General features: G+C 34.9%; 3 protein-coding genes and 2 pseudogenes across 3 annotated transcripts; all 5 read right to left on the bottom strand.

Annotated features, from left to right (window-relative positions):
* Positions 1 to 1,010: 1,010 nt before the first annotated feature.
* On the bottom strand, positions 1,011 to 5,151 carry LOC120320375 (olfactory receptor 14C36-like). Its single transcript, XM_039370013.1, has 2 exons — positions 5,095 to 5,151; positions 1,011 to 3,857 (listed from the first exon to the last, which is right to left on the bottom strand). Exon 2 carries the CDS (start codon positions 3,839 to 3,841, stop codon positions 2,918 to 2,920), a length of 924 nt encoding a protein of 307 aa, XP_039225947.1. The 5' UTR covers positions 3,842 to 3,857; positions 5,095 to 5,151; the 3' UTR covers positions 1,011 to 2,917.
* An 11,905-nt stretch (positions 5,152 to 17,056) lies between these two features.
* LOC120320359 lies at positions 17,057 to 20,339 on the bottom strand (annotated as a pseudogene).
* Positions 20,340 to 22,891: 2,552 nt separating this feature from the next.
* Positions 22,892 to 23,482, bottom strand: LOC120320336 (annotated as a pseudogene).
* Positions 23,483 to 32,929: 9,447 nt separating this feature from the next.
* On the bottom strand, positions 32,930 to 36,319 carry LOC120320377 (olfactory receptor 14C36-like). Its single transcript, XM_039370015.1, has 2 exons — positions 36,205 to 36,319; positions 32,930 to 34,808 (listed from the first exon to the last, which is right to left on the bottom strand). The coding sequence occupies exon 2, from the start codon at positions 34,790 to 34,792 to the stop codon at positions 33,869 to 33,871; it is 924 nt and encodes a 307-aa protein (XP_039225949.1). The 5' UTR covers positions 34,793 to 34,808; positions 36,205 to 36,319; the 3' UTR covers positions 32,930 to 33,868.
* A 13,619-nt stretch (positions 36,320 to 49,938) lies between these two features.
* LOC120320335 (putative olfactory receptor 14L1) lies at positions 49,939 to 50,871 on the bottom strand. Its single transcript, XM_039369960.1, has one exon. It carries the CDS (start codon positions 50,869 to 50,871, stop codon positions 49,939 to 49,941), a length of 933 nt encoding a protein of 310 aa, XP_039225894.1.
* Positions 50,872 to 60,948: the final 10,077 nt, after the last annotated feature.

Raw genomic sequence — 60,948 nt, 5'->3', positions numbered from 1 at the left:
TATTCATTTAAGTCCATATTTTCTTTCCGGGAAAAAAAAGTAAAGAACAAAAGAATAAAGTACTTTCAGAACGCCATCTTACTTTCACTCTCCGTGCCGACAAAAAAGAAACAAGGGAAAAGAATCAAAGTCAACTAGAAAAAAATTAAAATAAAATACTAAACTAAAAAAAATCCTTTAAACTGCTCTGTCCGCTTTAAATATTACTCACCAGAACACTTTAAACGCGGAGATGGTAGCGGCGTTTCCTTTTGTCTCCGAAGAGACAAAAACAGCTGGGAGGCAGAGAAAGCAGGAACTCCGAGGGAATGCTCCTTCTGCCCCCTCAAAAGAAAAATCCAGAGGGGGCTAAGAGGTTCTACCTCTATTCTTGCAATCTCTACCCCTTCCCTTCGCCCGGGAAGGGGATTCTGAGCCGTGGGCCAGCTGATGTTCGCTGCGCTCCGCAGATCTGATGCCATCCCAGGAGGACGGCTACAAAGTAGCCGCCATCAACGTCACTCCCCAGCGGAAGCTCCGAGTATATTCTTAAGTTCTGAGTATGCAATGGACTCGAGCAGAGCTGGTGTAACCAAGTTCTTGGCAATGTCAAATGTTGCCTGACCACACACACACACAGCAGCATTGCAGCCTTCATACCGTTGTCTCAAACTTGGTTAACCCGCAGGTAATTTTTAACTCTCGCGATGTAGGAGTTCCACTTCTCTGGATGAGTGACGTCGAATTTGGAGAGTTTTCTGATCTTAGCCATGGTGAATTTTTTGCGGGCCTCTCAATGTCTCGTGCTGTGCAGACTTCCATGGAACTTCCAGAGCAGATCCTTGGAAGCACTCTCCTCCAGCGTTTCCATACTGGTAGGATAGAGTGAGTGGGGGGGACACCATTCTGACCAAGCATCTGCTAGGCCTAATTCCCATAGTGACTCAGCTCTTCATGGTGAGGCAGCATGATCCCACCTTTGTTGCCAGTGTTATGTATTCGGTTTGATGCGACATTGAAGAGGCAGTAGGTGAAAAACAACTTTCTTTATTTTTAAGTCAAAAATGAAACTGAACAACCAATACTCCACCCATACTTATAAACTCAGCCTAAAGGAACACAGTATTCTCCCACTTAAATGCATAATAAGTAGTTTGAAGACAGAAAGTCTGGCATGTTTGCCACGTCGCCAGCTAACCGTTTCTTCACAGTCCTCAGCATCTTAATTCACAGACTTTCCTCAATATATTACAGCTACAAACAAAGAAAAATTAGTTTAACACAGACAAAGAAAAATCTGCAAGAATTTGCCATAATATCAGAAATATAAAAAACATTTTATTGTTTAGGATTTCAAAACAAAACTGAGGATAAGAAAAAAAAGATTTGATAAAATGGACCATAGAGCTGTCACTAGAGTTTGAGGGATAAAAGATGAAAAGAGAAATTGAGGGAGAAGGAAAGTGGAAGCTTCTTAACAAATATAATTGGGTGAAACTCCCCCTCAAAAGCGTCTTACTCAACATGTCTTTTCCATTTTTAACAACACTTATAAAAATACAGGAAGAATCCCCTGGCAAGCTGAACACACTGATTCAAAGAGCTGCCTGGAAAAAGAAGAAGGTGAGAGCTAGACTCAAGAGAGATGATTTAACCTACCAGATAGAGTACTACATGACTAAACACTTGTTTGAATATGGTTAAAAGAATAGTTAAATTCTGGATATGAATGGATTTTATAGCAAGAGATTTGTAAATAGTATAGTATCACTTTATGATACGGGAAATGTAAAAATAATGGGATGAATTAAACAAACAAAATGTTTTGGTTATTTAAATATAATCAATTTTGAGAAAATTATAATTGATAAGAAATGTTTTGATTACTGTAGGAAAATTAAGCTTACATAAGAATTCTGAGAACAGGACTTACAGTGATTTACATAAGATGATTTTTTGCAAATGCATTTGTAAAACAAGCTGATTAGAAAAGATGCTACATATGGATGTTATTGTTATTCATATAAATATTAAAAATATATATTCAACTTTACATGTATTGAAAATACTAACAACTATATTTGCTCAATGTTGGTAAAAGGAGAATATTATTGGAAGAAGAGAAGATCAAGAAAAGGTATTTCTAGTTAGTATATTGATTATGAAATCATAGAAATTAACTATTATTGATTGTTGTTAAATATATGAACCCAGACAACACGTTGTTTACCAAGTACTAATGATTGTTATTATAAAAAATCAATAAAATATATTAAAAAAATGAAAACCTCAATAAACATTTCTCATATGAAATTCTTGAACACAATTTGTGTATTTTTTTTGTAAAATACACAAACAGGATTATTTACTTTCAAATGCTTTCTCCTAATAAATCCATTGTTTATAGATTTTCTGTACTACATCCATATTGGAAATATGTAAAGTTGTATTAAATTCAATATTTCATACTATTCTAATTTTTTTATCTGTTAACTGTCTTTTGCAGAATAACTGTTGTGATAATTATCTCTGACACTTTGGAATCAAACAAAGGATACAAACTTTTGTCTAAGTATTCTGACAGTATCATCTGGTGGTTAAGTCAACGAACTGGGGAAAAATGAGCAGGGGTCCAGCACTACCCAACTGGGTATCCTTGCAGGAAACTTCCTCTCTCAGCTACTATTTAAAATGCTGGCAAGAAAATTGAACATGTATGTCTCTGTAGTAATTAACAATCAGATATGATTCAATGCACCACAACTCCAACCTTACCAGAGATAAGTCAAATCTGATAAATAAATTTAAAAAACCCTTTGAACTTTATATAATATATTGGAAAGTGGAAAATTGTTGTGAAAATATGTACATTTGCATCTTATTTGTATCATCTCTCTTGCTTTCTCTTATTTGAAAATAAGAAGATGTACAACATATTCTACTTAAAAGAACAATATTTTTTACCAAAAAGTCTTGAAAGAGCAACCTTGATGTCTTTGTTCCTCATGCTGTAGATTAATGGATTCAACATAGATGGAATAATGGAATACATTATTGTTATTATGAAGTTTGGATGTGATTCACTGTCACCTGTAGGTCTGAGGTAAGCAAGGCAAGAAGTAAACAAAAATATGAAGAAAACAACCAGATGCGGTAAGCAAGTAGAGAAGGCCTTTTTTCTTCCTAGAACAGAAGGAATTCTCAAAACTGCTGAGAAGACATGCACATAACTCACAATGACAAAGGCAAAACAACCAATGGCTAACATAGCACTGAAAATTTGAAATCCTTCAGATACATATAATTCAGAACAGGCGATCTTAAGTAAATATGGAACTTCACAGAAAAATTGGTTTATACTATTAGAACAGAAAGGAGTCATAAAAGTGAAAACAGTGTGTAATGAAGCATTAAGAAGGCTGGCAGTCCATACACCAGCAATGATCTTGGCGCAGGCCTTCCTGTTCATTATCATTTCATAATGTAAAGGCTTACAAATGGCAAAATATCGATCATAGGCCATGACAGTGAGGAGAGAAATATTACAACTCAGGAAAAACAACAAAAACAGGACTTGGGCAATACAGCCAGAATGAGAAATACTTCTTAAATCTGTAAGAAAATTAAAAAGAGTTTTAGGAATAATGACTGATACTGAGCCAATGTCCTGCATGGCTAAATTCATCAGGAAGAAGTACATGGGGGTGTGAAGATGGTGATCACAAACAACAGCTGAGATGATGAGAAGATTCCATGTCACAGTCATTAAATAGAGTATCAGTAGCAAAACCACATGCATAATCTGTAGTTCCCAAATCTTTGAAAATTCCCAGAGAAGAAACTCAGAAGTATCATTATCCATTCTTAAACATTACACCCTAGAAGAATAGGACAAAAAAATTGTTAAAATATTTTCTATTCAGTACAGTTTGAAATGATTTGCAGAAGGATGGATTAGCTTTTAGTGAAGATTACCTTAAAACTTAATTCTAAAAAAATGTTGAAACATTCTGAGTATTATGAAAATATGTTTTTTTAAAAAATTCAGGATACCTCTGACAGATATTTAACCACTGTCAATTCTTATGGATTTTCTTTATAATCTTGGTTTTAGAGATACTTGAAATTATTGATTTAATTAAAACCATTTTCTAACACTAACTTAATCAGATGTAAGCGCCTAAAGCAACAAGATTGCTTTCATCAAATCAAATAAAAGCTTCTGGAAATTGGAAATAAATGCAAATATATTCAAACATGTCAATGTGAAAATAGTTGAGATTGCTTCTCTTTTCTAAAATAGTTTATTCCTCTTCAACCAGCATAGTTCAGGTAGTAGAATACACTTACAATTTCTACTAAATGCCTTCCTTTAATTGTTATAGAAATAAGTTACTTGGGTTGGGTTGGGATTAGCCATATTTATGTATTTTGCTGCTTGTAGATGGAGATAATTTTTTGTTGCATTATTTTTAAGCCATCATTTTTTAAATAAATATTAATGGCTCTAAATGAACTGGGGGTTTGAATTACAATATTTGTTATACCATTTGAATGACCTTGTCATTTTAACCTTTATCTGCAGACTGAAAAAAAATGGCTTAAAATCAGAACCTCAATTCTATTTGACAACATAATTTGAATTAAGAATTCTGTATGGTCAGCTTTTTTATCAAGTGAATGAAAATGTTTTTAAAGAGTCCATTTTACATACTGATACAGCCCTAGATTTTAAATATCAATAGATTACAGGAAAATAATTGAAATTAAATTACATGAGACCATGGTAATCCTTCTTAGTCAAGCAAATCGCATTAACCTGAATAATTGAAGATTGTTTGTGCAATTACTAAAGGTGGAGGTAAAGGGGAAAACTATGGGATAAGTTATTATTTGCTTTACTTGATTAATTTAGGATGCTTAAAGTTTTGGTGTTGTTTATTTTCATAATAAATGTTACTGAAGAATGATTTAGGCAGCCAACACTTATAAATATAATCTGCATTTTGTTGGAATTTTAATTGCAAAGGAAAGGGAAGACATATGAATATTTATTTAATTGAAGAAAGGAACAAATAATATGTAATTCAAAATAAATATAGGTAATTGACTTACCATCTTCATCCATTTTTATTCATGCAGATTTTTATTTTATTTTTTTTCTTGTTCTCCTTCCAAAGTCATCAGTAAAATTTTATATTGTACTGTATTTCCATGAGATTTTATCTATTTTGTTCTTGTCATTTCCCCAAGGACTTTTTTTTTTAAAAAGGAACAGTTTCAATTCATTGCATAGATAACCTATTGGGGGCTGGGTAAATTTAAAAATAAAATAAAAGACATTGCCCAGGTGTCTTTATTATTATAATGGAGGATCGAGAGAACTAATTTGCAGGCTCAATAATTAAATAGTCATGAGCACTAAATCTGACTTTTTCAGATTTATGACAGTCTAAGCTGTCTCAACTTTATAATGTTTTAGTTTCAGATTAAGGATGATATGATATTAACTCCTTCTATAGTTTATTTTGTTTTTCTGGAGTAACCCCAGAAGAATTTTGCTGCTGTTCATGCAGCAAATTTTATAATTGTGATAAGAAAATTTGGTGTTTTTAACTTCTGGTTTGCCGCCATGGCTGCCATGGACGTCTGGAAGGTGAGCTCCATCTTCTGCATCCAGTTTCACTTCTCTGGGGATCCTGGAAAGGGTCAAAAGTTGCCCTTTAGGGGTGACCAGCAAGGAGGGGACCCCGCTTGATCACGGGAGGGTGGTAGCCCTTCCGCTCGATCCAGGCAGCCCTCCAAACTGGCAGACAAAAGACTGGCCATAGCAATATGGCTCATCACTAGGCTGCAGACAGTTGAAGTCACACTTACCACCAGGCAATTATAAAGCAGCATGGATGAGACTGGGTGAGAGCTACCTCTCTTAAATCCTAACTATCTTTTTTACCTGCATAAGCTGCTTAAAGTACTTTTCCCCCTGTGGAGAGGGAAGGGAGATTTTATCCCTCCCTCTAGAAACAGTGCCGACTGACTATCCAGGGGAGTTTAAAACGTTGAAAGAATAGCTTGATCCTAATTGGAATTCTGTTTTGTAAAGTTTGTGGACTAAAAGATTTTATATTTTTACTGAAGATATGGGCTTTTACTTATAAAAAAGAAGCAAAAGTGAAAAGATTATAAAAACTTTGGACTTAAAAGAAAACTTTAAATGGTAGGGGTGACATCTTGTGGCTAAACCTGATACTACAACTTGTTATTGCTTAAAGATTTGGCCAGTAGCCCATACAATAGATAATACTTATGTAACCTTGAGATATCAGCTGTGAGTTATGTTCCATATTGAGTGACAAAGTTTTTTTCTGCATTCTCTGATTGTACAGCTTTTAACCTAATACACTACTAAGAGAATATGGATGAAGATAAGGAACAGATTCTCTCTATGTTCAAAGGAATTCATCAAACTATTCTTACAGCTACTGATGAAATAAGAGGTTACAGAAAAGAACAAGATGTCAGTCCAGATATACGAACTCAAACTTTGATTACAATTAAAAAATCAACTACACAGAATATAACAGAAAAGTGGAACAATTAAATATTATGACAGAAGATTCAACTGATCAACAAATACAATTAATAGAAAATCCAGAAAAGGGACTGACAATATGGAAAAATGAAAAGACTTTCTATATAAATCAGAAGGAACCTGAGGATCAAGAAGAAGAACAGATTGAAGAGAAGATAAACAGTTCAGGACAACTATGTTGAGATGGAAAAATAGAGGGATGATTTAGTCCTCCCCAAAAAATGGTGACCAGATTTTTTTTTTTACATCAAACAATATACATAACAGCACAGGGAGATTTATTTGATGACTCAAAAGCATGGAAGTGGAAGACGCTTTGGCAAAGAAAGAAAGCCAGAATAAGACTGAAGAAAATTGGGGTTTTGACTTCTTCATGAGAATTAAAATAGAATATACTCAAATAGATAAGATGTGTACTTTGAATACTATATATTGTTATGAGTTGAGATGAAGAAAACTTTGGTCATTTAAAACTTAGAAGTATAAATATTAACAGTTAGATTTGAACATTGATCTGCTTATAAAGATTAAATGTAAAGGTAATTAAGATATATATATAAGCTAAAATTTATCAATGAATGTAATAAATATGTTTTACTTAGCGGTAATAATAAAATTATTAGCTTAAATATGGGATAGTAGATATTAAGAGAAAAAGAGAGGAAGTATTAAATGTTGAAATAAGAGAAATTTTGGTTACTAAATTTAAGATATTTGGAAATTACCAAAAAATATGACTATTATATTGTATTATTAATTTGTTGATGTAAGATGGTGAGAATTCAAATAGATAAGATGTGTATCCTGAACATTAGATCTTGTGATGAATTGTGATAAATAACTGGGGTTATTTAAAACTTGAAAATTATAAATATTAAATGTTAAATTTAAATATTAATGGGAAACTAAAAATTGGGAAAAACTAACCAGGATTGTCTAAAAAGATTGAATGTTAAAACAACTAGGATATATATAAACTAAAAATCATTGATAAATGTAAGAAAGTTATTTTTATTTAATTGATATAATAAGAATTGTATTAATTTAAATATGAGACAGTAAATATCAAAGAGAGGAAACATTTAATGTAATAGTTTGAGATCTATACTAAAGATATTTGCATGTTATTGAATTATTGACCAACTCAGCTTTTTTGTTGCTTTTTAAATATAAAACTAGAAAATCAATAAAATTTTCTAAAAAAAAGAAAATGTGATGTTTTGAATTCTTGTTTAAATAACAAAAGGATAGTGACATGCAGCATTATTCTTTTATTTTTCACATACTGTAAGTCCGTGGTTCCTAACCTTTTCTATACCCCACACCCCTAGAACACTTCTGATATATTTTCGCATCCCTTACAAAAGTTCAAAATGAATTATGCATATATATTATAATTTTGAAACTTCTAAAGCCAAGTTTTTGCACCCCCTGGAATATCATCTCACACCCCCAATTGGAAACCCCTGCTGTAAGTGATCCCTACAAATGCTTTTCAGCCCATTTGCTGTGTATTATTTTGAATGTCCAAAATTTTGCTGATTGAGAGTTGTTCCCAGTCATATTTTGGAGAGATGGAAATCATGATAGGAAGATTGAAAATTTATTGTGAAAATACAGTAAAAACAGAATACATTTTTAGGTGATGTAATATCTTTCTCTTTCTCTCTCACACACAAACATTTCAAGAAACATTTTGCACAGTTTCTCCTTCATACCTCAAAATGTCAGGAAGTTGTGTTGCAAACTCACAGAAATTGCCACAATTTTCCAAAATTTTATTTTTTCAGGAATGATGGCTCCTAGATTTTGGATATATTCTGTAAAGTAGCCCATTTGTATTAAATATATGTTTTCTGAATTCCTTTCCCTGTATGGTAACCTTGAATATGAAGTATTTTGTAGGCTAATTTTTTTTTATTATTTTTAACTGGCTTTAAGCAAGGGATTGGCTGCATCACAGAAAAATTGGGAAGCATGTTTTTGGAAAATAAATCAGGAGACTTTAAACTAAAAATGAGGTGGAAACAGCCCAGCATCCGTATGTTTTTCAAACCTTTCATTGCTGGTTTCAGTACAGGTAGTCTTTATAACCATTTGTTTATTGATCTTTCAAAATTAAATAGCAGTGAAAAAGTGAGTTATGAAAGTTTTTCATACTATGACCATTGCAGCATCCCTATGGTCATGTGATCAAAACTTGGCAACTGGCATATGTTTATCACAGCTGCACTGTCCCAGAGTCATGTCATCACCATTTGTAACCTTCCCAGTTGGCTTCTGAAAAGCAAAATCAATGAGAGAAACCACATTTGCTTGATGAGTAAATGATTCACATAATGTCTGCAGTGATTCGCTATACAAAATTGCAAATCACTGCAGACATTATGAATGTTTTTCATACTATGACCATTGCAGCATCAATGTGATGCTGTCATGTGATCAAAACGTGGCAACCGGCATATGTTTATCACAGCTGCACTGTCCCAGAGTCATGTCATCACCATTTTTAATCTTCCCAGCTGGCTTCTGAAAAGCAAAATCAATGAGAGAAGTCACATTTGCTTAATGAATAGATGATTCACATAATGACTGCAGTGATTTGCTAAAATACAGTGGCAAAAAAGGTTATAAAATTGGGTAAAACTCACTTAATAACTGCTTTGCTTAGCAATGGAAATTTTGGGCTCAATTGTGGTCACAAGATGAGGACTACTTGTACAGATGAACTGTCTGCCTTTTTGAATCTACTCTTTACCACTTCAAGATTTTCATTGTTAATTTGAAAATAGGTTATTCATGTTGGTTTGGTTTGTTATTATTCGCAGAAAAACTGGGAAGCATGTTTTTGGAAAATAAATGGCTCAACTTATCAGGAGGGCTTTAAACTAAAAATGGGATGGAAGTGTGATCAATCTTTAGACTCCCTAGGGCAATCTTTAGGACCTTTGGGACATAATTCCAGACATAAATCCCAACAATCACATAATGAAATAGAGAGTGATGGGAAGGATGGATGGAAAACCAAGTTATGAAGTAGGAGATAAAAGAAGCATACCCAAGACTCATAAAGGATTCAATGCTCATGTTTAGGGAACAAACAGGATGAACTTGAGGTACTAGTAAATAAAGGCAGATATAATATTGTTGCTTTTGCTGAAATTAATGATTCAAATGTACTGACAGAAGGATAGAACTTATTCAAAAGAAACAGACCTAACAAAAGTGGAGGTGGAGTTGCATTATATATAAAAGATTACTATATCTCTACAGAAATGCACAAAACCAAAGATGAAACCCCACTAGAATCCACATGGGTCTATATAAAAGGGGGAAAATGACATTGTTACAGGTGTATACTCTAGGTCACCCAACCAAACAGAAGAAATAAATGGACTTTTTGCTAGTCAATTAATAAATGTATGTAAGAAACATACCACAATAGTAATGGGAGACCTTAACTACCCTGATATCAATTGGGAGATAAACTCTGCAAAAGTGGGAGACCAAACAGATTCCTAACCAACCTAGCTGAGGATTCTGTCATCCAAAAGAGAGAGGAGGGAACTAGAGGAAAAGCTATACTAGACCTAATTCTTATAAATAAAGAAGGAATAGAAGGAATTGAAGTTGCCAGAACTTTGGGCAAGAATGACAACATCATATTGGAATTCAATATAATGTTAACACAAGCAATAAAACATAACCCAATCATGACTTATATTATTATTATTAATAATAATGATAATAATAATAATCATCATCATCATCATCATCATCATCATCATCGAGTAAGGACTCGATAGGTAGACAAAATGCCAAATCCAGTTTGAACATCTGGCTGACTGTGCGATGATCCATAATAATAATCCCCCAGTGAGACACTACCTTGACATGGTTGTGGGGCTTGTGTACTCTGAGGAAGATGAGAGCTATGTCAGAGGTTCAACCATACTGGACAGGTCTCATCAGAAGAGTCAGACAAAGAGTGTCTCTCCCATAAAAAATATGGTGAGACGTAAATTGCAGAATGCCATACAGGTTCGGACGTCGCCCGGGTTAACAAGGTCCGCACTAGATATCGGAGTCCCTGGATATCTGGTGAAAAATGGGTTACAGGACTCAGGACTGTTGGCTGAGCAACCAGGGCCAGCAGCTGCAGAACTACTGGAAGAAAAGATGTTTACCGGTCGCAGATAAACAGTGATTGAAAACAAAGAAATAATGATCTGTTACTACAGATCAAGTCAAACAAGAAGAGGATATCTAAAGCGAATGCACCAGTTCTGGAAAGAACAACATCCAGAATCAGAAATAACAGAACAGAGACTAGCAGATCAACGCCAATTTATAACATGAAATAAAGTATTCACAGAAACAAAATTAGACGAACTGCAAAGGTTTACCCAGGGCAAAGAAATCAAAGCCTTACCAGAAGTAATTCAGAATGTAGAGGCAAACCAGGGGGAGTTGGCAGTGAAGGAATCCAGCAGAGATATACAACTGTTCTCATTTGGAAACCAGGCACCTCTTCCTCAGGAAGAACAAAACCCTCTAACTAAAGAAATAAAAGAATTGAAACAAAGAATAACTGAGCATCTAGAACAGCACAAAAACAATAGAATAAGGCTACCTGCATTGAAGCTTGTTCCAAAGAAACAGCTAGCACAAGCATTAAAAGATGCAAATACTGCAATATCAAGTATAAGCACCAATTCACTGCAAGAAACAAACCAACTAATGTACAGCACAGCTGCAGTTATAACAGAATACCTGGGATGCAAAATCAACAAAAAGAAAAACAAACAAACAGTGCACCAGAAAAATGGAAGGTTAGACTAGAAAATAAGATCAGCAAGTTAAGATCACATGCAAGCAAGCTAGAACAGATGAAAGAAAAGAAGCTGAAGAACAAGAAGACCAAAGAATACCTAATCAAGAAATACCACTTAGAAACAAGGAAGATCAAGGAAGCACTGGAAATAATAAAGCAACAAATAACAGCTATAGCCAGGAAAATCAGTAGATATGAAGCTCGAATTGCAAACTATAGGCAGAACCTCCAATTTCAATCCAATCAGAAACGTTTCTACCAATCCATCAATGGAGAAACTGCAAGGAATCAGTCAGTACCTGACAAGGAAGAAACAGTGCAGTTCTGGAAGCAGATATGGGATAACCCAAAGAAATACAACAAGGATGCGGCTTGGTTAAAAGAGGTGGATGCAAATAAAACAGAAGTTGAAATGAAAGAACTAGTAATAACAACAAAAATGGTAGAAAAAAGAGCAAAGAAAATCAAAAATTGGTCAGCACCAGGTGAAGATGAACTGCATGGGTTTTGGTTGAAACATCTAACTGTTATACACCCACTCATTGCCAAACATTTCAACAATATACTACAAGGAGGAGAAATTGAAAAGTGGCTAACAACTGGGAAAACCTACCTAATAATGAAAAATCCAGCAAAAGGGGCAACACCAGGTAACTACAGGCCAATTACCTGCTTACCAACAACTTTCAAATTACTAACTGGTGTAGTAGCTGATGCAGTGCAACAGCATCTAGTTGAAAACAATCTCTTTTCACCTGAGCAGAAAGGAAACCGCCCCAATAGCAGAGGAACAAAAGATCAACTCCTAACAGACAAAATGATCTTGGAAAACTGCAAGAGAAGGAAGACCAACCTGAATGTGGCATGGATTGACTACAAAAAGGCATTTGACTCTCTGCCACATGATTGGATAATAAAGTGCCTAGAAATAACAGGAGTCAGTAGAAACATCAGAAAATTTGTGCAAAGATCGATGGAACAATGGAAGACACAGTTGCAGATCAATGGTGAGAGGCTGGGAGAGGTTAATATCAAGAGAGGAATATTTCAAGGAGATTCATTATCACCATTACTATTTGTTATTGCATTGTTTCCTCTGTCAACAATACTGAATAACTCAGGACATGGCTATCAACATCAAAAACATCTGCCAGACTATCCCACCTCCTTTACATGGATGATCTGAAGCTGTATGGAAAAACATCATCTGAAATAGAATCGCTGCTCAACACTGTCCGTATATATAACCAAGATATTGTAATGGAGTTTGGCTTGGACAAATGTGCCACACTTACTATCAAACAAGTAAAAATAGTGAAAACTGAAGGAATCAAGATGCCCCACGAAAATAACATTAAGAGTCTGGATGAGGAAGAGTACTACAAATACTTGGGTATCCTTCAAGCTGACAACATCAAGCACACTGAAGTCAAGAAAAAGATTAGAGGTGAATACATCAAGAGAGTGAAGAAGATCTTAAAGTCCAAACTCAATGGAGGAAATACCATAAAGGCAATCAATACCTGGGCAATCCCAGTCATTAGGTACACAGCTGGAATAGTGGACTGGACTCAAGCAGAACTAAAAGCAATGGATAGGCAGACCAGAAAAATAATGACAATGAATCATGCCCTTCATCCACGCAGTGACATTGATAGACTTTATCTACCAAGGCAAATAGGTGGGCGTGGAATGCTACAAGTACATCAGATGGTTGAAGAAGAAAAAATGGCTTTGGAAGAATATCTGAAGAACAATGATGAAGATGCACTGAAATTAGTATATCAGGAAGGCTTACTAACTACTGGAGAGACCAAACTGGCCTACAAGAAAGACCAAATGAAGAACAGAATAGAGGCATGGGAAGACAAAGCACTACATGGCCAATACATGAAAAAAATAGCTGGGAAAGCAGATAACAATAAACCTGGCAATGGCGAAGAGCAGGAAAATTGAAGAAAGAGACCGAGGGACTAATTCTGGCTGCACAAGACCAAGCCTTAAGGACAAATGCACACAAAGTCAAAATTGAGAAGACAGCAACAGACAGTAAGTGCCGCCTATGCAAAGACCTGAAGAAACAGTGGACCACTTGGTAAGCTGTTGCAAGAAGATTGCACAGACTGATACAAGCAGCGGCATGACAAAGTAGCAACAATGGTGCATTGGAAGATCTGCAAAAAATATCATTTGCCTGTAAGCAAAAACTGGTGGGATCATAAAATAGAGAAAGTCATAGAAAATGATAAAATTAAACTGCTCTGGGACTTCAGAATTCAAACAGACAAGCACCTGCAACATAACACCCCAGACTTAACAATTGTCGATAAGAAAGACAAAAAAGTCTGGATAGTGGACGTGGCAGTGCCTGGAGATAGCAGAATAGAAGAGAAAGAACTGGAGAAGATAACAAAATACAAAGACCTACAAATAGAAATAGAAAGACTGTGGCAAAAGCAAGCAAGGGTAGTACCAATAGTCATAGGCTCCTTGGGTGCAATCCCAAAACAACTGGAGCACCACTTGAACACCATTGGCATTGTCAAATTCGCTATTAATCAATTGCAAAAGGCGGCCTTATTAGGAACTGCTTCCATCCTGCGACGATACCTGTAATACCATCAAACATCCACATCTGCCTATCCCAGGTCCTGGGTAAGGATTAGATAGGTAGACAAAATGCCAAATCCAGTCTGAACATCTGGCTGACTGTGTGATGATCGATATAATAATAATAATAATAATAATAATAATAATAATAATAATAATAATAATAATAATAATAATAATAATAATAAAGTTGGAAGAGACCTTGGAGCTCGTCGAGTCCAACCCCCTGCTCAGGCAGGAAACCCTACACCATTTTGGTCAAATAGCTGTCCAGTCTCTTCTTAAAAACTTCTAGTGTTGAAGCATTCACCGCTTCTGGAAGCAGGTTGTACCATTGGTTAATTGTTCTAACTATCAGGAAGTTTCCTCTTAGTTCTAGGTTGCTTGTCTCCTTGATTAATTTCCATCCATTGCTTCTTGTCCTGCCCTCAGATGCTTTGGAGAATAGCTTGACTCCCTCTTCTTTGTGGCAGCTCCTGAGATATTGGAACACTGCTATCATGTCCCCCCTCATTCTTCTCTTTGTTAAACTAGACATACTCAATTCCAGCAGCCGTTCCTCATATGTTTTAACCTCCAGTCCCCTAATCATCTTTGTTGCTCTTCTCTGTACTCTTTCTAGAGTCTCAGCATCTTTTTTACATCGTAGTGAGCAAAACTGGAAGCAGTATTCCAAGTGTGGCCTTACCAAGGCATTGTAAAGTGGTATTAATATTCCACGTGATCTTGATTCTATCCCTCTGTTAATGCAGCCCAGCACTAAGTTGGCTTTTTTGGCAGCTGCAGCATACTGCTGGCTCATATTTAAATGATTGTCCACTAGGACTCCGAGGTCCCTCTCACAGTTACTATTATTGAGCAAGGTACCCCCTATACTATACTATACCTGTACATTTGGTTTTTCTTGCCTAAATGTAGAACCTTATTTTTTTCACCATTGAATTTCATTTTGTTAGATAGCACCCAGTGTTCAAGTCTGTCCAGATCCTCCTGTATCTTAAGCCTGTCTTCTGGGGTGTTGGTTATTCCTGCCAGCTTGGTATCATCCACAAATTTGATGAGTTCCCCACCTATCCCTTGTCCAAATCATTGATGAAGATGTTGAAGAGCACTGGGCCTAGAACAGAGCCCTGGGGCACCCCACTACACACTTCCCTCCATGTAGAGATAATTTTAACAAACTCAGAGAGAGCCTTGGAAAGATTCTATCTAATAAAATATTAAAGGGGAAAACAATTCAATAAACTTGGGAAACTCTGAAAAATATGATCAGAAAGGCTCAGTTCAGCACAATACCACAGAAAAAGAAAACAAGAAACCCAAGAAGAAACCAGCTTGATTGCAAAAAGATCTCTCTGATAAACTGAAAGACAAAAAGGACAAGGGTGAAAGATCATTCTCTGATCTTCTAGGTTGGTTTCTGAACATTTTGTTACCAGGCTAGGTAACATCTTCAGTAGAGTTTAGGAGATGTCAGTGTTCTTATGTTTATAAGGGCTTCAGGTATGAGTGTGTCAAGTGAGAGACTATGATGGGTCAGGTGGTGGGTCTGGTGGTGGGGAGGTTAATTAGGTCAGGGTCATTGGTATATGGACTATTGGTGGAGCTTGTGTGGATTGGTTGAGGATCGATGCTATCTCTGGTTGGCTGTGCAGTTGATTTGGATTCTGAAGGGTTTGTAGGATGATTGTAGATCAATGACTGTATTGATGGGATTGCTTGTGGAGTGGCAGGCTTGAATGAACTCACAAGCATGGTGGGTGGTAGCATGGCTGATGATTTTTGTGTTGCTCCAATTGAACTGGTGCTGTTTGGTGATGGTCTGAGTAGAGATTAATGATTTAGGATCATGGTGTTTGACTGTTTTTTAATTGGCACGATGTTTGTCCCATGTAGAATTGATTCTAATGGTTATGGTTGATTTTGTAGATTATATTGTTTCTTTTATCCTTCTGTATCTTGTCTTTGGATCTGGATAATTTCTGGTGGAGTGTATCGGTAGATTTGTGGGCTATTGCTATTTCTAGGGATTGGAGAATTCTGGGGTTCATTTCTAATATCCCTTTTGTGTATGGTAAGGTTAATTTTTGCACGTGGTGTGTTGTGGTTTGGGTGCTGTGTGTGATGTTTTTGGGATAGTCATTATCGGGAAAGACATCAAGCAGCTATTCCTTTTTTGCTTTTCTTAATGTTGTGGTGCTGCAGTATGTCCTAGCCCTTTTGAAGAGGGTCTGGACACAGTAACTTTTGTGTGCTATGAGATGGTGGCTTGCAAAGTTGACGATCTGAATTGTTTACATGGGTTTGTGGTAGATAAGGGTGTCCAGTTCTCTGTTGTCTATTCTCCTTATGTTGATGTCAAGGAATGGGAGTCTCTTGTCTGTTTCCTCTTCTTATGTGAATTTGATCCCAGGGAATATGTTATTCAGTAGGTGGTCTGTTTCTTCAATTTGGAAACTTTTGATGATGAAGAAAGTGTCATCGGCATAGTGTGTCCATAATTTTGGTTGGATGGTGGGTAGAGCTATGGATTCAAGTCACTACATGACTGCTTCTGCTATTAGGCCTGATATGGATGATCCCATTGGGATATTGTACCTTGTATTTACTTGTAGATTTTCCCAATTACCTTGAAGTAAGTTTCATGATGGTTTCTGTGGATGTGAAATGTTTTGTAGTGGCATCATCTTTGCGGATATGGTGTCTAGTGAGTATGTAATGTATGGCTTGCTTAGCCAATGTCAATTGAGGTGAAGAGGGCAGTGATGTCAAAGGAGATCATAATTTCTTCCTTGTTGATTTTGGTGTATCTGAGTTTCCTCTGCAGAGTTTTTGCTACTTTTTATGTCAGTGTTCTTGGCAGAGACACAATTGGGCTTAAGAGATTTCTTGTGTACTTTGTGGAGTCCATAGAACCTGAGTGTGGAGGAGTCTTGTGGTTGCATGTGCTTTCTCTCTAGTGGTGTTAGCTGTTTTTCTTCCAAAACAAACGCAAAATGCTTTGGGTCATGATCATTGATTCTACAATTGCCTGGAAAAATATCAATGCATCACTGATGAACAAAAATCTGCTTTTTCAACTCCATTGGACAAGGTTTTAGAATGCACGATCGACAGGAATTCTAACAAAATACAAACCCAAAAATGTAACTTACTATAACAACCTAGAACTATGGATCAGAAATCTATCCAGAAGACCTCTATCTGATGACAAAAAGACTGTCCTCACACATGGCCTCAATTTGAATCACAAAGATGCTGACCTCATTGAATTCCTCACCAATCTCAACTCCATTCTCAAAATGAGCCACCTGGACCACTAGAAAACATCAGGCAACACAACAGACAAAATGAAACATTCAGCCAAAAGGACTAAATATACTGAAACAAGACAAAAGCATCATCATCCTACTGGCAGACAAAGGCGGATTGACAGCAAAGTCAAAAACAATGTCAACAACACCAAAACCTACAAAATAATCACAATGATCTGACAAAATAGCTAGAGAAAAAAAATAAAAGACACCCTAAGAAAAATGGAAAAAGCAAAATGGCTAACACCACTAGAGAGAAAGCACATGTAACCACAAGAATGCTCCACACCCAGGTTCTATGGACTCCTCAAAATACACAAGAACGGCATCCCATTATGCCCAATTGTGTCTCTGCCAGGAACACTGATAATATTAACTAGCAAAAATCCTGCAAAGAAAACTCAGACACCTGGTCAATGACTTTACCCACTCAATAAATTTCCCAGAACAATTTCTCCAATGCATCAAACACACCAAGATCAACAAAGAAGAAATTATTTTAAGCTGCCTGTAATAGGAGTGATAGTTATATGTATAAACTGTATATTGTATGTCTATTTTTCTCCTTCCTGATCAAATGCAAACATAAATAATTACATAGTTCACAATTCTTTAAAGTTAAATGATCTCTGACTAATAAATCTTGAAAGAGCAAGTTTGATATCCTTGTTTCTCAAGCTGTAAATCAATGGATTAGTCATGGGTGGAATAATAGAATAGAGCATTGTAATTATGTATTGAAGGTAGGATGGATTGTCAGATATGTCTCTTAGGTAAGCAAAGCAAGCCATAAACACAAATAGGGAGAAGACAATAAGATGTGGCAGACAAGTGGAGAAGGCCTTTTTCCTTCCTTGAACCGAAGGAATTTTCAAAACAGCAGAGAAGACATGCACATAAGACACAAGGATAAAAATAAAACAACCGAATGTTAATGTACTACTGAAAATTAGAACTCCAGTTTCAGGTGCATATACACCAGGACAGGCAATTTTAAGTAAATAAGGGATTTCACAGTAGAACTGATTGATAATATTAGAACAGAAAGGAGTAATAAAAGTGAAAATGATGTGTAATGAAGCAATGAGAAGGCTGGCAATCCATACGTTGCCAATCATTTTAGGCAGGCTTTCCTATTCATTATTATTTCATATTGTAAAGGACTACAAATGGCAATATACCGATCGTATGCCATCACAGTAAGGAGGAAAATATCGCAGGCCAAGAAAAAGGCGAAGAACATGACTTGGGCAGCACATCCCAAATGAGAAATAGTCCTAATATTCATGAGAGAATTAAAAATAGCTTTGGGGACAATGACTGAAATGGAACCAACATCCTGCATGGCTAAATTCATGAGGAAGAAGTACATGGGGGTGTGAAGGTGATAGTCACAAACAACAGCAGAGATGATGAGAAGGTTCCCTGATAATGTCATTAAATACATTATTAGTAGTAAAGCTATGTGCATAACCCGTAGCTCCCAAATTTCTGAGAATTCCCAAAGAAAAAACTGATAGGTGTCATTATCCATTCTTAATGATTACATCCCTAGAAGAAAAAATAAAAAAAATGTTAAACTATTTCCATTCAACATCATTTTGAGTTATCTGTGGAATACTGCATTTCATGGATATTAGATTAAAACCTGACCTTCCAAATTTATTCAAATATTCTGACCAATAGATTTCTATGATTGTACTTCTTTAAAGTTCAGGGTGATGACTCACAGATTTTAAACCATTAATATCATTAATATAAAACCTTAGGGCATTATTTTATAGTCTTCTGTAACAATAATTCTTCAAAACTGGGAGCCTAAAGAAAACAAATATTTCTTATCCAACAGATAAAAACTGCTGGAAGTTGGATTTAAATCCAAGTACATTTAAAGATATCAATATGATATAACTCTGGCCTCTCTTCCTCCCTCCCCCCCCCTTTTTTTTTTAAGAAAAAGAGACTTTATCTTTAACCGGCATATTGCAACTGGCAGATACAATATGCTATCATAATTGGTTGAAATGAATTTAATATACCATAATACACAAGTTTAAATTGTCATATACAACGTTTTTATCTTTTACTGGCATAATTCTAAAGTTCTGTATTAGTGTTTTATAAATTTTGCTCATTTCAGAATTACCACCTCTGTTAAACTCTTTTCTTTAATTGCTATAGAAATATGATTATTTTGATTTGGGATTTGCCACAGTTACTAATTTTAGCAACTATGGATTGTTTTTGCTTCATTTTTTTTAAAACCATCAATATTAACTTTCTTGATAAATGGCCCTTAATAAACTGCAGTCTTTGAATTATGGCATTCATAAAAGAAAAATACTTCGATCTTGTGTTCTCTACTTTGTTCTACACAAAATGGAAATTTTAAAAATGGCTTCAAATCAGAGCCTTTAATTCTATTTTACAACTTTATCTGAATTAAGAACTCTATGGAGTTGCCTTGTTTAGAAAGTAAATGAAAATGTTCTCAAAGAGTCCATTTTAAATAGTGGCACAACCTTAGGGTGTAAGTAAAAACCTTGGGTTCTGTACTAAAATGAGGACCTAATTAAAATGATTAAAGGAAAATAACTTGAAATTATTTTACAATAAGCCATGGTAAATCTTCATACTCAGCTATACCTCAGTTACTATTGTATTATTGTGTAATAACTGAAGGTGGGGGATGGATTGGAACTCTGGGAAAAAGTCTTGCTTTCCTAGTTTACTTTATTAATCTAAGATGTATTACATTCTAATGATGTTTATTTTTCTCTCTCTTCTTAAATAAAACTTACTGAAGAATCATTTCTTTGTAGACAGCCAATGCTATATTACAATATATATTTTGTTGGAATTGTAATTGCAAAAGAAAGGGAAGGAAAGAATTATGAAAATTTAAAGGAAGAAACAGACAAATAATGGACAATTCAAAATAAAATTAATGACTCACCATCTTAGTAATACATGTTTAGTCATGCAGATATCTTTATTTTTTATTATTGTCTTTCTAAAGCCATGAATAAGATATTATGCTGTGCTGAATTTCTATGAGATTTTTATCTAACTTCTCTTATTATTTCCCTAAGGATTAAAAAAAAACCTGTCTCAATTGATAGTATAAATCAGCTATTGTGAGGTGGATTTTTTTTAAGAAACAAAAGCTGTTTAAATGATTGCCAAAGTGTCTTTATTATTATAATGAGGAATTGACAGGGGACTACTAATTTGCAGGCTCACTAATGAAAAATATTTGAGCACTAAATCAGACTTTATCACTTTGTAAATAATGAAAATCTAAACTGTTACAATTTTATAATCTTTTAGTTTTAGATTAAGGATGACATTATCAACTAATTCTATCATTTATTTTGGTTTTATTAGGTAGGAAATTCAATTTCAATATAATTACTATTACTTAATAATCAAAACATTTTTGAGGCATATTGCTCATTTTTCTTTAGAAAATAAGATGGAGTTATATGCAGTGCTTTTTTTCTTAAAAAAAAGGTGCCGGAACTTACATACATCATACAACCCGCCTTGCCTACCCTACAAGGTTCCATCCAAAAAAGGTGCTGGAACTCCGTTCTGGGCTTTCTATGAGAAAAAAAGCCCTGGTTATATGAATCTGTATTCTGAGTTACTTCTATATAAATAATAGGTAATTCCTAAAAAATATGTATCAGTTGCCAAGCATCTGAATGTAAATCACAAGACCCTGGAGATGCTGCAACATTCCAACTGATTGGCGCTTCTTCTGGGCCCAGTTGGAGCCTGGCACTGATCCTGGCGCTTCCACTGAGCCCTGACAGCCCTGAAGAAGCACTGATCCTGTCACTTCCACTGAGCCCTGACAGCCCTGTAGCTCCAGCCATCTTTCATTCAGGCTTGTGCTGTGCTGCCACCGGTTCAGCTCATTCTCCTCCCCCGCTACCACTTTTCTAGGATGGTTATGTACCACCTGCCAGGTGCCAATGTACCAGAGGTGGTACCCGTACCACTGGTTGAAAAGCCCTGCCCTATACTATACCTTGCACCAATATCTGAGGGAATAGATAGGCTACAGAAGACACAACTTGGGCCGCATTAGATGACGTTGAATGATAGATTGGGTAAAAAATATGATTTCTCTGTCAGAAATAGTAGGACAAGCAAGCACAACAGAAGAAATCTATTCCCTTTTATTGAGGGGTGTTCCATAAAAGATTTTGTACTTGAAAACCAGCAGCACTTTGATTACATTCAGAACTCTATTGATCACTTCTATAGTTCATGCACCAAATATATTACCAGGGAATTTGCATGGCATATCCATAAATATCTCTGCCACCTCATTCTGGATTCCCTCAAATGTCTGAGAGATTTGCAAGGATATCACATTAAGGTATGTATTTCAGTTACCTACAGAAGAAATCACAAGGCATATAGCTTTCTTTACAAGTTTAACATATTGCAATTTATACAAACAGATGATTTACAACCTCTAAAATAGCCATTGTTATGACAGGTTTTTATGGATCAAATTTAGAATATGTGAAGAATTTCCACTTTTAAAAATTTTCAAAGGCTCAATATACTCCCAATTCTATGGGTTCTACAGTTCAGAAATTGCAAAATATATAGTTATTAGTTAAACATATGAAATTCCATATTCCTAATTTAGAAAGATATATTTCTTCATGTTATCTATGTTTTAACCAATATCAAAATTCTATATAATTCTTTCTTCAATCATTTGAAATTAATTGCACCATTTAGGGATCAAAATATAATAGAACAGATGAGTCTCCTGATGATATTAAATCTATTGAAAAATTGTACTATATACTTTTTGGAAATGTACATTTGATTCTTTTTTTCAATCCAAAATCACACCTGGGATCATGTAGACCTTGATAATAACACCTGTTATAGCTGAAATGTACATATACAGTAATTTATATATGTATGCATGCATACATGTACACATACACATATGTACAATTACTGGATATTACAAAAAGTTTCAATCTTTTCCTATGTTAAAAAATGATTGCTTAGTTTTTTAATCATTATTCTATGATATTAGTAGAACCAAACTATCTCCTATTCCCTTGCTTGTCAATATGATGACAGAGAATTTTATCTGGGCAACATAGCTTTGATTAAATCTATTTTTTTCTCATTGGTTTGATGGTGAACATGATAGGTGCAATAGTTTAAAATATATTTTAATGATCGTGGATGCTATTCCCATATTATACAAAAATGAAGACTGTAAATTTGTTCACATATTTCTGCATTCAGAAATGCTTTTAGAAGTGTTTGAAAGGCGTAAGATTCCACTCATTGTATTTATATATGTGTATAATATTTTTTTGTTTTGAAATCTAACTGACCCTATCTATCTTGTACATTTAATTTCAGTGTCTTTTCACATATCCTGAAGAAAAATAATATTAAATATATATTTTCTAAGGATAGACTTCCAAAGCGTACAAGTTAACAAATATGTAATGCTGGAAATTAGAACCTAGCCTATGTTGACTCAGCTAAGGAAATAGAAAGGTACAAATTTCACAATTCTTTAAAATGAAATAACATCTGAGCAAAAAGTCTTGAAAGAGCAACTTTGATGTCCTTGTTTCTCAAACTGTAGATGAATGGATTCATCATGGATGGAATGATGGAATACATAATATTAATTATGAAGTCAAAGTGGGATAGGCTGTCAGATATGGGCTTTAGATAAGCAAGGGAACCAGTAAAGAAAAATATGGAGAAGACAATAAGGTATGGTATACAAGTAGTGAAGGCTTTTTCCCTTCCTTGAACTGAAGGAATTTTCAGAACAGCACAGAAGACATGCACATATGTCACAAGAACAAAAATAAGACAACAACACTAATTTATCACTGAAGATTAGAGCTACAATTTTAGATACATATAAACCAGAACAGGCAATCTTAAGTAAATATGGGATTTCACAGAAGAACTGGTTGATAATATTAGAGCAGAAAGGAGTCATAAATGTGAAAATGGTGTGTAATGAAGCATTGAGAAGGCTAGCTGTCCATATGCTGCCAATCATTTTGGTGCAAGCCTTTCTGTTCATTATCATTTCATATTGTAAAGATTACAAATGGCAATATACAGATCATAGGCCATTACAGTAAGGAGAGAAACATCACAGCTCAGGAAAAAGAAGAACAACAAGACTTGAGCATCCAAAATGAGAAATAGTCCTTGTATTCATAAGGGAATTAAAAACAGCTTTGGGAATAATGACAGAAACTGAACCAATGTCTTGCATGGCTAAATTCATCAGGAAGAAATACATGGGAGTGTGAAGGTGGGTGTCAAAAACAACCATAGTGATGATGAAAAGGTTTCCTTTTATTGTCACTAAATAAAGTATAAGTAATAAAATTATACGCAAAATCTGTAGCTCCCAATTTTTTGAGAATTCCCATAGAAGAAACTCAGATGTGCCATTATCCATTCTTAAAATGTTGTACTCTAGAAGAAAAAAGGAAAGAGATTTTTAAATATTTCCTACATGATACACCTTCAATGAACATTTAATGAAGATCACATTATTTCCCCACCAAAAAATGTACTAAAACATTATGCACTATAGTAGCAATAACAGTACAATAGAAGAGATAATTTAGCATATATGACATTCTGGTCTGTTTATTTTCATCTCTGCCCTTAAATAAAAGTGCTAGACAAATCTTTTCTCTATAGGCTGCAATCCCTTGTAATTTATATTTCACTGGAATTTTAATTGCAAAGGAACAGGAAGCTTTAGGGATATTTAAAAGAAAGGGACAAATAAAGTACAATACAAAGTATAAATAAGTGAATGGCTCACCATCTTGATCCATATATATTCTTACAGATTTCTTTATTTGTTCTTTTATTGTCTTTCTAAATCCATCAGTGAGACTTGTTGCTCTAATATATTTCCACAGATTTTATCTAATTTTCTTGCCATTTTCCCAAAAATATTTTAATGTCAAAGACAAAAACAACCAAATCCTACTATAGAACTGTACATTATAATTCAAATTTCAATTACATGTAAACCAGAACAGGCAATCTTATGTAAATATGGGATTTCACAGTAGAACTGTTTGATGACATTAGAGCAGAAAGGAATAATAAATGTTGCATAAATGTGTAATATAGCATTGAGAAAGCTAGCAATTCATACACTGCCAGCCATTTTGGTGCAGGCTTTCCTGTTTATTTTCATTTCATATTGTAAAGGATTACAAATGGCAATACACCGATCATATGCCATAACAGTAAGGAGGAAAAGAGGCCAAGAAAAAGAAAAACAAGAGAACCTGAGAAACACATCTAGAATAAAAATAATATATACCTTATATTTGTAAGAAAATGTAAAACAGGTTTAGGGATAACAAATGAAACCCAATCAATGTCTTGGATAGCTAAATTTATCATGAAGATGTAAACAGGAGTGTAAAGATGTTGGTCAAAGATAACAGCAATGATAATGAGAAGATTTCCAGTTGTTGTTGTTAAAACATCAGGAATAAAATATCAGGAATAAAGTATCATGAATAAAGATTTAAAAAATCTGTACTTCCCAAAGTTTTAAGAAATCCCAAAAAAGAAACACAGATTTGTTATTATTCATTTTTAATTATGATATACTTAAAGATGCACAGAAAATTTAATATAAATCCTATTCAGTATAGTTTGAAGTATTTTGAACAGTAACTAATCAACTTTCACTGAACATTAAAATAAATCTTGATCATACAACATTTAGAGTAACATGATTAAATCTTGATTTGTCAATTATGTTACTTATTTTTAATTTCATAGTGGTAATTTTTAGATATTAAGGTATTATTATATTTATCGAACTTGGAGATATTTGAGAATGCATTTTAAAATTTAAGATATTTCTTCCGTACTCATGTGTAAGACCTGATCAGATGCAAAATTTTAGTTTCTTTGTTGATATGGTTAGAGCCAAATGGATTCAGATGGAAATATCCAAATTCAGGCAAGTTTCTTCAGTTTGGAATGATTAAAATAGTAGATCCAAAGTATGCATGGGTGAATAGGCTCTGCATAAGTTGCAACTTTTAAATCATTTAAACAAATCAATGATTCATTCTAGTGACTTTGGTTTAGAAAGAGAATGAAAATGCCTTTTAAGAGAATGTTCATCTTGGGTATTTACAAAGTGCTGGATTTTAAGGACATAATAAAAATAAAAATGAGGGCATAAAGGGAGGTAAACTGAATGTAGATTGCACAAAGATAATATCAAACTCCAGACTCATCTAATTTTTAAACATTTACTTCAGTGGATTACATTCAATCAAGACTATGGAATAAGATAAGACCCACCTCCTCACCATGTGCATCTTGCTTCCTTCCTCCCCATCCTTGACATTTTAAAAAAAAAAGTGTTACTATGTATTATTTTAAAGTTTCATGTTGGTGTTTTATTGATTGTAAGCCACTGAGTCATCCCTAGGCAAGAGGGGCAGCATATAAATTTAATAAATATATACAAATAAAAGACAAGGGAAGCTTTGGCTGAATAAGTTCAAAATCAAATAAATGAATGACTCACCAACTTTAGCCATCTTCATCTATTTTTTACAGCTATCAGTAAGATTTACTGGACACTGTACAACCACTGCTGATATTTCATCCAAACACATTTCTCCAGAGATTTTTTTTACAAAACTATCTCCATTGGGAGGATAAAAAGGCATATATTCTCCTTAGATTATTTCCCTGGAATTGGTATTGTTTTAATTGGGATGAGAGGAAAGCAATTTGCAGCTCAATAATGGGAAAGGTTATATCAGACTAAATAAACATCAAATGTAGCACTGTCAATTTTCATGTTATGGAAATCTGAAATGTTTCAACTCAGAGGACTTCTGTTGCTATTTGTGCAGGATATTTTACAAATGTACTTAAAAATAAAGTGCTATTGGTTCTTTTTAAAATAATGTCAGAGAATGATGATGTACGGATTTTTCTGAGTTCACTGCTGTTTATGTAATCCCTAAAAATATTTCTCAGTCCTCTTCAAACAAATTTCCTGTATTGTCCTGAAGATAAATGGTTGACAAACTTTTTACTATATAAGGGGCGTTGTCTTACCTGAATCCTTTTCTCAGCATGATAATGGAGAACCCACAAATGGGTTGTCTTAATCTTCCTGCTCCAATAAGACTAAGTCTAAAGTGTAGATACACCTCTGCTGTGCCATTTGCACCCCAGTTTAGACTAAGGCGATACACAGACGTTAGTCTAATGCGTGTGCTTTCCTAATATCGGAACCAGGGCCAACTGACCCTAATGGGAGGGAGTGAATTCTCCATCATCATGCTGAGAAAAGGCATTCAGATAAGACAACGCCCCTTCTCCAGCATGATTGGATGGAGAATCCACAAATGGGACATACCAAAGCCCTGTGTCCCTAAGGGGGGGAATCAGTCTGGGCCTGGGTCCTGCTAGATGACAGTGCATGTTGCAATACTTTGCGACCAAAGGAGGCATCGGAAGATGCATATTTGTCACTCTTATAGTGACCGACAAAGGATGACGGCGGGGACCATGTCACTGCCCTGCAAATATCCTCTATAGATGTCTGGTTCACCCAAGCAGCCGAAGTAGCAGTGCCCCGGGTGGAATGGGCCGTGATATGCCTAGGAACTGTCAGTGATTGAGTTTGGTATGCTAGGGTGATGCAAGCCCTAATCCATCTCCCTATTGTCTGACCCATGGATAAAGGTTGAAAGGACACAAATAGTGCCCCGGACCTGCGGAAGGCTGCAGTTCATTTTATATAACATTGCAGGGCCCTGCGAACGTCAAGTGTGTTCCACTGCTTCTCAATGTCATTGGATGGAATCAGAGAGAAATCTGGTAAAATCATCTCCTGAGACCTATGATACAAGGAATTTACCTTGGGCACAAAGGAAAGGTCTAGTCTGAGAGTCATCCTGTCTGCATGGAAGACACACAGGTCCTCTCTAACGGAAAGAGCGGCCAGTTCCGAAATTCACCTGGCCGACGTGATTGCAACGAGGAATGCCACTTTCATAGATAACAGCTTAAGCGAACATGTGGCAATAGGCTTGAAGGGCGATGAAACGAGTGCCTGTAAGACCTGGTGAAGGTCCCACAAGGGGTATCGGTGTACCATCAGTGGCTTGGTGTTGGTTGCTCCTTTTAAGAAGGAATGAACCATAGGGTGATGTGCCAGGGGAACGGCATTGCCACATGTGATTACCATAGCAAGAGCTGCAACCTGTCTATGGATGGTGTTCAGGGATAGCCCTTTGTCCAACCCATCCATCAGAAATTCCAATACAATTGGCACAGAGATAGCCGAGAGTTCAACCTTATGACCTGAGCACCAAGTGCAGAAGCTCCTCCATGTGGCATCATATATTCTATTCGTCAAGAGGCACCTGGATTGTTGAATCATGGCTAATATGAATATGAATCTCGGCTCAAGGCCCACCTCTGAAGTGCCAAATGGTTAGCTGGAGTCACTGCGGGTCCAGGTGCTGTAGTTCCCCCTGAGTGAGGGAAATACGACCTGTTGGGATCCTCCATGGAGGGGAGGCGGAGAGCTCCATCAGGTCGGTGAACCACAGACATCTCGGCCAATGTGGTGCAACCAGGAGGATCTCTGCCCGTTCGTGTAGTGTCTTCCGGATCGTGGCTGGAAGAAGTGGTAAGGGAGGAAAGGCATAAAGCAGTTCCCTGGGCCGGGGCTGCGGAGGGCATCTGTCCCTTCTGCTGTCGGAGATGGGAACCTGGAAAAGAATCTTGGGAGTTGGGAGTTGGTTGGGGAACCAAACCTGTCCACGATCTCCCTGAACACTTCTAGGTCCAGTCGCCATTTGGCATGGTCTACATGCTCAATGAGTCCACCTGTTGATTGGTCACTCTGAATATGTGCTCCGCCCTGATGGAAGCAAGATTCAATTCCACCCAAGACCCCAATAACTGAGTGTCCTGCATGAGAGGCCTGGACCTTGTCCCCCCTGTCTATTGATGTGGGCCTTGGCAGCAATGTTGTCGTAAGAAGCAGGACATGCTGACCCGCTACTATGCTGCTGAAATGCTGTAGATCCAGATGTATGGCCCTGAGTTCCAGCCAGTTTATATTGTTTTTCAAATCCTCCTGGGACCACCGACCCTGAGCCCAATGCGACTGGAGATGTGCACCCCAGCCGAATAGGCTGGCGTCCATGGTGAGGGTGATTCTGGCTCATTCTCTGAATTCTGTGCCTTGTGACAGTGCTGGGGAAGGGAGTTCAATACCGGCTGCAGAACTTGGACCTTCTGGTTGGAAGCACTGATGTGTAGCCTCTGAAATGGAAGAAGAAGCCACTGCAGTTCCCAGGCATGAAGACGTGCCCATGGAACAATCTGTATGCAGGATACCATCTTCCCCAGGAGCTGCGATAACAAGGCTAATGTGACCACCCTGTCTCTTCAGATCCGATGCACGAGGGCCTGAATGGAGTCCCACTGGTCCTGTGATAGATAGACCGTACAATTGTTCATGTCATGTCTTTTCTGGAAATTGACAGAAAACCCGTGCTCCTGAAATGTTTTGATAGCAAGAGCGAGGTCTGACCGGGCGCTCTGGAAGGAGGAGGACTGTATTAATATATTGTCCAGATAACATTGAACCCTGATTAGAGATTGTCTCAGGTGGGTGGCCAGTACTGCCAGTACCTTTGTGAACACTCTAGGTACTGAAGAGAGGCCAAATGGTAAGGCCCTGTACTGGTAGTGCTGGTGGGCATAACTAAACCTGAGGAATTTGCGATGTCAGGGAAGAATAGGGATATGCAAATATGCCTCCCCTTGTCTGATGCTGGCCAAGATTGACTGTAGTGCCTGCATCTTGAACTTCCTATACATCAGATAGTAATTTAGACCTTTTTAAGTCTAAGATTGTCCTCCAGCCCCCCAAAGACTTGGGAACGACAAAAAGATTTGAGTAGAAACCTCGTTTTTCCTACCTATACTATTGATCCACCTTTTAAAGTCAACTGTCCACCACTTCAATATTTTCACTGTTAATTCAAAATTTGGGTGCTGTTTGTGTTGCCATTGGTTTATTATTCTTTATATTTAATCATCAACCATTTCTTTCTACTGTGTTCCTTGACTTTCATTACTAGAAGTAATATATTGTGTGCATTTTCAGGCTATCACCAACAACATAATGCAGCATTTAGGCTTATTTATCACCCCATAGTGCTTTGCGGTGCTCTTTGGATGGTTTACAATGTAAGCATTATATGTATATTGCCATAACCTTGGAACTTAAAGCATTGCTAGAGCTCGAAACATTGTTAGACACTCCACATACCCACTTTATGGTCTGTTTCTGTTGCTACCTTCTGGGAGGAGGTTTGAAAGTATTTATGGCAGAACTACTAGATTCTGTAACAACTTTTTTCCTTACGCCATCTGTCTTGTAAATTTGCAGAATTCTTTTTTTCTTTTTCTTTTTTTAAATATGTTTGATTATTTTTTTTAACATAATCACTTTAATATTTGGTAAACAGTGTGTTGTCTGGGTTTACATTTAAGAAACATTCACTAATAGTTGATTTCTATAATCTATAATCCACATAATTACTTGATTTCCTCTTTTTCCCATAATGTTCTCCTTTACCAACCTTAAGTTAATACAATTCTTATTATTTTAGTGAATGACAATTGAGTATAAAAGTTTTTTTTAATATTTCTACAGATAATTATCACATCGATATAATATTCTTCTTCTATCTAGTCATTCTGGTTGTCTCATCATAGATCCTATTTATAGTTCTTGTTTATGTTTGTTTTTCCCACAATGTTCAAAACATTCTTACTGGTTAAGATTTTCTCAAAGTTAATTACATTTAAATATTTAAGTCTATTTTTTCTCATATAAGCCAACCCAATATTTTTACCTTTCTTAAGGAATAAATAAGACTAAAAAAAGAAAAAAGAATAAGAATAAAAAAATAAAAAGATAGTATGCTACTTAAAATACCTATTTCCTATAAGCTAATACATATTTATTTCCAAAAAAAAATTTGTTCTTTTTTACCATAATATATATATATATATATATATATATATATATATATATATATATATATATATATATATATAATATATTTAATCTTTAAATATTCCATTTAATAAATCTAGTCCACTAGTCTTTTAACTCTTATTTAAAGCATTTTTAATCCATTGTAATTCTTAAAGTCAATCACTTTTAAATATCTAAAATATTTCCTTTATATAAGCCATTCCAACTTTTTTATATTACTCATATCAAGAAATAAGATAAAAAGAAATAATAAAAAGGAAGTACTATGTTACTTGAGGAGCTCTTCCTTCTTAAAATCACATTCATATCCAAAATTTTTCTATTTCTTTAACCATATTCGAACAGGTCCCATCGTCTATTTTTTTATTTTCACTTTAGCTTTTTTCTTTTGCCCAGTATCTTTCTTAATCTGCTGAATCAAAGAATCTTTCCATATTCTTGTAAGTGTTACTGTAGATATAAAAGGTAAGCCAAGTACAATATCTTTATGAGAGGCATTTGCCCATTCATTTTTGTTGAAAATGTTTTTTTTTCTTTTTTCCCCTGCTTCTCTTATCATTCTAGTGTTTTTCCTGGCATCTCTGCAGTCCATTTTATCCAATCTTTTTTTTTATCCTCAAATTTGTTTTGTACTGTTAAAGTATAAGTTGCCTTTTCCAATTCCAGTATTTTTTGTAAAAAAAAATTCCACTTGGGTTAAATCATACTTCTTAGGTTTCATCTTTAAGTCTCTATCCTCAAATTTGTATTCAGTTGTCTGTTTTATCTGTTTCTTCTCTGTTGATGTTTCCTGGAATTTTTTGTTGTAAAGTTAAATTGGAGATGAATTGGTTTATATTTTCAAAGTTATTTTTGATTTCTTTATGGTTTGAAATCATTGTTATTTGAATTAGTTGCAACATATCATATGTCTCCTCATGAAAAGTATTTATTTTTTTCTTGATAAGTTCTTTCTATAAATCTCTGATTTTCCATGATGACCAAGAATCCAAATTTTATTTTCTCTACAAATAGCTTTGGGGTCAGAGTTAAATAGATACTTGTAATCCAGAAAGTTCAAAAAAGGTTTTTTTTTTTCCCTAAAGTTTGTAAGTCTCACTTTGTGTGCAGCCCAGATTGTTTTCCTTTTTTATCACAGCTGTTCTCTATTGTTAGAGCTTTGAAAGTCACAAGTAGAAATTAGTTTTTTCCATATTTTGCCAAGTCCTGCATGAAAGCCATAGCTGCCATAGCCATTATCCACCACTAGAGGTCAGCACTGGTTTATTTTTCAAATTTTCAAAATGAACAAATTGCCTTTAAAATGAGAATCTTAACCATTCAGTAATTTCAAACTTATCCAAATTTAGGTTTTATAGTCATTTCATTTCAATATGTTTTTGTCCATAAAAGGTTTAATTCATCGCTTCTGTTAATAAAAGAGTGGGGCAAAAATCCCCCTCCTTCACTTTCGGAGTTTTTTTGCTTCTTAGGATTTTTTTTCTTCAGGAAAGTTGATAAGTAGGATAGAGAAAATCGATGTTCTTACCCAGATTCAAATGCACAGTTTACAATCAGCTTAAAATAGTGCTTTTGATTTCAGTTGCTTGCAGCTTGGGCTAGACTCTGAACTTAGACTAGCACTAGCCTTTCTCCTGTTGGTTTCTGTAAGGCTTCTCCTGGACTGATCGGGTTGACTGCCATCTCTCCGTGGTCCCTGAGACTTCCTTCCTTCTTTGCTGCCTCTTTGGGGCAGCTTCTGGCTCATTTAGGGTCCCCTAACAGGAAGAAACTCAGCTGAAGGACATGGAATCCTGAACCCCTTGACTGCTGTGTTGCTGCGCAGGACCGGAAGTCAGGATTTTTTTTTCACCATGTATATGTATACATTCGAACTAGAAAGTGATGTTTTTCTGTGTCATATATGTGTTTGTAAGTGGCTATATGCATAATAGGTTTTTTTTGAGAGCTGAATGCAATGAAATTTCATTTTAACATATGCTGATTTACATTTAAAGTGACAATAAAGTTTTTATTCTATTTTTCTATTCTATTCTTAGAAGGACAGAAGGCTGAGTCAACCTAAACTCCCATTAGGATTGAACTCCCAGCTAATATTTGAAATTTTGGTTGTAAGTTGTTTCCAAATTCTCATTACAGTATCTATATCAAATTTACTCAGAATATTAAATTGATTCCCAATCACCAAATATGATTTAAAACCTAATGAAGATCAGCAGAAGATCAGTTGGATTAGTTTACTGTGTTATTCCTATTAATAACATGGAATAGTTCAAACCTCCAACACTCCATATTTATCTTAACCATATTTTCTTGAAGAATAAGAAATGTAATAATGAATACTGTAGAAAAGTAAACTACTTAGATCATGTTCAAGTCAGTTTTGCTCCTTCTCCCTTTTTTAATCAGAGACTTTTAATAGAAGATGAATTTTTCGCATAAAGAATGGATTATTTGTGTTTATTTGATGCTTTAAAAAGTGGGACATACCTTGATTCATAAACCTATTTCTTTATAACAGATAATATATAGACATATACATTGTACAATTTTATTTTTTTAAGGATTGCCTTCACTTTACTATATAAGCTACTTTGAATTACTTTGATGACTGAAGAAGCATTTAAATGAATAAACATTTTAAAGTACAAAAAATGGAAACCTCATTAAAGAGGGATGGTAAACAGCTCATGTGTATTAAGTTTCTCATTTAAGATTTATTAGAAACTCCACATCAATATTCATGTGCATTTTAAACATTGCAGATATGGATTTTTTAAAATAGAATTTACAATATTTTTTTCCTAAAACAAACAGGATTATTTACTTTCGAATACATTTATTCAATACTTATTCCTAATACATATATTATTTACAAATTTTCTTACTGTATCCATATTGGAAATATATAAAGTTCCATTTCATCCAATATTTCATACTAATTGATTCTAATTTAATATATGTTAGCTGTCTTTCACTGAACTTCTGTTGTGAGAATTATCTTTGACACTTTGGCATCAGGCAAAAGAAACAGACCTTAATCTATGTATTATAACAGATCATCATTATCGTCTAGTAGTGGTTAAGTCAAAGGGCTTGAAAAAAATGACCATTGGTCCAATCAGACTTAGTTGGGTATCCTTGCAGCAAATTTCTCTCAGCTATATCATGAAATGTTGGCAAGAAAATTAAACATGTATATCCTTATAGCCATCAAGAGTCAGAGGTAGCTCAGTGCATCACAACTTCAATCTTAACAAAGATGACAAATGTCATAAAATAACAATAACAATAATACCTTTGCTCTTTATGTAATGTATTGAAAAGTGGGAAATTGTTGTGAAAATATTTATCTTATTTCAGCTGTCTTACTTTTCCTTTTTGAAAATAAGAAGATGCACAGCTCATTCTCCTTAAAAAAATAATAAATTCTGACCAAAAATTCTCAAAAGAGCAACTTTGATGTCTTTATTTCTCAGGCTGTAGATTAATGGATTCAACATAGATGGAATAATGGAATACATTAATGTTATTATAAAGTTTGGATGTGATACACTGTCAGTTGTAGGTTTGAGGTAAGCAAGGCAAGTAGTAAACAAAAATATGAAGAAAACAACCAGATGTGGTAAGCAAGTAGAAAAGGCTTTTTTCCTTCCTTGAACAGAAGGAATTCTCAGAACTGCCGAGAAGACATGCACATAACTCACAATGACAAAAACAAAACAACCAGTGGCTAACATAGCACTGAAAATTTGAAATCCAATTTCAGATAAATATAAATCAGAACAGGCAATCTTAAGTAAATATGGAACTTCACAGAAAAACTGGTTTATACTATTAGAGCAGAAAGGAATCATAAAAGTGACGGTGGTGTGTAATGAAGCATTGAGAAGGCTGGCAGTCAATACACCAGCAATCATCTTGGTACAAGCCTTCCTGTTCATTATCATTTCGTAATGTAAAGGGTTACAAATGGCAATGTATCGATCATAGGCCATGACAGTAAGGAGAGAAATATCACAGCTCAGGAAAAACAACAAAAACATGACTTGGGCAACACATCCAGAATGAGAAATACTTCTTATATTTGTAAGAAAATTAAAAAGAGTTTTAGGAATAATGACTGACACTGAACCAATGTCTTGCATGGCTAAATTCATTAGGAAGAAGTACATGGGGATGTGAAGATGGTGGTCAAAAACAACAGCAGAGATGATGAGAAGATTCCATGTCACTGTCATTAAATAGAATATTAATAGCAAAGCCACATGCATAATCTGTAGCTCCCAAATCTCTGAGAATTCCCAGAGAAGAAACTCAGAAGTATCATTAACCATTCTTAAACAATACACCCTAGAAGAAAAGGGGGAAAAAAGAATTGTTAAAATATTCCTATTCAGTATAGTTGGAGTGAGTTGTAGAATGATGGATGGATCAACTTTTAGTGAAGATCATATTAAAACCTGATTCTAAAAATGTATTAAAACATCCTGAATATAATGAATTTTTTTTCTTAAAATTAGGATGATTACTCTTAAAGATATTTAACCACTGTCAATTCTTAGGACTTGGGTTTAGAGATATTTGAATGTATTTGTTCGTTTACACTAACTTTATCAGAAATAGGAGCCTAAAACAAGAATAGTACTTTTCTCAAGTCAGATAAAAGCTGCTGGAATTTGAAGTATTTTCAAGCATGTCAATGTGATAATTGAGTTTGCTCTTTTTCTTTCTCTAAGTTTCTTCAACTTTAACTGGCACAGTTAAGGCAGGTACAATACACTACCATTATGAGTTGAAATGAATTTAATGTACTATAACACACAACTTTAGATAGAACAGGTTTAGAGATTTCACAGGATTAGCTCTAGAATTCTGTATCTGAATTTTGTAAATTTATCCTGACTCAGAATTACCATCTCTATTAAACCTCTTTCTTTTATTCTAAATATTTTATTTGTGTTGGGTTAAGATTAGCTATATTTATTTATTTATTTAGGCACCTGTGAACAGAGAGAAAGTTTTTGTTACTTTTTAAGCATCATTTTAAGTTTTAAGGTTTCTTTTTTTAGATATAAATGACCTTATATGAATTGATAGATTTGAACTATGGCATTGGTTATATTTTTTTAAACCTTTGAACGACCTTTTCATCTTTACCAGCTCTACATAAAAGGAAGATTGTGAAAATGGTTTCTGATGAGAACCTCCAACTCTATTTAATAACTTAATTTGAATTAAGAACTGTATATGGTCATCTTGTTTATAAAGTGAATGAAAATGTTTTTGAAGAGTCTATTTAAACATTGACACAGCTCTAGGTTTTAAGGATACATATAAAATGAAAAAGAAAACATATTAGATTAAAGGAAAATAATTGAAATTAAATTACATGAAACCATGGTAATTCTTACTCCTACTAACAAAATCTCAGCCATTAGCCTGAAAAAATGAAGAATGTCTGTATAATACCTAAAGCAGCAGGTGGAGGGAAAACTGATGGAAAAGGTACTGTTTGTTCTATTTGATTAATTTAGGATGTTTTAAGTTCTAGTGTTGTTTATTTCCATCTCTCACTTTAAATAAAAGTTCCTGAAGAATGATTTCTCCATAAATAGCTAACTCTTAAATTGTAATCTGTACTTTGTTGGAATTTTAATTTCAAAGGAAAGGGAAGACTTATGAATATTTAAAGGAAGAAAGTGATAAGTAGTATATAATTCAAAATAAATAGAAATCAATGACTTACCATCTCTATCTATGTTTATTCATGAAGATTTCTTTATTGTTTTCTTGTTCTCTTTCCAAAGCCACTAGTAAAATTTTTGTTGCGCTATATTTTCATGAGATTTTATCTATTTTTTCCTTTCCATTTCTCCAAGGATTTTTTTTTAAAAAAAAAACAGTTCAGTTCAGTATAAATAATCTACTGGGATGGATTCTTTAAAAAAAAACTAAACAAAGGCAACAAACCTTCTTAAGAAATTACCCAAGTGTCTTTATTATTATAATGGAAGAGAGGGGCGGGAGACGGGGAGAAGACTAAACTGCATGTTCAGTCATGAAAAAGCTATGAGCACTAAATCTGATTTTATCACTTTTTAAGCAGTGAAAATCTAAACTCTCTCAATTTCATAATCTTTTAATTTTAGATTAAGGATTGCAACAGCACTTAAACTTAGAATTTACCACTCTCTGAGTGGTTTCCAGAGTCAGCATATTTTCCTCAAGAATCTGGGTTCTCATTTTACTGACCTTGAAAGGAAGGAGGACTGTCAGTTCCTTCTATCATTTATTTTGGTTTTATGGGGTGGGAGATTCAATTATTATTACTTAATACTCAGGATAATTTTGTTGCTATTCATGCGGCATATTGTACAGCTATCCTTAGAAAATGAGATATTTTGAATTCTTAAAGGACAGTAATATGCAGAATTGTTCTGAGTTCTTTGTGATATAAGTAATCCCTAAAAATCCCTTGTCAGCTCATTTTCTGCATATTAGCTTAAAAATCCAAGATTGACAAACATTTTGCTGAATAGGAGTTGTTTCCAGCTGTATTTTAGAGAGATTCCTATCTCAGTGGGAAGAATGATCATGAAAGTGCTTCTAGGTGATGTAACGTCTCTCTTTCTCTCTCACACGTATACATTTCAATCAGAATAGAACTAGAAGGGATTTTTGCAGGTGCTCAGGCAGGAGACCCTATATCATTTCAGACAAGTAACTATCCAGTCTCTTCTTAAAAACTTCCACTGTTGAAGCACCTACAATTTCTAAAGGCAAGCTGTTCCAGTGGTTAATTGTCCTCACTGTTAAGAAGTTTCTCTTTAATTCCAAGTTACTTCTCTCCTTGATTATTTTCTTTCCATTGTTTCTTGTCCTGCCTTCTGGTGCTTTGGAAAATAAGTCAAATTCCTCCCTTTTGTGACAGCCTCTTAAATACTGGAATACTAGGAACCCCTAGTCCTTTTCTCTAGACTGGGCAAACCAGTGATGGGATTCAAATATGTGAACAACCGGTTTTTTGTGTGGATGCCGCTTCCAGAACTCCATTCTGGGCCTGGGCAACAAAAAAATAGCTACCAGTTCTGCCAAAGTGGTGCGAAACTGCTGAATCCCACCATTGGGCCAAACCCAAATCCTGCAACCTTTCTTCATATGTTTTAGTCTCCAGGCCTTTAATCATCTTAGTTGCTCTTCTTTGCACTTTTTCCAAAGTCTCAATATCTTTTTTGTAATGTGGTGAGTAAAACTGAATACAATATTCCAAGTGTGGCCTTACTAAGGCTTTATAAAGTGGTATTAATACATCACATGATTTTTATTTTATGCCTCTGTTTAAATAGATTTGGCTGCTACCATACACTTATATGTAAGTTATCATCCATTAGGACTCCAAGGTCCCTCTCACAATTACTATTTTTGAATCAGGTTTGACCTAATCATTGGTTTTACCTTTGGTTTTTCCTAAGGTTTTCTTGCTTTTCTCCACTTTAAATTTTATTTTGTTCAAGTCTGTCAAGATCTTTTTGAATCCTGAGCTTGTCTTCTGGGCTGTTGGCTATTCCTGCCAGCTTAGTATCATTTGATGAATTTCCCTTCTACTTCCTCACTTAAATTATTTATGAAGATATTGAAGAGTATTGGGCCTAAGATAGAACCCTATGGTATTCCACTACTTACTTACATCCATGTAGATGTTGTACCATTAAGGACTACTCATTGAGCACCATTTGTCAGCCAGTTACAAATTCATCTGGTGCTGATGCTGTCCATTTTTCTAGTTTATCAAAAAGTAGATTGTGGTGCCTTGTTGAAGTATAAGTATATTATGCCTTGTTGAAGTATAAGTATATTATGTCCACAGCATTTCACTGGTCTACTAATTTAATCACTTTGTCAAAAAAATGAAATAAGATTGGTTTGGCATCATCTTTTTTTAACAAACCTGTGCTGGCTACTAGTTATAACTTTATTTGCTTCTAGATGTTCAGAGATCTGTTTTTTAATTATCATTTCCAGGATCTTCCTAGGTATTGATGTTAGGCTGATTGGTCTGTAATTTTCTGGGTCTGATCCCTCCCCGTTTTGAAGATAGGAACCACATCAGCTGTTTTTCAATCCTCAGTAATTCCCCTTTGTTCTAGGATTTTTAAAGTTGTTGTACAATGGTTCTGAGATAACACCTGCCAGCTCCTTCAGAACTCTGGGATGCAGGCTTTTTTTTTTTTCATAGAATGCCCAGAATGGAGTTCCGGCACCTTTTTTTGGATGGAAACCTGTACGGTAGGCAAGGCGGGTTATAGGACATGTGTGAGTTCCAGCACCTTTTTTTTTTTTTTTTTTTTTAGAAAAAAAGCATTGCTGGGATGTAATCCATCAGGTCCAGGTGATTTATATTCATCAAGATCAGATAGATGTTCTCTAACCATTTTCTTGCTTTTTTAATTTTTTATTTCTAGTCTGTCTTTTACAGTTAAGTTTTTCGTAGGTTGGGCTATAATTTCTTTTTGCATGAAGACTGATGCAAAGAATTAGTTAAGCAGTTCTGCTTTCTTTCTGCTGCCTGTTACTTCCTTGACACCATCTCCCTTTAATGGATCTACTGTTTCCTTGACTTTTTTCTTGTTATTGATATGTTGAAAGAAACTTTTTTTAAAAATTATCTTTGGCTTTTGTTGCAAGTCTTTGCTCATTCAAAGCCTTTTCTTTCCAGACTTCATCTTTGCAGATTGGGCTATCTGCTGATATTTTTCCTTAATTATGTATCCCTCTTTTCACTTTTTGTATTTGTCCTTTTTGTCTTTCAATTTATCATAGAGATCTTTGTGCAACCATTCTGATTTCTTTTTTTTTTTAGGTTGTCTCTGAGCTTGTTAAAATCCACTCTTTTAAAGTTTAAGACACTGGTTGGATTATGTTCTATTGCTTGTGTTTGCATTATATGGAATCCCAAAATGATGTAGTCACTCTTACCCAAAGTTCTGGCAACTCCCTTTATCACTTCTTCTCTGTACGTAAGAATTAGGTCTGGTATAGCTTTTACTCTAGTTCCCTCCTCTACCTTTTGTCAGCTAGGTTGGTTAGGAATCTGTTTGATCTCCCACTTGCTACAGAGTTTGTCTCCCGCTTAATATCAGGGTAGTTAAAGTCTCCCATTACTACTGTGGTGTGTTTCCTACATGCATTTGTTAATTGATGAGCAAAGAATTCATCTTTCTTCTTCTTGATTGGGTGGCCTCTAGTATACACATATAGGAATGTCATATTTTTTTCCACTTTTATATTGACCCTTGTGGATTCTAGAAGATTTTCATTCTTAGTTTTGTGGACTTCTGTTGAGATGTAGTGATCTTTTATGTATAAAGCAACTCCACCTCCTCTTTTGTTAGGTCTGTTTCTTTTGAATAGTTAGTATCCTTCCATCAGTACATTCCAGTCATGTTTAATCCCACCAAGTTTCAGTAAAAGCAACTATATCATATCTGCCTTCATGTACTAGCACTTCAAGTTAACCCTGTTTGTTCCCTAAACTTTGAGCATTCAAGTAGAGTCATTTGAGTCCTTTATAGGTCCTAAGTATTTTCTTACATCTCCTACTTTGTTACTCAGTTTTCCATCCTTCCCATCACTCTCTACTTTATTGTATTTTATTTTTTTAATTTCTTCTTTGTCTTTATTCCTTATGTAATTGGTTATCTAGTAGTTTTTGCTTGGAATTAGGTTGTAATAGTTGTGAAAATTGGACACATTACCCCCTCAATTTTAGCTTAAAGCTTTCTTGTAAGATCAGCCAGTCAGTTTTTGAATATATTCTTTCCATCCCTTGCCAGTAGTCCTTCATGTTGGTAATACACACCATAGTCTAGGAAACCAAAGTTCTCTTGATGACACCAGTTTTTAAGCCAGTGATGTTTCCAAAATTCTTTGCTTCCTCATTGGATGTTGGCCTTTTGTTGGAAGTATAGATGAAAACACCACTTGTGCTCCTAATTCTTTAACTTTCTTCCGTAGCTGTTTGTAATCTCTTGTTATTGTGTCATGTCACTGGTCCTCACATGTAAGAGGGGAAAGGGGTTAATCTATGAGGTTCATTATTTTAGTAAGGTTCTCAGTTACATCTTTGCTGCTCTGTTACAACATACTGACTAGATTGATTGTTTCCCTTTAATGAAACATTTTGTTTCCTTGACTGTTTTCAAAATTGATGTTTGTTGAAAGAACTGAAAAATTATCAACTTTCAAAATGCAACTTTGCTCATTCCCAGCCAGATTTCCATTTGTAGTCAACTATGCAGAATTCTTTGCTATCTGCTGATGTTTTTCCTTAATAGGAATCCCTTTTACTGCTTGGTTTTTCCTTTTTGTCTTTCAATTTATCATAGGGAATATGCAACCATTCTGATTTCTTTTTTTTTTTAGGTTGTCTCTGAGCTTGTTAAAATCCACTCTTTTAAAGTTTAAGACACTGGTTGGATTATGTTCTATTGCTTGTGTTTGCATTATATGGAATCCCAAAATGATGTAGTCACTCTTACCCAAAGTTCTGGCAACTCCCTTTATCACTTCTTCTCTGTACGTAAGAATTAGGTCTGGTATAGCTTTTACTCTAGTTCCCTCCTCTACCTTTTGTCAGCTAGGTTGGTTAGGAATCTGTTTGATCTCCCACTTGCTACAGAGTTTGTCTCCCGCTTAATATCAGGGTAGTTAAAGTCTCCCATTACTACTGTGGTGTGTTTCCTACATGCATTTGTTAATTGATGAGCAAAGAATTCATCTTTCTTCTTCTTGATTGGGTGGCCTCTAGTATACACATATAGGAATGTCATATTTTTTTCCACTTTTATATTGACCCTTGTGGATTCTAGAAGATTTTCATTCTTAGTTTTGTGGACTTCTGTTGAGATGTAGTGATCTTTTATGTATAAAGCAACTCCACCTCCTCTTTTGTTAGGTCTGTTTCTTTTGAATAGTTAGTATCCTTCCATCAGTACATTCCAGTCATGTTTAATCCCACCAAGTTTCAGTAAAAGCAACTATATCATATCTGCCTTCATGTACTAGCACTTCAAGTTAACCCTGTTTGTTCCCTAAACTTTGAGCATTCAAGTAGAGTCATTTGAGTCCTTTATAGGTCCTAAGTATTTTCTTACATCTCCTACTTTGTTACTCAGTTTTCCATCCTTCCCATCACTCTCTACTTTATTGTATTTTATTTTTTTAATTTCTTCTTTGTCTTTATTCCTTATGTAATTGGTTATCTAGTAGTTTTTGCTTGGAATTAGGTTGTAATAGTTGTGAAAATTGGACACATTACCCCCTCAATTTTAGCTTAAAGCTTTCTTGTAAGATCAGCCAGTCAGTTTTTGAATATATTCTTTCCATCCCTTGCCAGTAGTCCTTCATGTTGGTAATACACACCATAGTCTAGGAAACCAAAGTTCTCTTGATGACACCAGTTTTTAAGCCAGTGATGTTTCCAAAATTCTTTGCTTCCTCATTGGATGTTGGCCTTTTGTTGGAAGTATAGATGAAAACACCACTTGTGCTCCTAATTCTTTAACTTTCTTCCGTAGCTGTTTGTAATCTCTTATTATTGTGTCATGTCACTGGTCCTCACATGTAAGAGGGGAAAGGGGTATTAATCTATGAGGTTCATTATTTTAGTAAGGTTCTCAGTTACATCTTTGATTTTTGCTCTAGGAGACAACATACTTCTCTAGATTGATTGTTTGGTCTAAACAGTGAAGAAACATTTTGCAATTTTTTCCTTCAAATGTCAAAATTGTGTTTCAAACTAACTGAAGCAAGTACAACTTTCAAAATGTCATTCACTCAGGAATGTTGGCTCCCAGACAGATTAGTTCATTTGTAGTAACTATGCATTTTATGAATTCTTTGCCCTGTGTGGTAACCTTGAATAGGAAGCATTTTACTGCTTGGTTTTTTGGAGGACGGGGGAATATGCAAAATATTGAGAATCACATATACAAATGAATACATATTTTTCTCCCAGTTTATTTTAGAATTATGTGAACAAAAATAATGACAATGTCCCTTACTCTTTCATCTTTAATAAAGTTTTATTAATAAATATTTCATTAGGTGACTGTTAACTTATCATGTCAAAGTCTTAATATATGTGCATGTATGTATGGTTTATAGGAAAGAATCATAATAGTATCTTTTAAAAGTCCTCTAAAACAATGAGTGCAGAAATCTGTGCATACATCTGACAGTCTTCATTTTTATAGGTATGGGAATTGTATCTAATTCTATAAAAATGTATTTTCAATGAGAATAACTTTCACTATTTTCCAGATAAAATACCTCATGGCTAAAGTGAAGTTTATTTAGTATTTTTCATATACTAAAATGTTAATAGAACCAAACTTTTTCCAATTCTTTGGGTATATCAGTATAATTATAAGCTAAATTGGCAGTCCCTAAGATTTTATTTTTTTTAATTAGCAATTTGTATGACATTATCTGTCTATCTTTTCCATTCCTTTCCAGCCTGTTTTTATATATCCTGAAGAAAACTTACAGGAAATATATATTTTGTGAAGATAAGCAATCAAATTTTTAAGCAATTAACAAAGAGGTCTTAGTGGGAGGTAGCACTTAGCCTACATTCTCTCCATCTGTCCTGTTTTACTTAAAAGGAACATCAAATGTAAGTTTTAACTATATTTTAAGTTAAATAAAAATATGAAAAATAATAGTAAAATTACAATATAAACATCCTAAAATCAATTATTTTTCTATAAATATTACTATATTTATTATGCTTATTAAACTTTGAAACTAAAATACTGACAAAAGAAATGAAGAAATTTAAATCTTTTATTTATTATGGGATACTATGGAGAGCCAATCAAAGTAAATGTTCTCAAAGCATAAAAAGTTCTTAATGTAATCTTGTATGAATTTGCTTGGAATTGAACTTGACTAGAAGGAAACTGCCAATATGAGATGGAAATATGAAAGAAAATATTGGCTGGCCAGCATTGTAAATAATGCAAAAAAGAAATGTTCCATATTCACCAGGATTAGTGTTGCTTTAATGGACCATAACAACATCAGCAGGGGTGTGAAATCAAGCTCATTAATGAACAAAATAAAAATTTTAAGCTAGAGTAAGTTGCTTGCAACAGGGGAGATGATGATATGAGTTGTATATCGAATGTTTATTTTTCCCTTTCCTGATCAAATGCATACACAAGTTCATACTTCTTTAAAATTAAATGACTTCTGACCAAGAAGTCTTAAAAGAGCAACTTTGATGTCCTTACTCCTTGTGTTGAAGATCAATGGATTAGTCCTGGGTGGAATAATGGAATAAATGATTGTAATTATGTAGTCAAGATAGGATGGATTGTCAGATATGTATCTTAGGTAAGTAAAGAAAGCAGTAAACGAAAACAGGGTAAAGACAGAGAAAAGGAGAAAGCCTTTTACTGAATTTTAATCACTAATTATGTCTAATGTCTAATAATTTTATAGTCTTTTGTAAAAATAATTTAAAAATATTTTACAGGATTCAAATGACCTGAGGACATAGATAAACCTCCAAATGGCCTTAATGACTCTCAGAAAGAGAGCTAACAATCACATGAGTGCAAGGAATATAAATCCTTGCATTCTCCATCATTCAGTCAGAAATGAAGAAACTTCATGGATGAAAAGCAAAATGTCTTCTAATAAGTTCAATTGCCTTTTGAAAAAAATCACATTTGGGACAGTTTAAAATATATTTTGATGGAATGTAATGCAATTTGAGAATTTCATAAACATGAAGACTTTCAGATTTCTGCACTGGTTGCTTTCAGAAGTGTTTTAAAGATTTAAAAATCTAGCTCAGTGATGGCGAACCTTTTAGAGACCGAGTGCCCAAACTGCAACTGAAAACCCACTTGTGCATTGTCGGGTGCTGGGTGGGTGTGGCCCATTGGGTGGGTGTGGCTGTGGTGGTAACAGCAGACTGGGTGGGACTAAAAAGTTTAATCAATCAATTCAAACTTTGCAAGATCTTTTTTTTCCCACGAGAAATTGAAATTGACTGATTGATTGAACCTTTTTTTGTACACGGCGGTGGAAGTCTAAAGTGAAAAGGTTTTATAAAACCCAGCTGAAGGCCTAAGACTGCTCATAGAGAGAGCTCCGAGTGCTGCCTCTGGCACCCGTGCCATAGGTTCGCTGCCATTGATCTAGCCCATTGCATGTATATGTATATAACAGTTTAGTTTTGAAATCAAACTGACTTTAACTTTATACATTTCATTTCAACATCTTTTCACATATCCTGAAGAAAAATAACATAAACTATATTTTTTGAGAATATTCTTCCAAAGGCTTAAGCAGTCACCAAACAGTATGAGTTAGCCCCTAGCCTATACTGGCTTAACTCAGGAACTACATACTGTAGCTATGAAATTCAAACTTCTTTAAAAAGAAATGACATCTGACCAAAAAGTCTTGAAAGAGCAACTTTGATATCCTTGTTTCTCATGCTGGATGAATGGATTCATCATGGAAGGAATAATGGAATACATAATAGTTATTATGAAGTCGAGGTAGGTTGGACTGTCAGACATGGACTTTAGATAAGCAAAGCAACCAGTAAACATAAATATGGAAAAAACAGTGAGGTGTGGTAGACAAGTAGTGAAGGCCTTTTTCCTTCCTTGAACTGAAGGAATTCTGAGAACAGCAGAGAAGACATACAAGTATGTCACAAGGACAAAAATAAAACAACCCAGTGTTAATATAGCACTGAAGATTACAAATCCAGTTTCAGATGCATATAAACCAGGACAGGCAATCTTAAGTAAATAAGGGATTTCACAATAGAATTGATTGATAATATTAGAACAGAAAGGAGTAATAAAAGTAAAAATAGTGTATAATGAAGCATTGAGAAGGCTGGCTATCCATACACTTCCAATCATTTTGTTGCAAATGGCAATATACCGATCATAAGCCATCAAAGTAAGGAGGGATACATCACAGGTCAGAAAGAAGAAGAAGAACATGACTTGGGCAATACATCCAGAATAGGAAATAGTCCTAATGTTCATAAGACTATTAAAAACAACTTTGGGGACAATGACTGAAGCTAAACCAATATCTTGCATGGCTAAATTCATTAGGAAGAAGTACATGGGTGTGTGAAGTTGATGGTCAAAAACAACAGTAGAGATGATGAAAAGGTTCCCTGTTATTGTTGTTGAATACAGTATCAATAGTAAAACTATAACCTGTAGCTCCCAATTTTTTGAGAATTCCCAGAGAAAAAACTCAGATGTGTCATTATCCATTCCTAAAATTTTCACTCTAGAAGAAAAAGGAATTTTAAAGTATTTACTATTGAATACTATTTCAGTGAAAGTTCAATGAAGATCACATTAAACCTTTTTTCTAAAAGTGACCAAAACATTCTGAGCAATATCAGTTCAATAGAAGAGTGGGTTTAATATGAATGCCATTCCAATGCTGTTTATTTTCATCTCTTTCTTTTTAAAAAGTGCCTGAAAAATCATTTCTCTATAGGCTGCAATCCCTTGTAATCTAAATTTCACTGAAATTTTAATTGCAAAGGAAAAGAAGATTTAGGAATATTTAAAAGAAGAAAAGAACAAATAAAGTACAATTCAAAGCATAAATATATGAATGACTCACCATCCTGATCCACATTTATTCTTCCAGATTTCTTTATTTGTTTTCATATTGTCTTTCGAAAGCCATTAGTGAGATGTTTTCTATTCTTGAATTTCCATGAAATTTTATCTAATGTTCTTGCCATTTTTTAAACAATGAGGAAGACAAAGCAACCAAATCTAATGTAGAACTGTATATATTTCAAATTTCAGGTATATATAAACCAAAACAAGCAATTTTATGTAAACATGGGATTTCACTGACATGATATTAGACCGAAGGGAATAGTGAAAGTTGTACTAGTTCAATTAAAAAAAATGAAATTAAATTACATGAAACCATAGTAATCTTTCATACTCAGCCAAATCTCTACATTTGGCTTGAATAATTGAAGATGTTTGTACCAGTGAAGGGATTCAGCTGATACCTAATTTTTGTTGAGTTTGGTAAACCGATTGTGATAAATCTGTTTTCTGGAACAAGTCTGGTTTCTGTTCAATTTCCTTCCAAGCAGGCAAAAAGACCTTCCCAAAAGTACAAGAGAGGAGCGACGGAAACCAAATGGAGATGCGGCGCCTTTGATCATGTCATTCGCGTGAAAACTAGGTGATGCTTCTCAGAGGTAATTTCAGGAATAGATGCTTCAACTCTCTAGTTTCTTAATTGGTGCATACAGGAAAGAGGGTGCAGCCACCAAGTATTAGCTCAGGTTGTGGCTCTGGAACATTTTCCTGTCTAGTTATACAGATTGCAATTAATGATGAGCTCTGGCTCTTAAAGGGTTCTGTGATTTCATGCATTAAACTCTAATATAGTTCTTTGTAGCAGAATGGGCTCTCCTATTTTATACCAAGATCTATGATTTAAATTTAAATAGTATTTGAATTTCATATATCAAACCTTAGTTTAGTGTTTTAATATAATAAACACTATTTAAATGACAGATGCTATTTCAGATGGCAAATAGTGGTTCAGTGGCAGCAACCCCTGATTTCATATAGCAAATGATGAAATAATAAACTACCTTTTGGTATATAGTTTTTTATACTTAAAACAATCATTACTGCAGAGAACTGGTTGTTAAATTATTTGAATCCCACCATTGGTTTGTACAGTAACTAAAGTTGGAGGTGAAGGTAGAAATTGTGGGAAAATATATTGCTTTCTTTATTATCTTGATTAATTTAGGATATATATTAGTCCTAGTGCTGTTTATTTTTATCTCTCCCCTGAAATAAGTTCCTGAAGAATGATTTCTCTATTGGCAGCTATATTATAATCTGTATTGTGTTGGATTTTTAATTGTAAAAGAAAGAGAAGACTAGTGAATATTTAAGGACAGAAAGGGATAAATAATGTATAATTGAAAATAAAAATAAGTTAATGACTTACCATATTTATCCATGTTTATTCACGCAGAAGTTTTTTTATTATTGACTTTCCAAAGCCATGAGTAAGATTTTATGCTATGCTTCATTTTAATGAGATTTTTTTCTTGTCATTTCCCCAAGGATTTAAAAAAAAAAAAAAAAAAAAAACATGGGGGGAGGTTTAAAAAAAAAACAGAGGCAACAAAACCTCCTTAAGACATTGCCCAAGTGTCTTTATTACTATAATGGGGGGAGAGAGAAGAGGACTAATTTGAAGGCTCAATAATAAAAAAAAAAGAGATAGACACTTAATCTGATTATACTTTTTAAAGTAATATTTTCTATGTATTATTTTGAAAATCCAAGATTGAGAAATATTTTGCTGAGTGGGAGCTGATCCTAGCAAAATTTTGGACAAGTTGCAGTTAGAATGGGAAGATTTATTATGAAAAAAATAATATTACACTTGTAGGTAATATAACATCTCCCCCCCCTCACTCAGCCTCTGCCTCTCTCTCTCTCTCTCTCTCTCTCTCTCACACACACACACACACACACACACACACACACACACACACAGAGAGAGAGAGAGAGAGAGAGAGAGAAAGAGAGAAAGAGAGAGAGAGAGAGACTACACACACACACACTCACTCCCAAATATTTCAAGAAACATTTTGCATAGTTTTTATTTCATACCTCAAAATGTAAGGAAATTGTGTTGCAAATGAGCTGAAGCAACTTTCCAAAATTTCATTCCCTCATGAATGATGGCTCCTGGGTTTTGGACACATTCCTCAAATTAGCCCATCTGAGACAACTATGTATTTTGTGGGTTCTTATCTCTGTACGGTAACCATGAATAGGCAGCATTTTACTGGCTAAATTTCTTCTTTTTGAATATGCAAAACATTTGAAATCTGATATTCAAACAAATACATATTTTTCCCTAGGTTGTTTTTTTTAAAGGTGTGAATGAAATTGGAGCAACACAAAAATCATTGGCCATGTTATCACCTGCCATCTCTCTTTCGCTCTGCAGAAAGCAGCATTGGAGGATAACTTTTTCTCCAGAAAACAGCATTGCAGGATAACTCTGCCCATTGCCAGAGGTTTGATCCTGACAGGCTGAAGGTTAACTCAGCCTTCAATCCTTGCAAGGTTGGTAAAAGGAGGATCCAGCTGCTATCAGGAGGTTCTCATGGCATTTTCATATATAACTCTGCTACCTTTTTCTGGACCAGCTCAAACCTCTTAAGTGGTTTTAAAGATAGTACCATGTAGTACGTGTTTCAGTCACCTAGAGAAGAAGTCACTGAGACATATATTTTAGTTTACAGGTTCAACAGATTATAATTTATAGAGACAGATGTTTTATAGCCTCTGATGTAGCCATTATTATGAAACATTTTTTTACGGATGATATTGAGATGCCATGCAAAATTTCCATTTTGAAAAAAATTCCAAAGACGTAATATATCCTCAGTTTTATGGGGTTTTAATTCATAAATTGAAAAGGGTGAAGTCGTTAAATAAAGACAAAAAAATGGTACACCTAATCTATATTTCATGTTTCATGTTACATATCCTTTGAGTAATATACAAATTCTATAAAATCCTGCTTCCTGGACCTTTTGAAATTCATTGCACTACTTAGTGGTAAAAATATAATAGAATGGATGAATCTCCTGAGACTATTAAATCTATTGGAAAATTGTGAAAATGAACATTTTACTCTTTTTCTCATGTCCAAATGACAACATGGGATCATTCAGACATTAGTATTGATTAATAAAACCTGTTATATCTGGAATTATATTTATATTGTGATTTTTAGTTTAGAAAAAATATTAGGTATTTCAACTAGTTTTCAGTCTTTCCTATGCTAAAGGCTAAATGTGATTATTATTTTGTTTCTACTTTCTGGAAGCAATTATAATCATTGATATTTACAGCTACAGAGAAATACAAATTATTTAAAAAATGTGCGACCCATGAATTATTTATTTATTATAAATACTTGTTATTGTTATTGTTAAATCAATTCAATATGCAGATTTTAGATACTGTATGGAATAGGAAATTTGATATGCATACTTTGTGTCAACATTGGAAAAACTACACAATTCACATCAAAAATCGCAATAGATTTTAGACCATTTCTGACTGACCTTGGAAGATACTGCCTGTATGAGACATGGAAAAATGAAGAAAAGATGTTGGCCACTTTTGAAAATGTTGCCAAGAAAACTGCAGATACCCGTCCCATGGGTATCAGGGGACAGTATTAACTCAATGGTTCATAACATCATCAGTCTCTACATAGATGAAATCAAGCTTAAGAATGAATAAAATAAGTGTTGTCTGCAATTGAGGAATGGTTACATAAGTTTTATATCATATACCTATTTTTCTCTTTCCGGGTCATATGAAAACCTAGCTTGGTACACAATTCACATTTCTTTAAAATGCAATGACCTGTGACCACAAAGTCTTGAAAAAGCGACTTTGATGTCCTTGTTTCTCATGCTGTAGATTAATGGATTCATCATGGGTGGAACAATGGAATACATTATTGTAATTATGAAATCAAGATGGGGTGGACTATCAGATATGACCCTTAGATAAGCAAAACTAGCAGTAAAGAAAAATATGGAGAAAACAATAATGTGTGGTAGGCAAGTAGAGAAGGCTTTTGTTCTACCTTCGGCTGAAGGAATTCTCAGAACGGCAGAGAAGACATGCGCATAAGTCAGAAAGACAAAAATAAAACAACCCAGTGCTAATGTACCAGTGAAGGTCATAACTCCAATTTCATATATATATGAACTAGAACAAGCGATCTTAAGTAAATATGGGATTTCACAGTAAAACTGATTAATAATCTTAGAACAGAAAGGAGTAAGAAAAGTGACTGTACTGTGTAATGAAGCATTGAGAAAGCTGGCTGTCCATACACTGCCTATCATTTTGGTGCAGGTCTTCCTGTTCATTATCATTTCATATTGTAAAGGGTTACAAATGGCAATATACCGATCATAAGCCATCACAGTAAGGAGGAATACATCACAGGTCAAGAAAAAGAAGAAGAACATAACTTGGGCAACACATCCAGCATGAGATATAGTCCTAGTATTCATAAGAGAATTAAAAACAGCTTTGAGGACAATGACTGAAATGGAACCAATATCTTGCATGGCTAAATTGAACAGGAAGAAGTACATGGGGGTGTGAAGGTGGTGGTCAAAAACAATAGCAAAGATGATGACAAGGTTCCCTGATAATGTCATTAAATAGAGTATCAGTAGTAAAGCCATGTGCATAATCTGTAGCTCCCAAATTTCTGAGAATTCCCAGAGAAGAAAATCAGATGTATCATTATTCATTCTTAATAATGATATTCCTAGAAAGAGAAGGAAAAGGAATAGTTAAAATATTTCCATTCAATCTATTTGTTATTTGGAGAGTATTGAATCAATGTTTAGAGAAGATTAGATTATACCTTGGTTCCTCATATTTATTAAAATGTTCTGAGCAAAAGAGGTATGTAATTGTGTTTTCTTAAAGTTCAAGGTGTCAAGTCTTATACTATTATTTTATAGTCCTGGGCTTAAAGATCTTTGAAATATTTAACTTGTTTAATAGATTTTTCTAACATTGATTTCATCAGAAATGGGCTCCTAAAGAATTCAGTTCTTTTTATCAGGTCATAGAAAAACTACTGGAAGTTTGATTTGAATACATTCACATACATTGTGACAGTGTAACATATCTGAAGTTGTTATCTTAACACTCTCATTTTTTGAGTGACCATCACACCTTTACCTTGTTTTACAGAAAATGGGGCTTGTGAAGAATGGCTTCAAATCAGACTCTTCAAATCAATGTGACAACTTCATTTCAGTTAAGACTCTATATGGTCACCTTGTTTAGAACATGAGTGATTTTTTAACAAGTCCATTTTAAATACTGTCAAAGCCCTTAATTCTAAAAGTATTTTTAAATGATAACACATTTCAATTGATTTAAAGAAAATAATTGAAATCAAATTACAGGAAGCCATAGTAAATCTTGATAAACAGTCAAATCTCAGCTTTTAAACTGAGTGAGGAATGTTTGAACAATCACTGAGGGTATGAATTGTGGGGAAATTTCTTAGATTATTTGATTAATTTAGAGCATATGCTGTTCTAGTGCTATTGATTTTTATCTCTCTACTCAAATAAATGTTCCTAAAGAATATAGGCAAATAACACTTTTAATCTATATTTTGTTGGGATTTTAATTGGAACAGATAAGTAAGATTTATGAATATTTAAAATAAAAAGGGACAAAAATGTACAATTCAAAGTATAAATAAGTGAATGACTTACCATCTTTATCCACATGTCTTCTTTCAGATTTCTTTGTTTTCTTATTGTCTTTCTAAAGCCATCAGTGAGATTTTATATAGCACTGAATTTTCATGAGATTTTATCTAATTTTTCTTGCCAATTCCCCAAAGATAAAAAAACACCCAACTATCTCCATTGCTACCATAAAAATCTACTATGCAATGTATTAAAAAAAAAAATAGCAGCAGCTCCTTAAATCATCACCCAAGTGTTTTTATTATGATAATGAGCAAAGAGAGACAGGGGACTAATTTGCAGATTCAGTAATGAAAAATAGATGGGCAACAAATCTATGTTTTTATGTGATGAAAATGTAAGCTTTCTCAATTATGTAATATTTTACTTACAGAACAAGGATGGCATATTATCAACTCCTATCGTTTATTTTGTTTTTATAGGGTGGCAAGTTCAAATTCAACATAATTACTGTTACTTAATACTCAGAAGAATTTTGTAGCTATTCATGCAGCATGGAGCTCTGTTCTGAGTTCTTTATATATAAGTAATCTCTAAAAATGCTTGTCTGCACTTTTCAAACATATTTGTTGTACATTATCTTAAAAATCAAACATTAATAAACAATTTGGTAGGTAGGAGCTGTTCCCCGTTTTCTTTCTTTCTTTCTTTCTTTCTTTCTTTCTTTCTTTCTTTCTTTCTTTCTTTCTTCTTTTTTTAAAGTTGGCAGTCAAAATGGAAAGTTTAATAATGAAAATACAGTGGGAACACTTTATTCTTGTAAGTAATGTAACATGTTCATGTTTCTGTCTATCTTTATCTATCTATCTATCTATCTATCTATCTATCTATCTATCTATCTATCTATCATCATGTTTCTCCTACCCTCCCTCCCCACCCTCTTTTTCTCACTTTGATGATTGATGATTTCAAGAATCATTTTGCTGTTTGTCCTTTATACCTCCAAAAATCACAAAATTGTGTCTACATCTTTTATCTGTTCAAAACTGTCATTTTCCTTTAAGTCTCATTGATGTGAGTGGAATAAATAGGTTTAATTTTTCTCATAAATATTGACATAGCTCCCAAACTAAAGAAATATGAAAGAAGCCCATTAGATGAATTCAATCATATTCAATATTGGGGGATTTATAGTACCATATATATACCATGTTTCCCCAAATTAAGACCCCACTGAGCTGTTGAGGAAGGTTGTTAGTGTCCTGTTGATTTTGTATAAGCCAGGTGTTCACAGATCTATGTGTGTGGCACTGATGACTTGAACCTCTGGTGCTGCTCCTGATGCCCTTTTGAGCTCTGTTCATGTGTTTGCCCATAAAGCTCTATAGCTCAGTGGCTATAATTCCTGATTGAACTTTCAATGTTCTAGAATCGTAAGTTATTGGCTAATAGATGAGTATAGATGTTCCCTTGTAGGGGTCTTTCATGATTAACCCTGTTCTTTCTAATAGCCAGTCTAGAAGGAAGTCTAGGAGTTGATTCTGTATGCCAGGCATTTACACATTGCTGTTAATTTCTTTAGCCAGTGGTTAGCCACTCTTGGATGCCTGCTATTCTGTTTGTGACTGGGGGTTTCATCAGTATATAGGACCACTATTAAGCCATGTGCTTAGTGATACTGGGAACAGGAGTGAGCTAGCAGACATAGTAAAAGTTGGATTTCTTCTCAATTTATTTTCATCTCTCTCCTTAAATAAAAGCCCCTGAAAAAATCATTTATCTACAGCAGCTAAAACTTATATTAGAATTGGTATTTTGTTGGAATAAAGGGAAAGAAAAATTTACAATGTTTAAAGGAAAAAAGGGGAAATAATGGATAATACAAAATAAATTTAAGAGAATGACTCACTATCTTCATCCATCTTTATTTGTACAATTCTCTTGATCTTTTTTTCCTGTTGTCTTTCTAAATACATCATGATATTATATATTATTGCACTGAGAGTTGATGCAATTTTTCTTGCCATTTCCCCATAGATTAAAAAAAGCCATTTTAAAATAATAAAAAGACTCTTTGGGTCATTGCCCAAAGGTCTATATTATTTTAATGGGGAGGGATGGCAGGATTCACTTTCAGACATTAATAACAACAATAATGATAACAACAACAACAACAGCAACAACAATATTAAATCTGATTCTAATACTGGATTGACAAAGATCACATTATGGATTAGTTTTGTGTGAGTGGGCTGAGTGGGAATGGGCTTCCATTCCACCCTTGGGTGAGAGACTGGATTGAAAATGAGGTTTTACCTGTAAACACATCAAGGTGAGGCCATCCCATCCTGGATGAGAACAGTGTGTTTGAGGGAGAGTGAATTGAGTAGATTAGGAAGGAGAGCATAGTTTGGGTGAAGGGGAGGAACAGTCTGACCAGATGGGGGTGCTGAATGTTATGTAGATGCATCATGACCAAATCTGTGCCTCCTTGTCCCTATTTATTTATTGGTGGCAGTTAGGATGGGATTCTTTGCTTTGGGGGAAAGGGAAAGTAAGGACAGGAAGCTAACTGGTAAAAGAGAGAGAACAAGGAAAAGCATTGCAGGGATGATGGAATATGGGAAAATCTTATGTAAGAAAAGGTAAGACTGATATTGCATTCTGGCTTCTTGTGCTCAGCCCTGAGATCTGGTTTCTGAAGCTTCAATTGTTCTGGATTATGGTCCTGCTGTTGCTTAATTACAAATCAGCTTGTATTAAAGTCCCCCTTATCCATGATCTGATCATGATCTCCTAACTTATGAGAGAGGACAGAGGCAACAAAACCTCCTTAAGATATTGCCCAAGTGTCTTTATTACTATAATGGGGGGAGAGAGAAGAGGACTAATTTGAAGGCTCAATAATAAAAAAAAGAGATGGACACTTAATCTGACTATATTTTTAAATAATAATAATAATAATAATAATAATAATAATAATAATAATAATAATAATGTAGGAAGGGACCTTGGAGGTCATCTAGTCCAACTCCCTGCTCAAGCAGGAAACTCTATACCATTTTGGACAAATGGCTGTCCAGTTTCTTCTTAAAAACTTCCAGTGTTGGAGCATTCACCGCTTTTGGAGGCAGGTTGTTCCACTGGTTAATTGTTCTAACTGTCAGGAAGTTTCTCCTTAGTTCTAGGTTGCTTATCTCTTTGGTTAGTTTCCACCCATTGCTTTTTGTCCTGCCTTCAGGTGCTTTGGAGAATAGCTTGACTCCCTCTTCTTTGTGGCAGCCCTTGAGATATTGGAACACCACTATGATGTCCCACCTCGTCCTTCTCTTTGTTAAACTAGACATACCCAATTCCAGCAACCGTTCCTTATATGTTTTAGCCTCCAGTTCCCTAATCATCTTTGTTGCTCTTTCTAGAGTCTCAACATCTTTTTTACATCGTGGTGACCAAAACTGGATGCAGTATTCCAAGTGTGGCCTTACCAAGGCATTGTAAAATGGTATTAATACTTCACGTGATCTTGATTCTATCCCTCTGTTAATGCAGCCTAGCACTGTGTTGGATTTTTTGGCAGCTGCAGCACACTGCTTGCTCATATTTAAATGATTGTCCACTAGGACTCTGAGGTCCCTCTCACAGTTACTACTATTGAGCAAGGTATCCACTATATTATACCTGTGCATTTGGTTTTTCTTGCCTAAATGTAGAACCTTACTTTTTTCACCATTGAATTTCATTTTGCTAGATAGTGCCCAGTGTTCAAGTCTGTCCAGGTCCTCCTGTATCTTAACCCTGTCTTCTGGAGTGTTGGCTATTCCTGCCAGCTTGGTGTTGCCCACAAATTTGATGAGTTCGCCATCTATCCTCTCATCCAGATCATTGATGAAGATGTTGAAGAGCAGTGGGCCAAAAACAGAGCCCTGGGGCACTCCACTACACACTTCCCTCCATGTAGATGCAGTTCCATTGAGGACCACATGCTGAGTATGGCCGGTCAGCCAGCTATGGATCCGTTTGGTGGTGATGCTATCTAACCCACATTTTTCTATCTTATCAAGTAGTAGGTTGTGGTCTACTTTGTCAAATGCCTTACTAAAGTCTAAGTAAATTATATCCACAGCATTCCTCTGGTCCACTGATTTTGTCACTTGGTCAAAGAATGCAATAAGATTTGTCTGGCATGATCTGTTTTTGACAAACCCGTGTTGGCTTTTAGTAATAACTTTGTTTGCCTGTAGGTGTTCACTGATTCGTTGTTTGATTATCTTTTCCAGAATCTTCCCAGGTATTGTGGTCAGTCTGATAGGTCTGTAATTTCCTGGGTCCTTTTTTTCCCTTTTTTGAAGATGGGAACTACATCAGCTCTTTTCCAGTACTCTGGTAGTTCCCCTGTGTTCCAGGATCTTTGAAAAATATAGTTCAGTGATTCCGATATCACATCTGCCAGTTCCTTGAAAACTCTGGGGTGTAATCCATCTGGTCCTGGCAGTTTGAACTCATCTAGGCTGGACAAGTGCTCCCTTACCATTTTCTTGCCTATCTTAACTTGAGTAACAGTATACTGATATGCAGAATTATTTTGAGTTCTTTGTGACATAAGTTACTTGGCTTTCATATTTTCTATGTATTATTTTGAAAATTCAAGATTGAGAAATATTTTTCTGAGTGGGATCTGATCCTAGCAAAATTTTGGAATAGTTGCAATTAAAATGGGAAGATTTATTACACTTGTAGGTAATGTAACAACTCCCCTCCCACTCTGCAGCCACCTCATTGACATGAAACGATCTTGATTCTATCCCTCTGTTAATGCAGCCTAGCACTGTGTTGGATTTTTTGGCAGCTGCAGCACACTGCTTGCTCATATTTAAATGATTGTCCACTAGGACTCTGAGGTCCCTCTCACAGTTACTACTATTGAGCAAGGTATCCACTATATTATACCTGTGCATTTGGTTTTTCTTGCCTAAATGTAGAACCTTACTTTTTTCACCATTGAATTTCATTTTGTTAGATAGTGCCCAGTGTTCAAGTCTGTCCAGGTCCTCCTGTATCTTAACCCTGTCTTCTGGAGTGTTGGCTATTCCTGCCAGCTTGGTGTTGCCCACAAATTTGATGAGTTCGCCATCTATCCTCTCATCCAGATCATTGATGAAGATGTTGAAGAGCAGTGGGCCAAAAACAGAGCCCTGGGGCACTCCACTACACACTTCCCTCCATGTAGATGCAGTTCCATTGAGGACCACATGCTGAGTATGGCCGGTCAGCCAGCTATGGATCCGTTTGGTGGTGATGCTATCTAACCCACATTTTTCTATCTTATCAAGTAGTAGGTTGTGGTCTACTTTGTCAAATGCCTTACTAAAGTCTAAGTAAATTATATCCACAGCATTCCTCTGGTCCACTGATTTTGTCACTTGGTCAAAGAATGCAATAAGATTTGTCTGGCATGATCTGTTTTTGACAAACCCGTGTTGGCTTTTAGTAATAACTTTGTTTGCCTGTAGGTGTTCACTGATTCGTTGTTTGATTATCTTTTCCAGAATCTTCCCAGGTATTGTGGTCAGTCTGATAGGTCTGTAATTTCCTGGGTCCTTTTTTTCCCTTTTTTGAAGATGGGAACTACATCAGCTCTTTTCCAGTACTCTGGTAGTTCCCCTGTGTTCCAGGATCTTTGAAAAATATAGTTCAGTGATTCCGATATCACATCTGCCAGTTCCTTGAAAACTCTGGGGTGTAATCCATCTGGTCCTGGCAGTTTGAACTCATCTAGGCTGGACAAGTGCTCCCTTACCATTTTCTTGCCTATCTTAACTTGAGTAACAGTATACTGATATGCAGAATTATTTTGAGTTCTTTGTGACATAAGTTACTTGAAACTCATTTTGCTTTCATATTTTCTATGTATTATTTTGAAAATTCAAGATTGAGAAATATTTTTCTGAGTGGGATCTGATCCTAGCAAAATTTTGGAATAGTTGCAATTAAAATGGGAAGATTTATTACACTTGTAGGTAATGTAACAACTCCCCTCCCACTCTGCCTCTGCCTCTGCCTCTGCTTCAGCCTCTTCCCCCCCACCTCTCTCTCTCTCTCTCTCTCTCACACACACACACACACACACACACACACACAGAGAGAGAGAGAGAGAGAGAGAGAGAGAGAGAGAGAGTCTACATAGACATTCACACAAATATTTCAAGAAACATTTTGCATAGTTTTTATTTCATACCTAAAAATGTAAGGAAATTGTGTTGCAAATGAGCTGAAGCAGCTACAACTTTCCAAAATTTCATTCCCTCATAAATGATCGCTCCTGGATTTTGGACACATTCTTCAAATCTGAGACAACTATGTATTTTGTGGGTTCTTTTCTCTGTATGGTAACCTTGAATAGGCAGCATTTTACTGGCTAAATTTCTTCTTTTTGAATACGTAAAACATTGGAAATCTGATATTCAACCAAATACATATTTTCTTCCTAGTTTTTTTTTGAATGTGTGAATGAAATTGGAGCAACACAAAAATCATTGGCCATGTTACCATCCACTATGCTCGACCGTTCATCGAAGCCTGGCATTCCACAAGCAATTCCATCAACAGACATATTGATCTACAACCAGCACATGAACCCCTCAGAATCTAAATCAATCAAATAGCATCTGGAGACAGCACCAACCCTCAAGCCCCTCTTCCCCACCAACAGTTTACCTTCCAATGATCCTGACTTGATGTAATCTCTCCATCACAAGACCCGCCACCAGCCTCCCTCTGATGACTCACTCCCGGCCCCCTAATTCAAACCCTCCAATGACCCTTATCTGATGTACCTCCCCATCACAAGCCTCTCTCTGATGACTCACACCTGGCCCATCACAAGATCCTCATTTGATACTCCTACACCTGAAACCCTTATATAAGTAGAACACTGACACAGACATTCACTAAACACCACTGAAAATGTTACCTAGCCTGGTAATGAAAAGTTTGGAAACTAACCCTCAAGCTTGGAGTATGAACCTTCACCCTCAATGTCTTCAGTGCTTGAAGGAAATTTGATCAAAGCTATATCTCCCAGATAATATATGTCTTGCCTAAAGTGAATTGAATCAAATGAGTCTACTTTCTATGCACTAAACTATTAATAGAATCAAACTTTTTCCTACTTCTTTCTTTAGCAATCTGATGAAAGGGAATTTTAAATATACAGGGAAATATAGCTTTAATTAAATCTTAATATATTTCTTCTCCATTTGCATGAGAAAACTGATAGATGCAACTGTTTAAAATATATTTTGAAAGAATTTGAAATTTTCATACTTCATAAAAATGAAGGCACACTTGTGCACAGATTTCCACACTGGATGCTTTTAGAAGTGTTTTAAAGAGTTTAAAGTGTTTAACTCATTGCAGTTATAATAGTTCAGTTTTGAAATCTAACTGACACTATCGTTTTGCATTCTATTTTAGTATCTTTTCACATACCCTGAAAAAAAAAATGAGATATATATTTTTCTGAGGATACGCTTCCAAAGACTTGAGCAGTTAACAAAAAGGTATAGTTGGCAGTTAACACCTAGAGTTTACTGACTCAACTCAGGAAATACATACTTGAGGTACAAAAATCATACATCTGACCAAAAAATACTGAAAGAGCAACTCTGATGTCCTTTTTTCTTATGCTGTAGATGAATGGATTCATCCTGGAAGGAATAACAGAATACACATAGTAATTATGAAGTTGAGGTGGATGGATGTCAGATATGGGCTTAAGATAAGCAAAGGAACCAGTAATGAAAAATATGCAGAAGACAATAAGGTGTGGTAGACAAGTAGTAAAGGCCTTTTTCCTTCCTTGAACCAAAGGAACTCTGAGAACAGCAGAGAAGACTTGCACATAAGTCACAAGGACAAAAATAAAACAACCAAATGTTAATGTATCGTGGAAGATTAAAACTCCAGTTTCAGATATATATATATAAACCAAGACAGGCAATCTTAAGTAAATAAGGAACTTCAAAGTAGAATTGATTAATAATATTAGAACAGAAAGGAGTCATGAAAGTGAAAATAGTGTGTAATAAAGCATTGAGAAGACTGGCTGTCCATGTAACACTAATCATTTTGGTGCAGGCCTTCCTGTTCATTATCATTTCACAATATAAAGGGTCACAAATAGCAATATATCAATCATAAGCCATGAGAGAAAGGAGGCATATATCACAGGCCAGGAAGAAGAAGAAGAACGTGATTTGGGCAACACAGCCAGAATAAGAAATAATCCTAATGTTCATAAGAGTATTAAAAACAGATTTGGAGACAATGATTGAAACTAAACCAATATCTTTCATGGCTAAATTCATTAGGAAGAAGTACATGGGTGTGTGAAGGTGATAGTAAAAAATAACAGTAGTGATGATGAAAAGGTTCCCTGTTATCGTTGTTGAATACACTATCAGTAGTAAAACTATATGCATGATCAGTAGCTCCAAATTCTTTGGGAATTCTCAGAAAAGAAAGCTCTATTCTGAGCCCAGGTAGTAAAAGAAATCACTAAAAATATTTTTAAGCCCTTTTCAAACATATTCGCTGTATATTATCTTGAAAATTAGACACTGACAAATATTTTACTGGGCAAGAGCTATACCCAGCCATCTTTTAGAAAGGTGGCAATCAAAATAGTAAATTTGATCATGAAAGTTCAATGGAAACATATTACACTTTAAGTAACATAACATCTGTCTTTCTCTCTACAGTGGTTAGGAAGCAGCATTGCAGGATAACTCTGCCCACTGCCAGAAGTTAGATCCTGACAGGCTCAAGGTTAACTCAGCCTTCCATCCTTCCAAGGTTGGTAAAATGAGGATCCAGATTGTTGAGGAAAATATGCTGACATTATAAACCATTCAGAGAGTGTTATAAAATACTATGGAGTGATATATAAGTCTAAGTGCTATTGTTATTGCTATCTGTCTATCTATATCTATGGCTTAAGGTACCATATACATTTTTAAATATTTTTTCAACTAGTTTATATACTCAGTTTATTAAGAACAGATTAGGAATATCTTCTGTACTGATGACATTTTAAAGAAATACCTAACCTGATTTTCCACTTCCAAATTTTTTTCTAATAAATATTTTTATTGA

This window comes from Crotalus tigris, unplaced genomic scaffold (genome assembly GCF_016545835.1).
Source record: "Crotalus tigris isolate CLP2741 ecotype Arizona unplaced genomic scaffold, ASM1654583v1 scf7180000021329.891317, whole genome shotgun sequence".
Lineage (NCBI taxonomy): Eukaryota > Metazoa > Chordata > Lepidosauria > Squamata > Viperidae > Crotalus > Crotalus tigris.
This window is presented reverse-complemented; position numbering and strand designations above follow the sequence as displayed.

Coding starts and splice junctions, on each gene's coding strand:
- LOC120320375 (XM_039370013.1), bottom strand. CDS start 3,841: ATGGATAATGATACTTCTGAGTTTCTTCTCTGGGAATTTTCAAAGATT.
- LOC120320377 (XM_039370015.1), bottom strand. CDS start 34,792: ATGGTTAATGATACTTCTGAGTTTCTTCTCTGGGAATTCTCAGAGATT.
- LOC120320335 (XM_039369960.1), bottom strand. CDS start 50,871: ATGAATAATGATACATCTGATTTTCTTCTCTGGGAATTCTCAGAAATT.